The 72089-nt window shown below is 47.8% G+C and overlaps 1 protein-coding gene across 6 annotated transcripts; it reads left to right on the top strand.

Annotated features, from left to right (window-relative positions):
* The first annotated feature begins 16271 nt into the window (after window positions 1-16271).
* RASGRP2 (RAS guanyl releasing protein 2) lies at window positions 16272-46543 on the top strand. 6 transcript variants are annotated; one of them, XM_075569763.1, is made up of 17 exons: window positions 16272-16390; window positions 19384-19537; window positions 21396-21498; window positions 22081-22131; window positions 22459-22590; window positions 23407-23557; window positions 25800-25973; window positions 26312-26428; window positions 26786-27067; window positions 27624-27701; window positions 30489-30602; window positions 32688-32803; window positions 33303-33444; window positions 33789-33825; window positions 34639-34797; window positions 36112-36178; window positions 39059-39409. In XM_075569763.1, the coding sequence occupies exons 2-16, from the start codon at window positions 19468-19470 to the stop codon at window positions 36168-36170; spliced, it is 1785 nt and encodes a 594-aa protein (XP_075425878.1). In that variant the 5' UTR covers window positions 16272-16390; window positions 19384-19467; the 3' UTR covers window positions 36171-36178; window positions 39059-39409. The 6 variants fall into 6 exon arrangements, with proteins under 6 accessions (XP_075425878.1, XP_075425883.1, XP_075425880.1 ...); XM_075569768.1 differs by lacking the exons at window positions 16272-16390; window positions 39059-39409 and adding exons at window positions 17689-17935; window positions 46282-46543; XM_075569765.1 differs by lacking the exon at window positions 16272-16390 and adding an exon at window positions 17690-17935 and having other exon boundaries at window positions 39064-39409.
* Window positions 46544-72089: the final 25546 nt, after the last annotated feature.

The raw sequence follows: 72089 nt of genomic DNA, 5'->3' as shown, positions 1-72089 counted from the left end.
CACATTCTCTCACACACATTCTCTCTCTCTCTCTCTCTCTAACACATTCTCTCACATTCTCTGACTCTTTCCCATTATCTCTCACACTCTCCCTTTCTCTCACACACATTCTCTCTCTCACACATTCTCTCTATCTCACAAACATTCTCTCTATCACACACATTCTCTCTATCTCACACATTCTCTCTATCTCACACATTCTCTCTCACACACATTTTCTCTCTCACACACATTTTCTCTCTCACACACATTTTCTCTCTCACACACATTTTCTCTCACACACATTTTCTCTCTCACACACATTCTCTCTCACACACATTCTCTCTCTCACACATTCTCTCTCTCTCTCACACATTCTCTCTCACACACATTCTCTCTCTCACACATTCTCTCTCTCACATTCTCTCTCTCACACATTCTCTCTCACACACATTCTCTCACACACATTCTCTCTCTCTCTAACACATTCTCTCACATTCTCTGACTCTTTCCCATTATCTCTCACACTCTCTCCCTTTCTCTCACACACATTCTCTCTCTCACACATTCTCTCTATCTCACAAACATTCTCTCTATCTCACACATTCTCTCTATCTCACACATTCTCTCTCACACACATTCTCTCTCACACACATTCTCTCTATCTCACACACATTCTCTCTCACATACATTCTCTCTCTCTCTCTCACACACATTCTCTCTCACACACACATTCTCTCTCACTCACACACATTCTCTCACACATTCTCTCTCTCACACATTCTCTCTCTCTCACACACTCTCTCACACACACATTCTCTCTCTCTCTCACACATTCTCTCTCTCTCGCACACATTCTCTCTCTCTCGCACACATTCTCTGTCTCTCGCACACATTCTCTCTCTCTCTCACACATTCTCTCTCTCTCACACATTCTCTCTCTCTCACACATTCTCTCCCTCTCACACATTCTCTCTCACACATTCTCTCTCTCACATACCTCTATCATACACATTCTCTCTCTCTCTCTCACTCTCATTCTCTCTCATACTCTCTCTCACACTTTCTCTCTCACACTCTCTCTCACACACGTTTTCTCTCTCTCACACACGTTCTCTCAAACACGTTCTCTCTCTCACACATGTTCTCTCTCACACACGTTCTCTCACACACGTTCTCTCTCTCACACATTCTCTCTCACACACATTCTCTCTCACACATTCTCTCGCACATTCTCTCTCTTGCACATTCTCTCGCACATTATCTCACATTCTCTCTCTCACTCTTTACCATTATCTCTCACACTCTCACACGTTCTCTCTCTCACACACACATTCTCTCTCACACATTATCTCTCTCTCACATTCTCTCTCACACATTCTCTCACACATTCTCTCACTCTCACACACATTCTCTCTCTCACACACATTCTCTCACACACATTCTCACACACATTCTCTCTCACACACATTCTCTCTTGCACACATTCTCTCTCTCGCACACATTCTCTCTCTCGCACACATTCTCTCTCTCGCACACATTCTCTCTCACATTCTCTCTCACACATTTTCTCTTTCTCTCACACACATTCTTTCTCACACACATTCTCTCTCTCTCTCACACACATTCTCTCTCTCACACACATTCTCTCTCTCTCTCACACACATTCTCTCTCACACACACATTCTCTCACACACATTCTCTCTCTCACACACATTTTCTCTCACACATTTTCTCTCTCACACACATTTTCTCTCACACATTTTCTCTCTCACACATTTTCTCTCTCACACACATTCTCTCTCTCACACACATTCTCTCTCTCACACACATTCTCTCTCTCTCTCACACACATTCTCTCTCTCTCTCACACACATTCTCTCTCACACACATTCTCTCTCACACACATTCTTTCTCACACACATTCTCTCTCTCACACATTCTCTCTCTCACATTCTCTCACTCTTTCCCATTATCTCTCTCACTCTCCCCATTCTCTCACACACATTCTCTCTCTCTCTCACACACATTCTCTCTCTCTCTCTCACACACATTCTCTCTCACACACATTATCTCTCACACACCTCTCTCACACACTCTCTCAGTCTCTCTCTCATTCTCTCTCTCTCACACTTTCTCTCTCTCACACACGTTCTCTCTCTCTCACACACGTTCCCTCTCACACACGTTCCCTCTCACACACGTTCTCTCTCTCACACACGTTCTCTCTCACACACGTTCTCTCTCACACACGTTCTCTCTCTCACACACGTTCTCTCTCTCACACACGTTCTCTCTCACACACGTTCTCTCTCACACACGTTCTCTCTCACACACGTTCTCTCTCACACACGTTCTCTCTCACACACATTCTCTCACACACGTTCTCTCTCTCACACACGTTCTCTCTCACACACGTTCTCTCTCACACACGTTCTCTCTCTCTCACACACGTTCTCTCACACACGTTCTCTCACACACGTTCTCTCTCACACACGTTCTCTCACACACGTTCTCTCTCACACACGTTCTCTCACACACGTTCTCTCACACACGTTCTCTCTCACTCACACACGTTCTCTCTCACACACGTTCTCTTTCTCTCACACACGTTCTCTTTCTCTCACACACGTTCTCTCTCACACACGTTCTCTCTCTCACACATTTTCTCTCTCACACACATTTTCTCTCTCACACACATTCTCTCACTCTCACACACATTCTCTCACACACACATTCTCTCTCACACATTCTCTCTCTCACACATTTTCTCTCTCACACACATTTTCTCTCTCACACACATTTTCTCTCTCACACACATTTTCTCTCTCACACACATTCTCTCTCTCACACACATTCTCTCTCTCACACATTCTCTCTCTCACACATTCTCTCTCACACACATTCTCACACATTCTCTCTCTCACATTCTCTCTCTCACACATTCTCTCTCACACACATTCTCTCACACACATTCTCTCTCTCTCTCTCTCTCTCTCTAACACATTCTCTCACATTCTCTGACTCTTTCCCATTATCTCTCACACTCTCCCTTTCTCTCACACACATTCTCTCTCTCACACATTCTCTCTATCTCACAAACATTCTCTCTATCTCACACATTCTCTCTATCTCACACATTCTCTCTATCTCACACATTCTCTCTCACACACATTTTCTCTCTCACACACATTTTCTCTCTCACACACATTTTCTCTCTCACACACATTTTCTCTCTCACACACATTTTCTCTCTCACACACATTCTCTCTCACACACATTCTCTCTCTCACACATTCTCTCTCTCTCACACATTCTCTCTCACACACATTCTCTCTCTCACACATTCTCTCTCTCACATTCTCTCTCTCACACATTCTCTCTCACACACATTCTCTCACACACATTCTCTCTCTCTCTCTAACACATTCTCTCACATTCTCTGACTCTTTCCCATTATCTCTCACACTCTCTCCCTTTCTCTCACACACATTCTCTCTCTCACACATTCTCTCTATCTCACAAACATTCTCTCTATCTCACACATTCTCTCTATCTCACACATTCTCTCTCACACACATTCTCTCTCACACACATTCTCTCTCACACACATTCTCTCTCACACACATTCTCTCTATCTCACACACATTCTCTCTCACATACATTCTCTCTCTCTCTCTCTCTCTCACACACATTCTCTCTCACACACACATTCTCTCTCACTCACACACATTCTCTCACACATTCTCTCTCTCACACATTCTCTCTCTCTCACACACTCTCTCACACACACATTCTCTCTCTCTCTCACACATTCTCTCTCTCTCGCACACATTCTCTCTCTCTCGCACACATTCTCTCTCTCTCGCACACATTCTCTCTCTCTCTCACACATTCTCTCTCTCTCTCACACATTCTCTCTCTCTCACACATTCTCTCTCTCACACACCTCTCTCATACACATTCTCTCTCTCTCACACACTCTCTCTCTCTCACTCTCATTCTCTCTCATACTCTCTCTCACACTTTCTCTCTCTCACACTCTCTCTCACACACGTTTTCTCTCTCTCACACACGTTCTCTCTCACACACGTTCTCTCTCTCACACATTCTCTCTCACACACATTCTCTCTCTCTCACACATTCTCTCGCACATTCTCTCTCTTGCACATTCTCTCGCACATTATCTCACATTCTCTCTCTCACTCTTTACCATTATCTCTCACACTCTCACACGTTCTCTCTCTCACACACACATTCTCTCTCACACATTCTCTCTCTCTCACATTCTCTCTCACACATTCTCTCACACATTCTCTCACTCTCACACACATTCTCTCTCTCACACACATTCTCTCACACACATTCTCACACACATTCTCTCTCGCACACATTCTCTCTCGCACACATTCTCTCTCTCGCACACATTCTCTCTCACATTCTCTCTCACACATTTTCTCTTTCTCTCACACACATTTTCTCTCACACACATTCTCTCTCTCTCTCACACACATTCTCTCTCACACACATTCTCTCTCTCACACACATTCTCTCTCTCACACACATTCTCTCGCTCTCTCACACACATTCTCTCTCACACACACATTCTCTCTCTCACACACATTCTCTCTCTCACACACATTTTCTCTCACACATTTTCTCTCTCACACACATTTTCTCTCACACATTTTCTCTCTCACACACATTCTCTCTTTCTCATACACATTCTCTCTCTCTCATACACATTCTCTCTCTCACAGACATTCTCTCTCTCTCACACACATTCTCTCTCTGTCACACACATTCTCTCTCACACTGTCACATCCGCAGCTACTCCAGTCACGGACCGCCTCGCTGACGCGTCACACGGCGTTCCTATGCGCACACGCACGGCTAGGGCAGTACACGCACGCTCAGTGAGAAGCTGCCAACACCTCCCACTGGGAGGGAACTCGGCCGTACACCCGCGTGACGTCAGCGCTCCGCGACACGCATCGCGCACGCGCGCGGGTTGCTCGGCAACCAAGACAATCACCAGGAAAGCATGACCTGCAGGCTGTTTCTAATTACTGTTGCTCGGACACCATTGGAGGACCGGACCACACCCTTGCTAGGTAATTGGATCCTCCCTGCATATATACCTGCTCCTGTCTGGCATTCCTTGCTGAGCATAAACTCCTGTTTATGCATTGTGCTCACCGCTGCTGTCTAGTTTTGTCTTGAACTTTGTCTGTCCTGTTTGACCCTGCCTGTTACTTGGATTTCTACACTCTCCAGCACTTTGATCCCGGCTTCGTTACTCGACTACTCTACCTTCTATTACCCAGGACCTTGGCTACGAAACTCTACCTACCCGGACTCTCCAACCCTGGAACACGGCAAGTACCCTGACTACCCTGACCTCTCCAACCCTACGACGCGGTACGACTTGGACTACGCATTCCGGACAGGACTGCGTGGTTGTGGGTCGGTGCCTTTCTATCCCCACCTCAGCCCCGCGGTCTTCCGTCTTGTTTGTGGTGAGCGCAGCGTGACAATATGCTCAGCCCAACAAACATGGACGCCGCTGAGGTGGCCCGACGCTTAGACACCCATGAGGAATGCTTCCGGCAACTTACCGGCTCATTTACACACAAGGAACAACTAGTTTCCCAACTTAAACAAGACGTGGATACCCTGACTGAACAAGTTAGACGTTTAACTGTATCTACCACCAACCCCGTCCCACTCGCAGCCACTCCTGCACTTATCACACCTACCTCCGAACCACGACTACCTGCGCCCAACCGATATGCAGGGGATCCCAGCGGTTGTCGGGGGTTTCTGAACCAGTGCTTCATACAGTTTGAGCTAATGCCCTCTCACTTTCCTTCTTCACGAATAAAGGTCGCATACATAATCTCCCTGCTGACTGACGCCGCCCTGGCATGGGCTTCTCCTATTTGGGAGCAACGCCCAGATTTGATCTCTGACCTCACACTCTTCATCACCGAATTCAGAAGGGTGTTTGACACCCCAGGGCGTAGGGTTACGGCTGCATCCACTCTGCTTAATATTTCTCAGGGAGACCGTACTGTGGCTCGTTATGCTCTGGACTTCCGGACGGTGGCGGCCGAGACCGCCTGGAACGATGTGGCTCTATCTGCAGTCTTCTGGCAGGGCCTGTCCGAACGGTTGAAGGATGAATTAGCAGCTCTGGATCGTCCCGCTGGACTGGAGGACCTGATAGACCTGTGCATCCGGATGGATCAGCGCCTCCAAGAGAGAAGGAAGGAAAGAAACAAACACCCCCGAGGTATACAATCATCTTCCTTTTCCACCATAGGTCCTCTACTCTCCACAACTCCCGTCCTAGATGAACCCATGCAGCTGGGAGGGACTAGCCTTTCGCCTATCGAGAGGCAACGAAGAAGACGAGCGGGACTATGCCTCTACTGTGGCAATAACGGCCACCTGGTATTCAACTGTCCGCTGAAGCCGGGAAACGCCAAAGCCCAGTGAGTATAAGGAGGATCACGCTGGGTACTGCAACTTTTCCCCCTCCTCAACCCTCTACGAGGTTTTATCTACCGATCTCCATATCCGGTGAGACCTTCACAGTACAGACACGGGCCTTTCTGGATTCGGGGTCAGGAGGAAACTTCGTGGACCAAAAGTTCGCCTTCAAGAATAAAATACCGTTGGTACCCAAAGATCGACCGGTAGGTCTTGAAGCCATTGACGGACGACCATTGCAGCCCGCGATCATTTCCTTACAAACCATACCCCTTAACATCATGACTAGCGACTTTCACTCCGAGACTATAACCTTTGATGTCATTCACACCCCCTCCTCGAACATCATTCTGGGACTTCCGTGGCTCCGGATCCACAATCCTATCATTGACTGGACAGAGGCCACGCCACTTCGTTGGAGTTCTTTTTGCTTGGAACATTGCATGTCTGCTCCAAAGGCAGTGGCAGGAATGGAGGTCACGGATCCTGACAGGGTACAGCTGCCGGGGATATACGAAGATTTCCGCGATGTCTTTGACAAACGTCAAGCAGAAGAACTTCCGCCACATCGTGCGTACGATTGCCCAATCGATCTTCTACCCGGTACCATGCCCCCGAGAGGAGGATCATACCCATTGTCCATACCTGAGACTCAGGCTATGAGACTATATATCCAGGAGAATCTTCAGAGGGGGTTCATTCGTAAATCCTCATCACCTGCGGGGGCGGGTTTTTTCTTCGTCAAGAAGAGGGACGGAACCCTCAGACCCTGCATAGACTATCGCAGTCTCAACAAACTTACCATAAAGAACCGCTACCCCCTTCCGTTAATAACAGAATTGTTTGACAAACTCCAAGGAGCTAAGATCTTCACCAAGCTGGATCTCAGAGGCGCCTATAATCTGGTCAGAATCAGACAGGGAGACGAATGGAAGACAGCATTCAATACTCGCGACGGGCATTACGAGTACCGAGTTATGCCGTTTGGGTTGTGCAATGCCCCTGCGGTCTTCCAAGACTTTGTTAATGACATCTTTAGAGACCTTCTGGACCGTCATGTGATTGTATACCTGGATGATATATTAATTTTTTCCAGATCCATGCCGGAACATACTACTCACGTCAAACAAGTCTTGCAGCGCTTAAGAGAGAACCACTTATTTGCTAAGCTTGAGAAATGCCATTTCCACCAAAGATCTACCTCATTTCTCGGCTATATTATATCGGACACTGGACTTGCTATGGACCCCAGCAAGGTCAAAGCTGTACTCGAATGGCCCTGTCCTCTCTCCCTCAAGGCTATCCAAAGGTTCCTCGGCTTCGCCAACTATTACCGGAGATTCATTCAAGGATTCTCATCGGTAGTAGCACCCATCACGGCGCTCACTCAGAAAGGAGCTGACCCTACTAATTGGTCTAACGAAGCTCTCCAGGCCTTCGAGAGGATAAAGACGGCATTCGCCTCAGCACCCATCTTGGTACACCCAGATCCTTCATTACCATTTTCCTTAGAGGTAGACGCCTCCGATATAGGAGCAGGTGCTATACTCTCCCAGAGAAAGAATCCTCAAGCTCCACTTCACCCCTGTGCGTATTTTTCTAAAAAATTTTCCTCTGCTCAAAGGAATTATGACGTGGGTAACCGGGAGCTCCTCGCGATCAAACTGGCCTTGGAGGAGTGGAGACATCTACTGGAGGGTACGGAGACACCTGTCACAATATTAACAGACCATAAGAACCTACTGTACATTGAGGGAGCACGGCGACTCGGGTCTCGCCAGGCAAGATGGTCCTTATTCTTTACACGCTTCAACTTCCTCATTTCATATATCCCAGGCTCTAAGAACACTAAAGCCGACGCGTTGTCTCGACAGTTCCTGGTAGAGGATAGCAGGGTGGAACAGCAGGAGACCATTCTTCCATCCACTTGCATTGTGGCAGCCAGTACTTTCAACGCCTTGCCTGATATTACCAAGGCTCAAAACAACATCCCAGCAGGACTCAAGGTTCCAGAGGATCGTTTGTTCACTCCACTTCTTTACCAGAGGAGAGTCATGGAGTGGGGACATTCATCCAAGACAGCTGGTCATCCTGGCACCAAAAGAACTACTGAGCTCATTGAACGCACGTTCTGGTGGCCCAACATGCGGAGGGACATACGAGCTTTTGTATCTTCATGCACTATTTGTGCACGGAACAAGACGCCACACAACAGACCTGCGGGTCTTCTTCATCCATTACCGATCCCGGAACGTCCATGGACACACATATCTATGGACTTTATTGTCGAGTTGCCTAAATCGAGAGGCATGGACACCATACTCGTAGTGGTGGACAGGTTTTCAAAACAGGCACACTTCATTCCCATGAAAGGTCTACCCACCGCATCAATGTTGTCCGACGTTTTCATCAGGGAGATCTTCAGGTTACATGGTACTCCCCGGAACATAGTATCTGACAGAGGATCCCAATTCATTTCACGATTTTGGAGAGCGTTCTGTAAGAGTCTGGACGTCACACTACATTTCTCGTCAGGCTATCACCCCCAGACCAATGGGCAAACTGAACGCACCAATCAGTCTCTGGAACAATTTTTAAGGTGTTTTGTTGCTGATACTCAAGACGACTGGGCAGAACTTCTTCCATGGGCAGAATTCTCCCATAACAATCTTCGGAATGAATCATCTCAACAATCACCATTCATGATCAACTACGGGTTCCATCCTTCTGCGCTCCCTTCTCTTATCTCGAAGTCTGGAGTTCCGGCCGCAGAGGACAAGATCCTTCACTTACAAGACTTATGGCAGAAAATCCATCTAAACCTACAGCACGCTGGTAGACTACAGAAGAGACAAGCGGATCGTCACCGAAGAGAGGTCCCAGGGTACTCTGTAGGACAAAGGGTCTGGTTATCCACCAAAAACATTCGTTTAAAGGTAACTTCACCCAAACTGGCACCACGCTTCATTGGCCCCTTCCGCATCACTAAAAGGATCAACCCAGTAGCCTATCGGCTAGAACTGCCTAAATCTATGAGAATTCCCTCTGTTTTTCACTCCTCCCTTCTAAAACCATACCTTCAAGACTCTTCCTCCAAGGGGCAACCTAAACCGCCACAAACTATACTGGTAGAGGGTCAAATAGAATACGAGGTACAGACTATCCTCGACTCTAGGATGTCCAGAGGAGGATTGCAATATCTCGTACACTGGAGAGGCTATGGCCCGGAGGAGAGAGAGTGGATTCCTCATCGTCAGGTACATGCCAACCGTCTCATTTATGCCTTCCACCGTAGGTACCCGGAAAAACCATCTCTGGGTCGCCCGGAGGTCTCCCCTCAAGGGGGGGATACTGTCACATCCGCAGCTACTCCAGTCACGGACCGCCTCGCTGACGCGTCACACGGCGTTCCTATGCGCACACGCACGGCTAGGGCAGTACACGCACGCTCAGTGAGAAGCTGCCAACACCTCCCACTGGGAGGGAACTCGGCCGTACACCCGCGTGACGTCAGCGCTCCGCGACGCGCATCGCGCACGCGCGCGGGTTGCTCGGCAACCAAGACAATCACCAGGAAAGCATGACCTGCAGGCTGTTTCTAATTACTGTTGCTCGGACACCATTGGAGGACCGGACCACACCCTTGCTAGGTAATTGGATCCTCCCTGCATATATACCTGCTCCTGTCTGGCATTCCTTGCTGAGCATAAACTCCTGTTTATGCATTGTGCTCACCGCTGCTGTCTAGTTTTGTCTTGAACTTTGTCTGTCCTGTTTGACCCTGCCTGTTACTTGGATTTCTACACTCTCCAGCACTTTGACCCCGGCTTCGTTACTCGACTACTCTACCTTCTATTACCCAGGACCTTGGCTACGAAACTCTACCTACCCGGACTCTCCAACCCTGGAACACGGCAAGTACCCTGACTACCCTGACCTCTCCAACCCTACGACGCGGTACGACTTGGACTACGCATTCCGGACAGGACTGCGTGGTTGTGGGTCGGTGCCTTTCTATCCCCACCTCAGCCCCGCGGTCTTCCGTCTTGTTTGTGGTGAGCGCAGCGTGACACACACACATTCTCTCTCGCACACATTCTCTCTCACACACATTCTCTCTCACACACATTCTCTCTCACACACATTCTCTCTCACACACATTCTCTCTCTCACACATTCTCTCTCTCACATTCTTTCACTCTTTCCCATTATCTCTCTCACTCTCCCCATTCTCTCACACACATTCTCTCTCTCTCTCACACACATTCTCTCTCTCTCTCTCTCTCTCTCTCTCTCTCTCTCTCTCTCTCTCTCTCTCACACACATTCTCTCTCACACACATTATCTCTCACACACCTCTCTCACACACTCTCTCACTCTCTCTCTCATTCTCTCTCTCTCACACTTTCTCTCTCTCTCACACACGTTCTCTCTCTCTCAAACACGTTCTCTCTCACACACGTTCTCTCTCACACACGTTCTCTCTCACACACGTTCTCTCTCTCACACACGTTCTCTCTCTCACACACGTTCTCTCTCTCACACACGTTCTCTCTCTCACACACGTTCTCTCTCACACACGTTCTCTCTCACACACGTTCTCTCTCACACACGTTCTCTCTCACACACGTTCTCTCTCACACACGTTCTCTCTCACACACATTCTCTCACACACGTTCTCTCTCTCACACACGTTCTCTCTCACACACGTTCTCTCTCTCTCACACACGTTCTCTCACACACGTTCTCTCTCACACACGTTCTCTCACACACGTTCTCTCTCTCACACACGTTCTCTCTCACACACGTTCTCTCACACACGTTCTCTCTCACTCACACACGTTCTCTCTCACACACGTTCTCTTTCTCTCACACACGTTCTCTTTCTCTCACACACGTTCTCTCTCACACACGTTCTCTCTCTCACACATTTTCTCTCTCACACACATTTTCTCTCTCACACACATTCTCTCACTCTCACACACATTCTCTCACACACATTCTCTCTCTCACACATTCTCTCTCTCACACATTTTCTCTCTCACACACATTTTCTCTCTCACACACATTTTCTCTCTCACACACATTCTCTCTCACACACATTCTCTCTCTCACACATTCTCTCTCTCTCACACATTCTCTCTCACACACATTCTCTCTCTCACACATTCTCTCTCTCTCACATTCTCTCTCACACATTCTCTCTCACACACATTCTCTCACACACATTCTCTCTCTCTCTCTAACACATTCTCTCACATTCTCTGACTCTTTCCCATTATCTCTCACACTCTCTCCCTTTCTCTCACACACATTCTCTCTCTCACACATTCTCTCTATCTCACAAACATTCTCTCTATCTCACACATTCTCTCTCACACACATTTTCTCTCTCACACACATTTTCTCTCTCACACACATTTTCTCTCTCACACACACATTTTCTCTCTCACACACATTTTCTCTCTCACACACATTTTCTCTCTCACACACATTCTCTCTCACACACATTCTCTCTCTCACACATTCTCTCTCTCTCACACATTCTCTCTCACGCACATTCTCTCTCTCACACATTCTCTCTCTCACATTCTCTCTCTCACACATTCTCTCTCACACACATTCTCTCACACACATTCTCTCTCTCTCTAACACATTCTCTCACATTCTCTGACTCTTTCCCATTATCGCTCACACTCTCTCCCTTTCTCTCACACACATTCTCTCTCTCACACATTCTCTCTATCTCACAAACATTCTCTCTATCTCACACATTCTCTCCATCTCACACATTCTCTCTCACACACATTCTCTCTCACACACATTCTCTCTCACACACATTCTCTCTCACACACATTCTCTCTCACACACATTCTCTCTATCTCACACACATTCTCTCTCACATACATTCTCTCTCTCTCACACACATTCTCTCTCACACACACATTCTCTCTCTCTCACACACATTCTCTCACACATTCTCTCTCTCACACATTCTCTCTCTCACACACTCTCTCACACACACATTCTCTCTCTCTCTCTCACACATTCTCTCTCACACATTCTCTCTCTCACACATTCTCTCTCTCTCTCACATTCTCTCTCTCACACACTCTCTCACACACACATTCTCTCTCTCTCTCACACATTCTCTCTCACACATTCTCTCTCACACATTCTCTCTCTCACACATTCTCTCTCTCACACATTCTCTCTCTCTCACATTCTCTCTCTCACACACTCTCTCACACACACATTCTCTCTCACACACACATTCTCTCTCTCACACACATTCTCTCTCTCACACATTCTCTCACACATTCTCTATCTCACACACATTCTCTCTATCTCACACACGTTCTCTCTATCTCACACACATTCTCTCTATCTCACACGTTCTCTCTCTCTCACACATTCTCTCTCTCTCTCTCACACGTTCTCTCTCTCTCTCACACGTTCTCTCTCTCACACCTCTCTCTCTCACCTCTCTCTCTCTCTCTCTCTCTCTCTCACACGTTCTCTCTCTCTCACACATTCTCTCTCTCTCACACACACATTTTCTCTCTCACACACATTTTCTCTCTCACACACATTTTCTCTCTCACACACATTCTCTCTCACACACATTCTCTCTCTCACACATTCTCTCTCTCTCACACATTCTCTCTCACACACATTCTCTCTCTCACACATTCTCTCTCTCACATTCTCTCTCTTACACATTCTCTCTCACACACATTCTCTCACACACATTCTCTCTCTCTCTAACACATTCTCTCACATTCTCTGACCCTTTCCCATTATCTCTCACACTCTCTCCCTTTCTCTCACACACATTCTCTCTCTCACACATTCTCTCTATCTCACAAACATTCTCTCTATCTCACACATTCTCTCCATCTCACACATTCTCTCTCACACACATTCTCTCTCACACACATTCTCTCTATCTCACACACATTCTCTCTCACATACATTCTCTCTCTCTCACACACATTCTCTCTCACACACACATTCTCTCTCTCTCACACACATTCTCTCACACATTCTCTCTCACACATTCTCTCTCACACATTCTCTCTCTCACACATTCTCTCTCTCTCACATTCTCTCTCTCACACACTCTCTCACACACACATTCTCTCTCTCACACACATTCTCTCTCTCACACATTCTCTCACACATTCTCTATCTCACACACATTCTCTCTATCTCACACACGTTCTCTCTATCTCACACACATTCTCTCTATCTCACACGTTCTCTCTCTCTCACACATTCTCTCTCTCTCTCACACGTTCTCTCTCTCTCTCACACGTTCTCTCTCTCACACCTCTCTCTCTCACCTCTCTCTCTCTCTCTCTCTCTCTCTCTCACACGTTCTCTCTCTCTCACACATTCTCTCTCTCTCACACGTTCTCTCTCTCTCACACGTTCTCTCTCTCTCACATGTTCTCTCTCTCTCACACGTTCTCTCTCTCTCTCACACGTTCTCTCTCTCACACTTTCTCTCTCTCTCACATTCTCGCTCTCACACACGTTCTCTTTCTCTCACACACGTTCTCTCTCTCTCACACACGTTCTTTCTCTCTCTCACACACGTTCTTTCTCTCTCACACACGTTCTTTCTCTTTCTCACACACGTTCTTTCTCTCCCTCACACACGTTCTTTCTCTCTCTCACACACGTTCTCTCTCTCACACACGTTCTCTCTCTCTCTTACACACATGTTCTCTCTTTCTCTCTCTCTCACACACGTTCTCTCTCTCTCTCTCACACGTTCTCTCTCTCTCGCTCACACGTTCTCTCTCTCTCGCTCACACGTTCTCTCTCTCTCGCTCACACGTTCTCTCTCTCTCGCTCACACGTTCTCTCTCTCTCTCACACATTCTCTCTCTCTCGCTCACACATTCTCTCTCTCTCACACATTCTCTCTCTCTCTCACACATTCTCTCTCTCTCACACATTCTCTCTCTCTCTCTCTCACACATTCTCTCTCTCTCTCTCTCTCTCACACACATTCTCTCTGTCTCTCTCTCACACATTCTCTCTCTCTCTCACACACATTCTCTCTCTCTCTCTCTCTCTCTCTCTCTCTCTCTCACACACATTCTCTCTCTCTCACACATTCTCTCTCTCTCTCTCACACACATTCTCTCTCTCACACACATTCTCTCTCTTTCTCTCTCTCTCTCTCTCTCTCTCTCTCACACATTCTCTCTCTCTCACACATTCTCTCTCTCACACATTCTCTCTTTCTCTCTCTCTCACACACATTCTCTCACACACATTCTCTCTCTCTCACACATTCCCTCTCTCTCACACATTCTCTCTCTCATACATTCTCTCTCTCTCTCACACATTCTCTCTCTCACACATTCTCTCTCTCTCACAAATTCTAACAAATAAAATAAGCTTTATTGGCATGATGAAAGAACATTTCAGTATTGCCAAAGTGTGAATAATAGGGGGTGGGGTACAATGATTACACAGTACATCAATTATAGGGGGTAGGGTGTAATGATTGCACGGTACATGGGTAATAGTTACACACAGGGATGTGGGGGTTAGTGGGCGTCCCTCTCACTTTCTCTCACACATTCTCTCACATTCTCACTCTCACTCTCTCTCGCTCTCTTTCACTCTCTCTCGCTCTCTTTCACTCTCTCTCGCTCTCTTTCTCTCGCTCACATTTTCCATCTCACATTTTCTCTCTCGCTATCTTTCTCTCTCTTTCTCTCCCTCTCATCTCTCCCCCATACCCCAGGTCCCCTTTCTCTCTCTCTCTTCCCTTCTCTCTCTGTCTCTCTTCCCTTCTCTCCTTATCTCTTTCCCTCAGACTTCCCCTCCCCTTTTCCTCTTTGGACAAAACTGAATATCCGATTCCAGTGGTCAATGTTATTTCTGTCAATCTTTAGAGCGTCACTTAACCCCTCTCCTGCCTGAGCCCTGCAGAGCATCACTTAATCCCTCTCCCACCAGAGCCCCACAGAGCATCGCTTAAACCCTCTCTCATGAGCCCTGCAGAGCTTCACTTAACCCCTCTCCTGCCAGAGTTCTGCAGAGCATTGCTTAATCCCTCTCCCACCAAAGCCCTACAGAGCATCACTTAACCCCTCTCTTGCCAGTGCCCAGCAGAGAAATGCTTAACCCCTGTCTTGCCAGAGCCCGCAGAGCGTTGCTTAACCCCTCTCCTGCCAGAGCCCAGCAGAGAAATGCTTCACGTCTCTCCTGCCAGAGCACTGCAGAGCATCGCTTCACGCCTCTCCTGCCAGAGCACTGCAGAGCATCGCTTCACGCTCTCTTGCCAGAGCACTGCAGAGCGTCGCTTAAACCCTCTCCTGTCAGAGCCCAGCAGGGCATCGCTTCACCCCTCTCCTGCAAGAGCCCTGCAGAGCATCGCTTAACCCCTCTCCTGCCAGAGCCCTGCAGAGCATCGCTTAACCCCTCTCCTGCCAGAGCCCTGCAGAGCATCGCTTAACCCCTCTCCTGCCAGAGCCCTGCAGAGCATCTGATGGAGAAGAGTAAGGAAGTTAAGGAACAGAGAAGCAGATTCCTGCTCTGACCTCTCCCATGAGCTATTAATACAGATGTTTCCTGCACAGGGAGAGGGGGGGGGGCAGTGTTAATCCACCATCCCCCCTTCTATATACCCCCTCCCGATGGAATATCTGCCCCCCTGGGGGGTAAATGTCGCCTGAGGCAGAAGTGTCAGTCAGAGAGCAAAGTGACAAATTAATTTAGGAGAGAGTGTATGGGGGGGGGGGGGGGAGGGATAGAGAGATATGAGGGGGGTTAGGGAGAAAGAAATTGAGGATGAGAGAGGGGGGAAGAGATAGAGAGCGGGAGAAAGTGAGGGAGAAAGAGGGTAAGGGAGAGAAGATGTGGTGAGGGAAATAAACTAACCAAGTGCAAGGTAAGAGGAGGAGAGGGTGATTGGAGGATAGAGAGAGACAGTGGAGAGTCACAGAGGTGTGTGTGTGTGTTGGTCAGGTGTATGTGTTGTTTTCATAAGGTGGAAGTCTCACTAGCTCACTGTATTATTGTGTTGTTTGTTCCATTGTGTTTGTGTGTGATACATGGTATATATCTGTGTGACATTGTGTAGCAATGTCATATTGTGAGTTATAATGTGTGTATCAGTGTTAAATAGTGTTTGTGTATTATAGTGTGTATGTGTTATCTTGTGTACAGTATGTGTGTGTTCGATTGTGGTCATGTGTGTTCTTTCCTCTATATGAGCTATATTGTGTATGTGGCGTATGTTGTGGATGTGTGTTATATTGTGAATGTCTTATTTTGGGTATCTGTGTTACATTGTGAATCGCTGTATATATTGTGTATGTGTTTCATTGTATATATGTATTATACAGTGTGTGTTATCTTATGTATGTGTGTGGTCTACTGTGTGCGTGCGTGTTCTTTATTGTATGTGTGTGTGTTCTTACTTCTATGTGAGCTATATTGTGTACGTTTGTTATATTGTGCATCTCTATTATATTGTTTGTGTGTTATAATGTTGTGTATCTCTGTGTAATATTGTGACAGTGTAGTGTGCGTACAACAATAGCTGAAGGTGCAGCAGATTTGGCTAGAGGGGCAGTTACATCTCTGTCTGCCCTGGCGGGGCAGGATGGAGGTGCAGTGACAGCGCAGGAATAGCAGAGAGTGCAGCTGTGTGTGTTAGTACAGGAATAGCAGAGAGTGCAGCTGTGTGTGTTAGTACAGGAATAGCAGAATGGGAGTGAAGTAATAGTGCTGTGTGTATGTTAACGGCGGAATAGGATGGAGGTGTTACAGCGCTGTGTGTGTGTGTGTGTGTGTGTGTGTGTGGTCAGTACAGGAATAGTAGATGAGGTTGCGGGGCAGGGTGAAGGTGCAGTGACAGCGCTGTGTGTGTGTGTGTGTGTGTGTGTGTGTGTGTGGTCAGTACAGGAATAGTAGATGAGGTTGCGGGGCAGGATGGAGGTGCAGTGACAGCGCTGTGTGTGTGTGTGTGTGTGAGGTCAGTACAGGAATAGTAGATGAGGTTGCAGGGCAGGGTGAAGGTGCAGTGACAGCGCTGTGTGTGTGTGTGTGTGTGAGGTCAGTACAGGAATAGTAGATGAGGTTGCAGGGCAGGGTGAAGGTGCAGTGACAGCGCTGTGTGTGTGTGTGTGTGTGTGTGAGGTCAGTACAGGAATAGTAGATGAGGTTGCAGGGCAGGGTGAAGGTGCAGTGACAGAGCTGTGTATGTGTCAGCAGCAGAATAACAGAGGATGCTACAGTTGCGCGTTGGGTTGAGCACAGAATGTGGGTTATCAGTTGCTCTGTTTCCTGCCCAGATGCACAGGGAGGAAATACAACACAACTTGAAGCTGAGGGGGTGTAACAGAGGAGGGTGTAGCAGAGGAGGGTTGTAGTAGGGGGTGGAAAAGTGACAGGGAGGGGCAGTGTCTTGTCACAACACTGCAGGAGTGAGGTAGGGAGTGCGTCGCTCTGTTATTCCGGGGTGGGCTCCTGGTGTCATTGTGTAGTGTGTTGTGCACCTTTGTGTTGTAATGTGTGTGTTGTGCCTGTGTTATGTTGTTTGGCTTTAGATGTGTAATGTGGAGTAACTTTATGTTATATTGTGAAACATTGTGCAATGTTTATCTGTGTGTTGTGGTGTAGCAGTATACAATGTTGGGTATCTGTGTTTAACATTGTATATCTGTGTGTAATGTGTGTGTCAGCATGCTATGTTGTGTATCTGTGTAATGTGTATCTGTGTGTAATGTAGTATCCCTGTGGGTAATGTGTATCTGTGTAATGTTGAATACCTGTGTATTATGTTGTGTATTTCTGCAACGGTGTGTATCTGTGTGTAATGTTGCATACCCGTGTGTAATGTGTATGCTTGTGTATTGTGTAATATTACTACTAATACTACTACTAATGTAATAATAGAATTAATACAATTATTTGCATTATTGTTAGCAATGTTACGGTAATTATCATCTTTATTGTCATGTATGTTTTATAATTATCATGGTCATTAATAATAATAGTAATGTAAACATGATAATAATAATCATATTAATAATAATATCTGCAATATCACTGTTAGTATTATAAGAATTATCATCATCATCATCATCATATTTATAATTATTTTTATTAAAGTAGCAGCAACAACAATGATGATAATGTAAAAACATATGAATAATTGTACCAGTATATTCATTATCATTATTATTATCATTATTATTATTATTATTATTACTGTATCATCATCATTAATAACATAGTTATTATTATTGCTTTTATTAGCATTATTACTACTACTGTATAACAACTATTAGTATTAATACTACTACTAACAATAATGTTACTTTCATTATTATCATTATTACTATAATTATTATTAGCATCATCATCAATATCAAAGCTATTATTATTGCTTTCATTATCATTACTATTATCATGATAATCATTATGCTTCTTATTAATAATGATTTATTTATTCATCAAACGTATTCATAATAACACATTTATTATCTACATGTGTCTTCTCCCCGTTGAAAATGTGAATACAAAATATACCCGTTATTAGACCCCCCCAGGGATCAAACCGTGGTTCCAGGGCAGAAAGGAAGTGAGACGTGAAAACAGGAAGCTAGGAGTATGAGAACTCAGAGAGCAGGCAGAGGAAGAGGTTACCCAGGTCTCAGGGAGGGGTGAGAGATAGCTTAGTATATGTGCCCATCCACCCCTCAGCTCTTTTGTAATAGAGGTGAGAAATAGCTGCTTGTCTGCACTTACTCACATCTTCTGTTCTGAGAGAAGGCTCAGTATTGATGTTCAACACTCTCTCCCTTTCTTCTTGGGGTGAGAGATAGCTCTTTAGCCATTCCTCTGGAACTAGTCCCCTACTGTCTTTCTTTCCAGCTGCAGTGAGAAATAGCTGTGCTTCAGAATCTCTCACAACCCTCAACCCATTTGACCTTTGGACCAGCCAACGAGAAGACCGTAATGGATCCTCCTGATCTTGAAAAGGGCCTCACCATTGATGAGATGATCACCAGATGCATCCAGAGCTTTGGTGAGAACTTAATGTCCAGGGTTTCGTTCTAGAGCCAGAGTTGTGGTTATGCTTGTTGGGTCAGATTCAAGTGAGGAGATAACCAGGCTCTAGTTGTGTATAGTCTTAGTTTATTTGAGTCTATTTTGAGTATAACTTGGTCTAAGCTAGGTTTTGGGTTGGGTGTGAGTTGATGTTAATGGAGATGAAGTGGGGTTAGTTGTAAGTTTGGTGAGGTCTAAACTAGACCAAATCTGGCGTAATATTGGTGTTTGTTCTGAGTTACAAATTAGGTTTTTTCTTAGTCACGGTGAAAAATCTGAGTTAGGTTTTGTTTCTAAGTTTAGTTAACCTCTGAATTAGGTCAGGTGTGAGTTAGAGGTTTTATGAGTTATGATTGGGTTGGCTAAGTTAAGGTGAGGTCTGACTTAGGACAGATCTGAGTTAGATTCGGGTTCTTTCAGAATTAAGTTTGGGCTTGGTTCTGATTTCAGGTAGGCTGTAAACTAGCTCGGGTGTGAGCTAGGCGGGGGGTATGTTCTGAGTTCGGCTTGGGGTTTCATTTTGGTGTTAGTTCTGAGTTAGGGTAAACTGTAAATTAGATCTGATGTGAGCTAGGCTTGTTTTGTTTCTCGTTTAAGGTAAGGTCTAAGTTTAGTCTTTTCTGAGTTGGCTTTAGGGTTTTTGTGAATTGGGGTTGGTTCTAAAGTAGTTCTGTAGCGAAAGATAGAGAGTCAGTGGGATTAGTTGTTAGTGAGGTGAGGTCTAAAATAGGCCAAGTCTGAATTAATCTTGGGTTTGTTCTTAGTTGGTATTGAGATTGCTTCTTAGCTATGGTGAAGTCTGAATTAGGGTTTGGGTGAGTTCTGAATTAAGGTAAGCTCTAAGGTGTGACTTAAATAAGGGGCTTATTCTGAATAAGGCATGAGGATGGTTAAGGTTTTGTAAGGTCTGAGTTAGCTCAGATCTGAGTTGGGTCATTTTGGTTTAGGATGTTTCAGAGATAGGTTTGGGGTTAGTTGTTAAGTAGTTCTGGAGTTAGAGATCATATAGAGTGTGGTTAGTTGTACATTATGTGAGGTCTAACTAGCCAAAGTCGGACTTAATCTTGGGGTTTGTACTGAGTTGTGATTTAAGTGGCTTCTTAGATAAAGTGAGATTTGGGTTGGGTCTGAGTTAGGCTCTGGGGTTCATTCTGAATTAAGTTTGGGGATTGGTTCTGAGTTAAATTCAGATCCAAGTTGGATTTGGGGTTGATTCCAGGTCATTTTGGTCATGTTAAAACTGATTGGACTTGAATTATGTTAGGTCTGAATTATTCAGCTACAATTTGGTTTACATTGTTCTTGTCTGGTTCTGGATTTAAAAGAAGGTATCTAGCTTTTAGGCCTGTCTAGTTTTGAGGAGGTCTCAGGTCTCTCTCATTTTTCAGCTGCTAGTGGTATTTCAGAGCTGTCTCTTTTTCAATCGGTTCTGGATTTTGAACAGATCTCAGGCCTGTCCTGTGTTTGGGTTGGTTCTGATTTTTAAGCAGGGCTCAGGTCTGCATTGTTTTTGGGTAGGTCCTGGGTTTTGAGCAGGACTCAGGTCTGTCTGGTGCTTGGGTTGGTTCTAGATTTTGAGGTTGTCTCAGGTCTGTCGCATATTTTGGTGCTATGGATTTTGAGGCTACCTCAGCTCTGTCTCATTTTTCGGTTGGTTCTGTACTCTGATGTGGACCCAGGCCTGTCTCATGTATAGGTTTGTTCTGGATTTTGAGGTCTTTTACATTGCTGGGTTGCTTCTGCTTCTTGCGTAGGTCTTGTGTTTAATCATGACAGGACCACTCTTTGATGGGACCTGTCCACACCACTTTCCTCCTCTGTTTCATTAACCACAGACTCAGACGGGAAGCTGAGAGATGCAGAGCTGGTCCAGATGTTTCTAATGATGCACCCATGGTACATACCATCCGGGGACTTGGCCAAGAAACTCTTCACTCTATATCCTTTACCAATAATTACGCCTGTCACCTTGTCTGTATCCCTCACTCTCTATGTAGTCCATCTCTCTGTCTGTCTCTATGTCACCTGTCTCTGTCTCTCTTTTTCTCCAACTCCTTCTCTCTCTCTGATTCTGTCTTAGTTCTGCATGGGGTTATTTGTGTCTATCTTTCAATATTAGTATGTCTGTATATCTGTGCCAATGTCTGAGTTTCTGCCTGTCTCTCTGTCTCTGTCACTGTCTATGCTTGTCTCTCTTAGCCTGTGCATCTCTGTCTCTCTAGACACTCCCTCTGCCTGATCTCATTGGGGGTTTTCATTAAACTGCAATAGTGCTGATCGGGGCAATCATGCAAACATCCTTGTCATGAATGGGAGTTTTTGTGCGATACTGCCCCGAGAGGCCTTGTTGCTTTGTAATACACAAACCCCCGTATTAGTCTCTGGTGTTAATCTCCCCAGAAGTGTGTCTTTCATTTGGTATTTCACTGTCATTTGGTGTCTGTCTCTGTCACTCTGTCTCCTCAAGTCTCGTTAGTGCCGTGGGGCACTGTGGTTACCCTTCCCTTTACCCTCTCCCACTTCAGAGGCTGGTGATAACTTGGAGCGTGAAAGGATCTGTCATCTAGTGAGGTAACATCCCCCTCACCCCTATTAATCTATAGGGTTAATACAATGTAAATACCGCTCCGTCCTATTTTATCCTTCCTAACTGTCCTGTTCTCCTCCTATATATCACACTCTGCAATTGCCCCATATTCTTTAATTACCATCTTTAACTGCCCTTCTTTCACATTAATTACCCACATGTAACTGCCCCTTCACCTGTTAACTACCCCCTATGACTGCCCTTATTTCCCATTAGTTAGCCTCTGTAACTGTCCCTCTTTCCCAATAATTACCCCCCTGGAACTACACCCTCTCCTATTTACTGCTCTATGTAACTGTCCCTCTCTACAGGTTCTGGATATCCGAGTACCCGGCTGAGTTTGATCTGAATCCAGTGCTTGGGGAGCAGATCCGACACCTTAAGAAAGCCCTGGAGAACACAGGGAATCGAAGAGAGAGCAGTCTGATAGACATCGAGAGTGTGTATGTTGGAGTGAGAGCGCAGACTGGAGCACTGAATGTGTAGGAGAGAGCTGTGCCTGTCTGAGAGTATTCAGTTAGAGACATTTAGAGGAGGAGAGAGAAGAAAAGAGACAGAGACCAAGATGGAGATTCAGAGAGAGAAAGATAGCAAGTCTGTTAGTTTGAGAGATACACTGTAGAAGCTACTGTATGAGAGAGAGGCCTAGAGATAGACAGAGCGATAGAGCAGCAAGAGGGTGAGTGAGAGAGTAGATAACTATTGAATGGGAGAGTGGGAGGTGTGTATGAGAGAGTGGGGGACTTAATGTGAGTGTATGGGTGAGAGACAACAAATGTTTGTGAGGGAGGAGACTGCAGGTATGAAACCAGAGAATGAGAGATAGTGAAACCAAAGACAGAGAGTGCAAGAGTGTTTGCATGTGTGTGCTTCTGTGTGCGAGAGAGAGAGTAAGAGAGATAAAGGGGGAAGAGATGGGAAAGACCACACAAACACGGAGCAGTATGTGTGAAAGAGCCAAGAGTGTTTGATGCTAGCAGACAATATGTGCCAGACAGCTGTCTCTTCCGAGAGCACTCTCTTTTTGTAAGAGTTAATTTAAGGCATGTTAGAGTATTGATCAAGAGAGAGCAGCACATGTGAGAGATTGTGTGCAGGGTCCAGTGTGTGAGGCACACCTGAGCTTGCAAGAGAGTGCTGGCCATGTGAGGGAACTCTGACATTATGGGTACACTTTGTGTTTAACTGTATCATATCCCTCATCCTCATTGGGCAGGTGTGCATTTATCATGTTATCACTTTATGTCATTGTGTTACAGCCCATCCTATGGCTGGAAGCGGCAGGTGACACAACGGGGGCCGGTCGGGGGCAGAATTCGCAAGACCTCTCTTCTCTTTGACCACCTGGACCCATCTGAGCTTGCGGAACATCTCACACACCTGGAGTTCCACTCCTTCTCCAAGATCCTGGTGAGAGAAACAGAACACCAACGTAGGAGGTCTTCATTGCTGCTGTCATGAGATGTTTTTGGTTGACCTTAAAATGATATTTTGTAAGATGACACAATGACAATGGGTCACACAATGAGCAAACAGTAAACCCGCAGTACTCATTACCACTCTATGTTGTACTGCCAAGTGGATTAAAGAGGATTAGACATATTTATTGAGGATCATTAAATATGCTTTGTATCAATGTACATCTCAAAATGATGCTTCTCAGATACCACTGATTGAGACCAGAAACTAGGGTTGAGGAACTATTGAGTCTGATTTGTTGAGTTGATGGAATGAAGATGATATGATGTCTGGTAGAAGAGATGATGATTATGATGATGATGACAATTTTAAATAGCCTCTTAGAAAATATTAGTTAATAGGTGGTAATCGTTTGTTGGAAGATGTGACTTTCATAAATTAACATTGTTGAATTGACCTTCATGGGTTGATCTCGTTTCAACATGAGATGCTTGCAGCTCAATGACTGATGTTTAAATGTTAATGTCCTACTGTATTTATGTTGACCTGTAGATTCATTTCCTGAGTAAAAAAGGAGGTGACATTGGGTGGGAGTGTTGGGTATGTGCTAAGATGATGTTAGCTTGATGTGTTGACCTTGTTGGCTTGATCTTTAATTGGTTTCTCTTCATATGAGAGAACATCCATATGAGGTAAATAAATTGATGTTAAAGTGTTCATCGGCTGATGTCTATTTGGATTATTAAGTTGATGTCATAAAGCCATGATTATTTATTGGGATGACATTTGTCACTAGTTGATCTTCATTTGAAGGTCAACTTGCCACCATCACCTTTTGCTTTGGTAATTCCATGTTAGCTCAATAAACTGATGTCAATATTTTGAGTGGATCATCGTCTGCTGATGCACTGTCAAATGATGTTGATTTGTTGAGCTGATGAAGATGGGGAGATGTTGGGTAGATAGATGAGTGATGAATATGTTGATTAGATGCAGAGATGAATTTAGTTTGATGGATTGACAATTGTCATTAGTTTAATCATGTGGTGGTGTTACTGTTATATGTTAATAATTGATTTATAACATGTTTTACCAGGAAGTAATACATTGAGAGTTACCTCTCGTTTTCAAGTACGTCCTGGATACAGAGTTACAGTAGGATGACAGATACATTGTTACATTAAGTGAGCAAGGATATATATTATATACAACACATTCCATGCACAGTAAGAGATAATATATGTTAATAATATGTTAATAATGATTGTTAACTTGACATTAACATGGCAGTTTTATAGTTCACCTGTAGGTATTGGTTCATTCATCACGTGAAACACCAAAGTAGGTTGATGAATTTATGTTATAGTGAAAGAGACATTTGGGTTAATCTTCTGTCGAAGAAGGTAGGTGAGCAATGTAACAAAGCAATGAGGAAAGCCAGCAGGATGCAAGTGTATAAATAAAGGTATTAGCAACAGGAAGAGAGAGGCAGCGATGCCAGTTTATAGATCATTAGAAAGACCTCCCCTAGAGTATTGGGGTCAGTTCCCGGGGACCATATCTCCAGAAGGACAAAAATAAATAAGAGATTGTGCAAAGAATGGCTACAGAAATGCTGCATGGTCATACAACGTATCTGTGAAAACAAAAAGACCTCCACATGTACAGCTTAGAGGTAAAAATGGAGAGGGGAGAAGAGAGGGAAAGGGAATATGATAGATACTTTAAAATATATAAAGGGTTTCAACAAAGTGCAGGATAGAAGCATGTTTCAGAGAAAGGGAATTGCCAGAACACAAGGCTCTGCTCTGACGCTGTATGATTGGAATCACAGAGAAAATGTAAGGAAGACCTTCATCACAGAAAGGATGGTGGATTCATGGAGATATGATAGAGGCTAATGCAGTAAAGTAACTGAAACTTCTTTAGATATACACAAGGTCATCCTAAATATTAAAGAGCCCAAAGGAACTAATCGGGTATGAGGTTTCACAGCAAGGAGGGTGGTTTCTTAACTGAAGTCAATTCCTATGTTTCTATGAAATTGGTGGATAGAAGAATTGAAGGGCACATTGAGAGGTTGAGCTAGATAGTGACATGAGTTGCCTGGAGATGTCTGGTGAATATTACTCACCAAGCCCTGTTAAGGGTGTCCTACGTCTGATAGGATGTGACTGTGGGTTTGATCTTGGACTGCATTCTTGGACCTGACTTCAAGTTTTCTTATCCACAGTTTCAGGACTATCACAGCTTCGTCCTTCATGGTTGTACGGTGGGAAACCCTGTTTTGGAAAGATTCATAGCCCTGTTTAATGGTGTATCCCAGTGGATCCAGCTTATGGTGCTCAGCAAACACACACCGCAACAACGGGCAGCTGTTATCAAACAATTTGTCAAGGTGGCAGAGGTACACTGTTGTGTTATGCTTTCTATTCTATCTTTTGTGTATGTCTCAAACACCTTTGCTGTATAAATGAGAGGCCCGAGGTGAGCTCTATACAAAGGGGTAAACCCTAAAGCTTGAGGGAGACCAAATGAGGACCTTCTGTACTAAAATAAAAGTGAGTGCATGGGGGATAGCCTCAGCAGAGAGGGGGGGTCAAATACTAACATGGAACTGAAAAGCAGGTGATGGAGACAAGGGGAGCTGTAAACATGCGAGGAGTGTAGAGATTTGTCCAAATGAAGTCAAAGGTCTGTCGCTTCTCCCCTCTCTATCCTTTCTAATGTCTGTCTCTCCCACAGAGACTGCTCCAGCTGCAGAACTTTAATACTCTAATGTCTGTGGTCGGTGGTCTAAGCCACAGCTCCATCTCTCGTCTTAAGGAGACTCAATCACACGTCAGTGCAGAGACCACGAAGGTAAGGACCTGCCTTTTTATGGAATCTTAGAAAGACACCTTGTATTTTGAGACTGCCTCTCAAAAAGGATATCCCTGGTGAGACATCTCTTTTTAGAGAGGCCATCTTCAATGTACAAATGATCTACTATATGATAGCCAAATCCAAAATACCACTTAAATTCTTTATAGAATCCATCCTCTCACTGGCATTCTCATTAATTTCTGCAGTCCCTCCATCTCTGTTTTATCCTCGGCCCTCTCTCCCACTTTTAAGGGTATACAAAACTTATTTACCATTTGATCAGAAATGCTTACATTTGGATTACCTGAGATCACGTGACTAGCCTCTATTTCAATACTACTTTCTTTACTCTAGGTCTTTGATTCGCATCTGGAGCTTCTCACCTCTTCAGATAACTACTCGAGGTACAGACGCAGGTTTGCATGTTGCCAAGGTTTCCGTTTCCCAGCCCTGGGTGTACACTTGAAAGACCTCATGGCTCTGCATGTGGCACTGCCCGATTGGATGGACAAAGCCAGAGGTGCCATTAACATCTCCAAGATGCGTCAGGTCTACAAAGTCCTTCACGAGCTCACAGACACCCAGAGATTAGAACCTCCAGTGAGGGCCAACCCTGATCTTCTTAACTTGTTAACGGTGAGAAACTCCACCATGGTGAAAAGATGATGGAGATGAAGAGGAGAGAGTGTGATGGAGGAAGAGGGAATGAGATGCCAAAGGAATGAAAGAAATACTGTATAAAGACGGGGAGAGAAGGATGATGAAGAAGAGACAGAGAGACAGTGAGATAGAGGGGGAGATGGAAGAAAATGAATAATAATAATAATAAGAGAGAGGGAAAGATAGAGGAAGAGAGGAGAGATTGGAAGGGATAAGATAGGGCAAGGGTGGGACAGATGGAGACAAAGTCAAAGATGGAGCAAAACACTGTAAACAGTAAAACAGGCCCCTCTGGTGAAGAGATGGTAAGGATCGGAACGAGATGGAGAAGTGGGAAATTCATGCTGAAAGAGATGAGATAATAAAAAAGAAGAAATAATTGAGCTATTCTTGGAAGAGGAATGCTACAAAAGCAGAGAGAGAACGATATAACAGAGGGAGATCATTGGGAGTCACACTTTGCAGAACTAATTAATTGCTTTTCTCTTTATCTTCTGTTGATCGTTTTCTCTTCCTTTCTCCTGTGTCTCAGGTGTCTCTGGACCAGTACCGCTCAGAAGAAGAGATTTACCAGCTATCTCTAGAGAGAGAACCACGGGCTCGATCATCGGTAAGACAGCAGTGGCAGGAAAGGGAAAGACATGTGTGAAGAGGATAGAGACAGAATATGAAGGGGGAAAGATGTGTGAAGAGGATAGAGACAGAATATGAAGAGGGAGAGATGTGTAAAGAGGATAGAGACAGAATATGAAGGGGGAGAGACGTGTGAAGAGGGTAGATGCAGAATATGAAGGGGGAGAGACGTGTAAAGAGAGTAGAGACGGAAAATTAAACACAGAAGCGCACCAAGAGTCAAGATTTATATAATAACAATAAAATAAATAACATGTAGAAACTTACATATAGGAATATATAGGTCCACTAGATCAGTGCACAGGTAATCAGTTCGCGTGGGTTCCTAGGCGCAGGGGGTAGGTGCTGAGGCTCACAGATCAGTCCCGCGCGCTGGGGCTGGCTTGCTCGGCACTACTCTGTTGTTACTTCCGGGTTGCGGCTTCTCGCAGGACCCGTGTATAGTAGTCCACCACAATCGCCGGTATTCCAAAACACATCCCACTCGAGCGAGCAGAAGGAAATGTCTCTAACTTCTTGTGGGAGGGCTGGAACTGATACAGCCGGACGTCTGGATACCAGTGTGCACTGTGTGAACTCCGCAACGCGTTTCATACAATTCAGTGCTTCATCAGGCTTTGTTTAGGACACCTACAGGGGGGCCTTTTATACAGTCACTCCAAGATGCAAATTAAATAAATAAATAACTAATGTGTATAACGGGCACTCTGAGTGCAATGTAGCAGCAAGATTTGAGAGAGTGTATAAACACTCATCTAGGGATATTGGTATATCATACAGATATGTGTATAGTTCCACAAGTACATAATAAGGTATATACATACAATAAATTAATCAATGAATAAACTTTTTTAGGGAGTGTTAAGTTAATGCACTGCTAAAGGCCACCCATGTAAGTGATAAAAACATGGTTGGTCAGGCAATAATACAATAATATCACAAGACCACAATTGATCGCAATAATAAATACAATACTATACATAGAAGATCTAAAGTGAAAAAAAGGGGGGGGCGTATAATAAAAAGGAAAAAAGGGGAGGATTATAGCCCCCCCCCTTTTTTTCTTTTTTCACTTTAGATCTTCTATGTATAGTATTGTATTTATTATTGCGATCAATTGTGGTCTTGTGATATTATTGTATTATTGCCTGACCAACCATGTTTTTATCACTTAAATGGGTGGCCTTCAGAAGTGCATTAACTTAACACTCCCTTAAAAAGTTTATTCATTGATTAATTTATTGTATGTATATACCTTATTATGTACTTGTGGAACTATACACATATCTGTATGATATACCAATATCCCTAGATGAGGTTTATACACTCTCTCAATCCTGCTGCTACATTGCACTCATAGTGCCCGTTATACACATTATTTATTTAATTTGCATCTTGGCGTGACTGTATAAAAGGCCCCCCTGTAGGTGTCCTAAACACCGCCTGATGAAGCACTGAATTGTGTGAAACGCGTTGCGGAGTTCACACAGTGCACACTGGTATCCAGACTTTTGGTTGAACAAGTTCCAGCCCTCCCACAAGAAGTTAGAGACATTTCCTTCTGCTCGCTCGAGTGGGATGTGTTTTGGAATATCGGCGATTGTGGTGGACTACTATACACGGGTCCTGCGAGAAGCCGCAACCCGGAAGTAACAACAGAGTAGTGCCGAGCAAGCCAGCCCCAGTGCGTGGGACTGATCTGTGAGTCTCAGCACTTACCCCCTGCGCCTAGGAACCCACTCAAACTGATTACCGGTGCACTGATCTACTGGACCTATATATTCCTATATGTAAGTTTTTACATGTTATTTATTTCATTGTTATTATATAAATCTTGACCCTTGGTGCACTTCTGTGTTTATTTTTCATTAACACCTGGCGTTTGGAGCCTTCCCACGACGGTTACTGGTGGAGGAGGGGTACCTTCACATCACAGCAGCAGCAAGAGGGAAGAGCTGATCTACTTCAAGATCCTTTTAGGAAGCAAGAGCGCGGTTTGATTTTATCATCTAGGGTAGAGACGTGTGAAGAGGATAGAGACAGAATATGAAGGGGGAGAGACGTGTGAAGAGGGTAGAGACACAATTTGAAGGGGGGAGAGGTCAAAGGTAATGTGGGGATAGAAGAGAGAGATCAAAAGTGTAAGGCCGCGCTTATAGTGCTGGCGATGGCGACGCAACCGACGATGTCACCCGTCGCCATCGCCACCAGCGAAAGTTATAATTTGATTTGAATCGACGTTGCTGGTGACAAGGCCAGTGATGTCACTAAAAGGGGCGGGCCACACAATTTGATAGGTTTAGAGACATGTGGCGACTGTCTCTAAAAAATCAAATTTACCCGGCTTCAAACATTTTGGTCGCTCCGTCGCGCTTACGACAGAGTCAATGTATTTGTTTCAGAGCGACGTCGCGTCGCCGTCGCCAGGCACTATAAGCGCAGCCTAAGAGGTGAGGGAAAGAGACAAAAAGATGAACTGACCAAATAGGAATATGTAGAGGGAGAGAGATGAGAGGAAGAGAGAGAAAGTGATAGTGAATGGTGGGAGAGGGTTATGGAGAGAGAGAAAGTGAGGGAGAGAATGTGTGCGAGTGTGAAAGAGAGGGGTGAGAAAAATGGAAATGCGACAGGAGGAGAGAGAAATGGGGAAATGGAGAGAGAAAGAGAACATGAGAAATGGGTGAAGGAGAGGGGCAGATTAAAAGGAAAGATTGAGGAGCAAAATTATCTCCATTTTATCTCTGTCTTTCACTGTCATCCTCAGCAATCAAATAACAGGTCCTCTCCATCCCCATCATCTCCGTTGGAGGAGTGGGCATCCCTCAAAACCAAACCAGACCAGGCCCTGCTGTGCCAACACATTGAGAAAATGGTTGAGGTAGGTGGACCTTCTTTTTATTAAAAGAGAGGATATTCCACCAAATTGGAAGATGCAACTTAAGAGTACCAATGTTACTTGGAAGTAAGATCCTTTATTGATTTATAATGTTCTCTCAAACATCACAAAGATAATACCCAACCATGGTTTAATTTCTAAAGAGGGCCTCGTGAGAATGAAGTAACAACCAATGGATGATAGTCAATGGCAGATGGTCTTCTGGTCTTCTTTTTGAGTTATTTCTCACCAATGCTGTTCATGATTCATGCCTTCCCACCTTCAAGGCTCATAAGAAGATCCGCTTTGTAAATACCACAAGCATTGGCATCAAACCAAGGTCCAGAAAGTGGATGTCATGAATTGGAAGGGTCAACCAATGCAGTATAGTCATCTGCAACTGTTTAAACTTTAGTTCAAAGACACTATGAAACACAGGGAGCATAAGCTAAAAAAAATATAAAAAAATCAACAAATAATGTATTAAAAAAAAACCTTTGGGGAAGGGAGGGCCTTGAACACTACTGGGGAAGGGAGGGCCATGAACACTCCTCGGAAAGGAAGGGCCATGAACACTCCTCGAGAAGGGGGGGCCTTGAACACTCCTGGGGAAGGGAGGACCTTGAACACTCCTGGGGAAGGGAGGGCCATGAACACTCCTGGGGAAGGGAGAGCCGTGAACACTCCTGGGGAAGGGAGAGCCGTGAACACTCCTGGGGAAGGAAGGGCCTTGAACACTCCTGGGGAAGGGAGGGCCTTGAACACTCCTGGGGAAGGGAGGGCCGTGAACACTCCTGGGGAAGGGAGGGCCTTGAACACTCCTGGGGAAGGGAGGGCCTTGAACACTCCTTGGGAAGGGAGGGCCTTAAACACTCCTGGGGAAGGGAGGGCTGTAAACACTCCTGGGGAAGGGAGGGCCTTGAACACTCCTGGGGAATGGAGGGCCTTGAACACTCCTGGGGAAGGGAGGGCCTTGAACACTCCTGGGGAAGGGAGGGCCTTGAACACTCCTGGGGAAGGGAGAGCCTTGAACACTTCTGGGGAATGGAGGGCCGTGAACACTCCTGGGGAAGGGAGGGCTTTGAACACTCCTGGGGAAGGGAGGCCATGAACACTCCTGGGGAAGGGAGGGCCGTGAACACTCCTGGGGAAGGGAGGGCTGTGAACACTCCTGGGGAAGGGAGGGCCGTGAACACTCCTGGGGAAGGGAGGGCCGTGAACACTCCTGGGGAAGGGAAGCCATGAACACTCCTGGGCAAGGGAGAGCCGTGAACACTCCTGGGGAAGGGAGGGCCGTGAACACTCCTGGGGAAGGGAGAGCCGTGAACACTCCTGGGGAAGGGAGGGCTGTGAACACTCCTGGGGAAGGGAGAGCCGTGAACACTCCTGGGGAAGTGAGGTCTAGTGAAATGCGTAGATTGAAATAGAAGCTTTACTCTGTACCAAGTCCAACAGTGCAGAGTAACCCCAAGCCAAGTCAGCCTGAGTAACGTCATCCACCGTATACATTATTGGTTGATTTTTTAATATATTTTTTAACAGTTGTATTTTTCAACATTAATTGGGTAATTCACTATTGTGGTATTTTCGTGAGCTCTTCTGCCCTCTGTGTTTCATAGTGTCTCCAGATTTCGAGAGGTTTGGAAACCCCTCCTTTAGCATGATTGCACCAGACTTTACCCAGGACTTTAACTTTTATATTTCTATCACGGAACAGCTCAGTGCACCAGCACAATCGGGTCACTCCATTTGTAGGCTAAACGTTAGTTCAAATGCAGTTACTGTAGACTGAATGCAAACTTTTATTCATCAAAGTACTCTTGATGAGGTGAGTTTTCTACTGAGTCTACAAGATGGGGAGTCATGGAGCTTGGACACCATTGATAAGAAGGAGCTCCACAGCAAACCTTCAACATTAACCCCTTTTCATTGGACGGTTCTTCTTCTCCATAAGTTCTAGTTGTGCTTGGTCTTAGAGGTCTTCAAAGCCACATCAGAAGGTTGTTTGTGTGTGTGTGTCTCTAAGACAAATGGAAGTCAGTAGGCTTTTCTATAGGGGAATTATGGGGTCCCCATCTCTCTCCACAGTCTGTCTTTAGGCTGTTTGATGAAGACGGTGATGGTCACATTTCTCAGGAAGAGTTCCACAGTGTCCGTAGCAACTTCCCATATCTGTGTGCCTTCGACGATATAGACCAGAATCAGTAAGTGAGGTGTCACTTCGGGTTGTGTGTGTATGTATGTGTACTGTTCCTATATGTTCTGCTTTCTTCATGTGTCTGCTACAGGCTGCTACCTCGGTATGGTTTGTGTAGGGTTGAAAGGACCAGCAGTTAGTAAGGGACTATATATGTGTATGTATGTATGTATATATGTATATATACTTTCAATATAATATGCCACAATAAGTATGTAGGCTTCCTGTAGGTTGTTTTCTGTCATTGTATGTCATCTCAAAGTTATGTTACCTTTGTATGTATTTGTGTGTAAATGGAACAATGAGAAAGCAAATGTGTTAAATTTGTGTCTATTTTTCACAACATGTTGTGTCTTTGTGCATCTTCTCAACATTTTGTTATCTTTATGTGGTTTGTGTAGGGATGAAAGTACGAGACATCACAAGAAGGCCTCCAGGGCTTACATTTGTGTGTCTCCTTCAGGTCCATCCTTTGACCTCACCAGGTTGTGTTTTTTTTTGTGTAGGGATGGAAGGATCAGTAAACAGGAGATGACCTCGTACTTCCTGCAAGCTAGTACAGTGTTGGACTGTAAAATGGGATTTATCCACAATTTCTCCGAGCGCACGTTCCTACGGCTCGTGTCATGTCAGCATTGCGGAAACCTGGTGTGTGGCTTTATCTAGACACGGAATATCACAATGTATCACTCGACGGTGTAAACACTGTCTCACGTGTGTTGTTGAGTTTAGCTGTGTGTGTGTCTCTGTTTATCACCGTGTATCATAATGTGTGTCACATTGTGTTATGTTCTTTGTGTGTTGGTAACGGCTTATGTTGTGTGCCATGTTGTATAATGTGTGTTTCTTTGCTTGTAATTGTGAATAGTGCTGTGGGTCATTTCTCTCTTCTTGTCGTTGTGTATTGAGTGTGTTATATTGTGTAGCATGTTGTGTGTATTATATTGTGTAACAACTTTGTATTGATCAATTTGTGACAATCTCTCTTTCAGATACTTGGAATCTATAAGAAAGGCCTTAAGTGCAGAAGTGAGCATTTGGGGCAGGGGGGTGATTTTTAGGGTACACTTATAAATGGATTCCTTCATTGCACACAGTGGTGTATTTTGAGTGCAGGCATTTTGTGGGAACACCCTCTCATGGGTTATATTTGGGGGTGTACATATAATGGGACTCTTAACTTTATTTTCTGGAAATCTGTCGATACTACAGAGTTTGGGGATAGCCTATGGTACTCTATAGTGTACTTGTATTTTTGGAGGTACCCCTTTCCCAATATTATTCTCTGACAATCTAGGGGCCATTGATGATTGATTATTGGGGCAATTTTAATTCCTCATTCTACAATAGGCAGGAGGAGTGTTAAAATATTGGGGCTTCCACTGCAACATGTGGTATGTCAATGTGGAGGTATGTACTGTCACGGGAGAGCAGGACACGTCACACGAGGATCGCAGACCCCGAACAAGGCACAAGGTTAGATAAAACACGTTTATTTCCACCGAAGTCAACACACACAGCACTACACACAGTGGGGCACAAACTCACCCAACACAGGGAATACGGCAGCTTGGGGTGCCAGGCAGGGCTTCCAAGGCTTACACGGGCAGCTTACACTCTCCGTCTGTTTTGGGTACCGTACAGTCCAGGGATGCTATCTGCACTATAGCAAGTTCAAATAACCCGATCGCCTCCACTACGAGCCTCGCCCTGGTGTCTCCGGCAAAAACCTCGGATGAGACCTGCTACGCTTTCTAGGTCAAGCAGTACAGTGTTTGTATTTTGTGGGTGCAAATAATTTGGGGGGGTCCCTTTAATCCCTTTTCTCTGTCTCTCTCAAAGCCTGCGGGGTCACTTGTCACAAGCAGTGCAAAGACCGTCTCTCTGTAGAGTGCAGGAAGCGGTCTAAGAGCGTCTGCGAGAGGCGAGACACCCCACAGCACAGTCGCCACTTCTCCTTCACACTCCCGAGATCGTTTAGGCGGGCCACCATGCAGCCAGGTAACCCCAAAATACACTCTAAGTATGACACCCAAATACAATCTAAGTATGACACCCAAATACAGGCACCCAGAAACCCAAAAGAACTTTAGAAATCTGTTAGGTACCCTGTAATCCTGACAGCACTGATACACATCCCGTAATGCCAACAAGTTCCTTCTACTGCTGACAGATAACCTTTGGGTACCCCATAATACTAATATATAATATAACAAATACCCCATAATGCTGACATGTACCCCTCTAACATTCCCCTTTAAAACTGACAGAGCCTATAATACTAACCAAATGTCCAACAATACTTAGAGACACCTCAAAATACTGACACATACATACTTTCTGAGATACCCATTTAAAACTGACTGATACCCCATAATGCTGGAAGATACTCAATAATGTTGCAAGATAGCTCATAAAAACTGACATATAACTACAATACTAATAAATACTTTATAATACTGACAGATACCCTAAACATTTGCTATTGGTTACATGGAAATGCTGGCGAATACCTGAATATACTACAGGATTGTCACTAAATATTCCCTAACACCCAAATTGCTAAGTACGTACTTCCAGGTAGCCCAAAATAGTACTGACAGAGCCTGTTGAATACTAGCTAATACTCAAAATACTTACTCAAACAAGAAGACAAGTGCCAGGTAACCCCAATATCTGAAAATACGTCTAGACAGTTGGCCAGGTTTGTACTCCCTCATACTTCCTAATATACGAAGTACTTACACATACAGAAACACAACGTGAGATACCTCTAGTAACTAATGGTACTTATTTGCAAAACAATTACTGCTGGCTGTCACCTCAGTATTCTGACAGATACTCCAAAAATACTCCCTACTACCTAAAATACTTATTCAAAGAACAATACAACGGTCACATACTCTTAAAATCTGAAAATACATCTAGCGTTCTCAATAATACTAAAAGATACCCAAGGAGGTTGACAGGCGTACTGTAGGTCTTAGCGTGTCAAAATGCAATCAGTCACCCTGATTATCCACCAAAAGTACTTCCTAATACTCAAAGTACTGACCGCATGTAGAAAAAACAATGAGCAGTGACATTAGTATCTGAAAGTACTTCCAGGCAACCGAAACGTTATTGACTGGCACTGTATTTATATATCCAAAAAATACTCCCTTACACCCAAAGTACAGTCTCAAGGAGCAAGACAAACTATTTCAAGTATTTCAGAGAACTTCTCCTCTGGCTGGTACCTCAATATTATGAGAGATATAAGAAGTTACTCTATAGTACCCCAAATTCTAATTGTTCATATACTTCTGCTTGCAGATCTGAGAGAGGAGGGATTGCAGGAAGAGGATGATGGGGTATTTGATGAGCACCTATAACCAGCGCTGTGAGTAATATTTGGGCACAAGGCATGTAAGGGATGGGACAAGGGGTGTGAAGAGGATTTCAGGGAAGAAATGGACAAAGTCAGAGTGACAGGGACACACGAAGAGAGACAGCCACAGAGTGACAGGGACACACGAAGGGAGACACCCACAGAGTGACAGGGACACACGAAGAGAGACACCCACAGAGTGACAGGGACACACGAAGAGAGACACCCACAGTGACAGGGACACACGAAGAGAGACACCCAGAGTGACAGGGACACATGAAGAGAGACACCCACAGAGTGACAGGGACACACGAAGAGAGACACCCACAGAGTGACAGGGACACACGAAGAGAGAGACACCCACAGTGACGGGGACACACGAAGAGAGACACCCACAGTGACGGGGACACACGAAGAGAGACACCCACAGAGTGACAGGGACACACGAAGAGAGACACCCACAGAGTGACAGGGACACATGAAGAGAGAGACACCCACAGTGACAGGGACACACGAAGAGAGAGACACCCACAGTGACGGGGACACACGAAGAGAGACACCCACAGAGTGACAGGGACACACGAAGAGAGACACCCACAGAGTGACAGGTACACACGAAGAGAGCGACACCCACAATGACAGGGACACACGAAGAGAGAGACACCCACAGTGACAGGGACACACGAAGAAAGAGACACCCACAGTGACAGGGACACACGAAGAGAGACACCCACAGAGTGACAGGGACACACGAAGAGAGACACCCACAGAGTGACAGGGACACACGAAGAGAGACACCCACAGTGACAGGGACACACGAAGAGAGACACCCACAGTGACAGGGACACATGAAGAGAGAGACACAGAGAGTGACAGGGACACATGAAGAGAGAGACACACAGAGTGACCGGGACACATGAAGAGAGAGAGACACACACACAGAGTGACAGGGACACATGAAGAGAGAGAGACACACACAGAGTGACAGGGACACATAAAGAGAGAGAGAGAGTGACAGGGACACATGAAGAGAGAGAGAGTGACAGGGACACATGGAGAGACACCCACAGTGACAGGGACAAATGGAGAGAAACCCACAGTGACAGGGACACATGGAGAGACACCCACAGTGACAGGGACACATGGAGAGACACCTACAGTGATAGGGACACATGGAGAGACACCCACAGTGACAGGGACACATGGAGAGACACCCACAGTGACAGGGACACATGAAGAGACACCCACAGTGACAGGGACACACGAAGAGAGAGAGAGACACACATGGAGTGACAGGGACACATGAAGAGAGAGAGACACACACATGGAGTGACAGGGACACATGAAGAGACACACAGAGTGACAGGGACACATAAAGAGAGAGTGACAGGGACATATAAAGAGAGAGAGAGTGACAGGGACACATGAAGAGAGAGAGACACACAGGGACACATGAAGAGAGACACACAGAGTGACAGGGACACATGGAGAGACACCCACAGTGACAGGGACACATGGAGAGACAGGGACACATAAAGAGAGAGAGAGAGAGTGACAGGGACACATGAAGAGAGAGAGAGACACACAGGGACACATGAAGAGAGACACACACGGAGTGACAGGGACACATAAAGAGAGAGAGTGAAGGGGACACATGGAGAGACACCCACAGTGACAGGTACACATGGAGAGACACCCACAGTGACAGGGACACATGGAGAGACACCCACAGTGACAGGGACACATGAAGAGAGAGAGACACACACAGAGTGACAGGGACACATGAAGAGAGACACAGAGAGTGACAGGGACACATGAAGAGACACCCACAGTGACAGGGACACATGGATAGAGACACACAGGGACACATGAAGAGAGACACACACGGAGTGACAGGGGCACAGAGAGAGAGAGAGAGAGAGAGAGAGTGAGTGACAGGGACACATGAAGAGAGAGAGTGAAGGGGACACATGAAGAGAGACACACAGGGACACGTGGAGAGACACCCACAGTGACAGGGACACATGGAGAGACACCCACAGTGACAGGGACACATGAAGAGAGAGAGACACACAGAGTGACAGGGACACATGAAGAGAGACACAGAGAATGACAGGGACACATGAAGAGAGAGACACACATTGACAGGGACACATGAAGAGAGAGAGAGAGAGAGAGAGAGTGACCGGAACACATGAAGAGAGAGACACACAGAGTGACAGGAACACATGAATAGAGAGAGAGAGAGAGAGAGAGAGAGAGAGAGAGAGAGAGTGACCGGGACACATGAAGAGAGAGACACAGAGAGTGACAGGGACACATGAAGAGAGAGACAGTGACAGGGACACATGAAGAGAGAGACACAGTGACAGGGACACATGGAGAGAGACACAGAGAGTGACAGGGACACATGAAGAGAGAGACAGTGACAGGAACACATGAAGAGAGAGACACAAAGTGACTGGGACACATGAAGAGACACACAGAGTGACAGAGACACATAAAGAGAGAGACACACAGTGACAGGGACACATGAAGAGAGAGACACACAGTGACAGGGACACATGAAGAGAGAGAGACGCACACGGAGTGACAGGGACAAATGAAGAGAGCGACACACGGAGTGACAGGGGTGCAGATTGATAAGGGCAAAGGGCCTGGTAAGAATGAAACATGACAGGGACACAGTGACAAGGCAGAGGAAACAAAGTGACAAGAGAGAGAATGAAAAAACACACACTGAAAGGAGCACGAGGAGAGAAGGAATAAGGAGAGAGGCCAGGGTGACCATGAGAGACAGAGTGAGAGAAAGGGGGAAAGAGGGAGGAAGAGAGATACTCCTAGTGAGAGACGTCATAGGGAGACACTGAGAAGAAGTATATCTATTCCCAGTTCAGACGGACATCTCTTCTCTACTTTACACTGGCAATGTCACACTTCAAATGGGGACCTTCCAGTGTCACATTCTGGGAGCCATTCATGGAGAACTGTCTCATCTCAGATGCTCTTCTCCTGATGCCCCTCTATAAGAGACACCCTCCGCAATCTCAACACACACTCCAGTGCTCCTCAACCTGCTTCAAGCTAAAGAGACACTCTGATGAACTTCAAGATGCAGGAGTGTCTCTCCACATGGATTTCCATTTTCTGGTTTGTCACAAGATGTGTGGATCTCGCTCACCAAGACGCTCTTTCTCACCGAATTCATAAAAACAAATGGAATAAACAGGGAATGTATCTTTATTCAATTGGTCTGACTCATAAAGAGACATCGGGTACTCTGTCCTAATACAGAGATATCAGGTACACATCTCTCTCCTAATACAGAGACATCAGGGACACATCTCTATGTAGAAACAGAAGCTTCAGAGACAACCCACCTCCTAATACGGAGACATCAGGGCACATCCTTCCTCCTACTACAGAGACATAAGGGACACAGACCTCTGACTCAATCCGAGTAGTTAGACATGAGGACACTAACCTCAAACCCCCCTAATACACAGACATCAGTGAAACCTACCTCTCCATTCCACCTAATACACAGGTGTAGTGACACCTATCTCGCAGCTTTAACACTGAGTCAGAGTTTGATATATCCTCCTATTCCTCAGCAAAATGTGCAACTGCAGAGGGATAGACTAGGGGTAGCTCTAACGCCTCTAGCTCAAGACCTCAAGGAGGTGGAGGGAGCAGGGATATCCGGGGGAGTTATTGAAGGAGAGATGGAGAAGGTTGGTGATGTTTGTTGAGTTGATGGTGTGGCGAGTGTGTGTGTGTTGCACAAAGTGCACATGCAGCGGTGGCAAGCGACTCTGATGATGATGATGATGATAATGATGATGATGATGATGATGTGATCCCAGGTAGAGATGGGTGAATCCGGCCAAATCCGCATCCCGGATTTTTTTTTTTTTGCATTTTCAACCCAAAATACGTTTCACGGTGTCAAATCCGCAAATGGATTCGGTCGGATTTAATCAGTGCGAATTCATCAAAAACCCAGCAATGGATACAACCCGTGGATGGATTTGTAGAATCCAACCCGCGAACGGATTGCGGAATCCGCGGAGTGGAAAGGGGGATTTGTGCGCGCTGTCCCTCCAAATGCTCTCCCTCCGCTTCCGAATCTCCCCTGCAGCTCCCAGTGTCCCGTGATCAGCGGGGCACACTCGAGACAAAATACACAAAAATAGGAGCGCGTAGAAAGAAAGCCAGAAAAAACGAAATTAGTACATAAATCTTTATCAAATAAAACAAAATGCAGTAGGAGAGAGAAATGGCAAAGCACAACCGGAATCATCCAAAAAAGAGAATTAGGAGGAAAGTGCGTTATCCATAAAAGGGTTTAATAGTCATGGAAGGAAAAAAGGCAAGGCATTACCCTACCAACATGTTCCGTGCTACACAGATACACAAGGCAATGATAAATCAGGCCTTGATAAAGTGCTCTGTGTAGCACGAAACATGTTGGTAGGGTAATGCCTTGCCTTTTTTCCTTCCATGACTATTAAATCCATTTATGGATAACGCACTTTCCTCCTAATACTCTTTTTTTGGATGATTCCGGTTGTGCTCTGCCATTTCTCTCTCCTACTGCGTTCTATCTCCACGGACGGAGGCGCACCTTGAAGGTCTGACGGGATAAACATGGACGCTGCAGCAGATTCGTGAGTTTTTCCTGCTTGCTACATGGTTATATTATTCTGTTAAGGGATTTGGGTATTATCTATTGGGGTGATTATTAGCCTTTGGGTTCCTGGACAACTTGAGTGCCATCTATGCTGGTTTACCAACTAGGATACCACACCCAGTACCCTCCCAACAATCAAGATCACATCCCAGACCTCACACAGGATTTACCATCATTATTTCATTATTACTATGACTGTATACGATTCTTAGCACCACGCATTATACTCCTGTTCAAATAAAACAAAGAATGGCACATAAAGGTGTGGCCATCTGACATAGACTGTGTTTTTCATTGGTTGATGCATTAACCTGTACAGGTACTTAAGCATCACCATGAGACCACATGACCATGCCCTGAAGAAGTGTCATTTGACGCGAAACGCGTAGGTGGTGACGTCATACGCGGCGACGTTACGTCCGTGACGACGGTCTTTCACGCTGCAGCCTTGAGACACCGCGAGGAAGCCGTTAGGAGGTTCTATTGAGCAACAAGGTCTGTTTTATACCAACTCGGCAGCCTTGTACTCTCTCTTTTCTTTCCATCTACTAGAGTACCTTCTTATTGAGCATTTGGGTGTTAGCACCCTATCCTGGGCGGGTGTCACGGGCGTTCTTTGATTCACGTGATATCTATGTGGTGTCATTAGACCCTCATTGTGATACATTTTATGTGGTATTTTTTATGTGTCATTCTTTGTTTTATTTGATAAAGATTTATGTACTAATTTCGGTTTTTCTGGTTTTCTTTCTATGCGCTCCTATTTTTGTGTATTATGGAATCCGCGGAGTGCATTGGGGATGATAAAAAAAAAAGTCCGCAAACCGCAAATCACGACGGGCCCTTTTTGACATTGATCCGCAGAAATCCGTGGACCCAAGGAACCGGCCGATCCAAATCCACAAAAACATTCGCCCGTCTCTAATCACGGGTGCAACATCGACTGTTAGTGGTGCTGGTGGGAGCATCGGAGAATAGGTTCTGATGATCTTAATGATAGTAGTCAATAGGTCTGAGAGCAGCCGGCAGCTATGGCATCACCACCAGGACCAGGAACACTAGTGTCCCTAGTACAAATGTAACCACAGGTGGCTCTGACTTGTCTGTGTTTTCTGTAGCTCAGAGTAAAAAAACAAAAAAACACACACGCACCACCCCCCATCACCAATACCCTCATTGTTGTAAGCTTCAGAAACAGCCCGCACTGTGAGGCATCAGCAGCCAATGCAACGTCATTCATCATCATCATACTCCATGCTCCATCATCGCATGGCCTTGGTACTGGGAGGGGCACAGGGGGGATAGAAAAAAATAAATCTTATGTCTCAGAAACAGCATCACACAATATTACACAACAGATAACCGTTGAGGTGGATGGGGAGGAGGATGATGAAAAAGGATATGTTGTTAGTAGTGGCAGCAGAGGTAACTCAAGCATTTGGAGCAGCAGGACAGCTTCTTCTAGCAGCATGTACATTTGGGTCTTTGTCAGGGCAGCTGGTCTCACCGTATTACTTCAATTCCCCATAAACAAGAGTTTGGAGATTTTGTAACGTTGAGGGTGAGGATGAGGGGGCAGTCTCTTATTGTTTGTGCCTTCGTGGAGTGGGGGGAAAGCATGGATTATATTGCTACCCTTGAGCTCAAAAGGCACATGACCCGTCATAAGGCTACATGGAGAAGAAGTGAGAAGGGCACAGATAATAGCACAGTGGTGAGGAGGTATGGCTCAGTTCCTGGTGATTGTGCGGTGATGAAAGTCATTATCAAGAAGATGTACTTGGTGGAAACAGTGGTGATGAGGAGACGGAGAAGCAGGCTGTGGAGGTTGCTCCAGCACAAGTTGTAACTAGCAGTGGGCAGCATAGGTGAAGGCAAAAGGGTCCGCTGGATTATTAAACAAACACGTGGTAGACCATTTTTGACTGATCCAATACAGCAACCCACTGTTAGCAAAGCGTTCAATAGGATGCACATTTATCATCGCTCAAACAATAAGGCCCTTTTACGGAAGAGCAGATTGACCAAAACGCTAGCAGTTGATATGCTGCCCTTTAGCTTTATAGAGAGCAAGGGCTTTAGGGAGCCGTTCCAAACCTGTAGCAAGAGGTTGCTGATGAGATGGGATCCTGATATTTCACACAGTAGAAGGGTGCACCTCCCAACAAACATGTGGACTAGTAGACATGGCAAACGGGACTGCATGACTGTCACTGCCCATTGGGTGGTAACATGCCAAAGTGGAAGGTGTGTTAGAAGTGGTGGTGGCAGTAGTATGCTGAGAGTCAGGGAGTCAGCAACAACAGCAGCTCTTGTAAGAGGCCTACAGACACAACATCTAGGTGGGCACAGTGTTTGGCTTGTTGAGTGATGTCCTAACATTCCATCTATTAGGACAGCCCAAGGACATACTCCTTTTATTTTAACGTTTGCCCTGTGATGAGAAACTTTATTACAGAACAATTTTTTTTTGTGTGACCACAGCCAGTGGGAGGCTGCAAACAGGAGGAGGTGGGAGGGTGGCTAGCATGGTGGAGACATACATGCATGACACAACTAATCTCAAGCTAGTTAGCGCTCAAGGCAACCTTACAGTAGCAGATAATATGAAGCAGGTCTGTATATCAGGGACAGTATCCCAACTCTGCACAGGTTTAAAAAAAGCAAGAAATGAATGTGCACTAAGCCACACTACTCCTGTATAGATGGAAAAGGTCCTACTCTCGGGGATGGTGGACTGGAAACCTGGGTGGTGTTGTGAATCTGAGGGGGAGAGGTGGATGGATGGCAAATGGTGACAGATGCATAGATAGGCTGGTTGTGGATGGAATGAAATGGAGTTTAGGAATTGTGTATGCAGCACGAGTGTACGCCCCTAACCACAGTGTGAATGAAGAAAGTTATGACATGTACCACAAATGTCTGCAACTCAACAGGGGAGAGTCGCAAAATCAACTGAATAAATAAAGTCCAAAATAATGTGCAACGTGAGTCTCCTTGGCGGATGAGGGGAAATGATCAGCTGTTACCTCAAGGGTGAGAAAACAGATGGACTGGTAAAAAATGTATATAGAATGCTAACATATAGCAATGTTCGTGATGGTATATAGTCCAGCTAAGGTTGCTTGCGGTGTCTGCTGCCCCAATATCAGGATGCCGCTGCCCCTTCAGCAATGAAACCTCAAAAAGAGAAAGGGGCACAATTGTAGCAAGCATAAAGATTCTTTATACTGTAGATAAAAAGCATTAAAACAAAACAGATAATAAAAACAGGGTAATTGCCGGAATATACAGTTAGGTCCGGAAATAATTGGACACTGACACAATTTTCATAATTTTGGCTCTGTACGCTACCACAATTGATTTGAAATGAAACAACTGAGATGCAATAGAAATGCAGACTTTCAGCTTTAATTCAAGGGGTTGAACAAAAATATCGTATGAAACGTTTAGGAATTGCAACCATTTTTATACACAGTCCCCTTATTTCAGGGGCTCAAATGTAATTGGACAAATTAACACAATCATAAATAAAATGTTCCTTTTTAATACTTTGTCGAGAATCCTTTGCAGGCAATGACTGCTTGAAGTCTGGAACGCATGGACATCACCAAACGCTGGGTTTCCTCCTTTGTGGTGGTTTGCCAGGCCTTTACTGCAGCTGTCTTCAGTTGTTGTTTGTTCGTGGGTCTTTCTGCCTTAAGTTTTGTCTTCAGCACGTGAAATGCATGCTTGATCGGGTTGAGATCAGGTGATTGACTCGGCCATTGCAGAATTTTCCACTTCTTTGCCTTAAAAAACTCCTGGGTTGCTTTCGCAGTATGTTTTGGGTCATTGTCCATCTGTAAAGTGAAGCGCCGTCCAATGAACTTTCCTGAATTTGGCTGAATATGAGCAGACAATATATCCCTATACACTTCAGAATTCATCCGGTTGCTTCTGTATTCTGTCACATCATCAATAAACACTAGTGACCCAGTGCCATTGTAAGCCATGCATGCCCATGCCATCACACTGCCTCCACCGTGTTTTACAGATGATGTGGTATGCTTCGGATCATGAGACGTTCCAAGCCTTCTCCATACTTTTTTCTTCCCATCATTCTGGTACAGGATGATCTTGGTTTTATCTGTCCAAAGAATGCTGTTCCAGAACTGGACTGGCTTTTATAGATATTGTTTGGCAAAGTCTAATCTGGCCTTTCTATTCTTGAGGCTTATGAATGGTTTGCACCTTGTGGTGAACCAACTGTATTTGCTCTCGTGAAGTCTTCTCTTTATGCCTCAGCACTCCACACAAGCACAAGGAGCAGACCACAGGGTTTGATTACTGTCTTCATACAGGGTTTGATTACTGTCTTCATTGCTATTGCCATTAATCTTACTTTGACTGTTGTGACTCCTGGTGCTTCTTTGCAAGCTGCTTTCTTGCAGGCTGTGTTCAGCCTTTACTGTACCATTGCACACAGTTTCTGGTAGTACTTGAACTACTGGCATTGACTGTAGTGGATTCTTGCTTCCCTGCTATTAGCTGTTTAGCTGTATTTAGCCTACACTGTATGTTTGCTATCTATTTTCAGGGGTGTCTGATTTGATCAGTTATAGGGGAAGGGAGGCTTAGGGAAGTACCTCTGGGACCTTTTGGACCAGGGGGAATGGGCCAGATGAAGAGGTAGTCCCTCGAAACGTTGCCCCCCTAGCATACTTGCCGTTCTCCATTTTTTGTGTATATTCCTTGTGTTTCATGTTTTTTTCCCCTTTTCCTCCCCCCCCCCCTCAATTTGTGACATGCCCATTTGTGATACTGGTTTCTGCAAACACATTTGATTTATTTCTGGTTTGTTTTATTATTAAATGTTTATTTTGCATTACAACTGTTTTCATCATTTAGCTATTAGACAGTGAGTGCTGGTACTTACGTAGACTTGTTAGTATTATACAGGGGAATAAGGGTCCCCTTTGGTTCCGTGCACCCTGCAATTGCATTAATTTAACATAATCAGAGTGCTGTCTATCGTCCCCATTTTACCCTCAGAACTGGACTGGCTTTTATAGATATTGTTTGGCAAAGTCTAATCTGGCCTTTCTATTCTTGAGGCTTATGAATGGTTTGCACCTTGTGGTGAACCCACTGTATTTGCTCTCGTGAAGTCTTCTCTTTATGGTAGACTTGGATAATGATATGCCTACCTCCTGGAGAGTGTTCTTCACTTGGCTGGATGTTGTGAAGGGGTTTTTCTTTACCATGGAAAGGATCCTACGATCATCCACCACTGTTGTCTTCCGTAGACGTCCAGGCCTTTTTGTGTTGCAGAGCTCACCAGTGCGTTCTTTTTTCTGTTATCTCAGAATGTACCAAACTGTTGATTTGGCCACTCCTAATATTCCTGCTATCTCTCTGATGGATTTTCTTTTTTTTGCAGCCTAAAGATGCCCTGTTTCACTTGAGAGCTCCTTTGACCGCATGTTGTGGGTTCACAGCAACAGCTTCCAAATGCGAATGCCACACCTGAAATCAACTCCAGATGTTTAACCTGCTTAATTGATGATGAAATAACGAAGGCATAGCCCACACCTGTCCATGAAACAGCTTTTGAGTCAATTGTCCAACTACTTTTGGTCCCTTGAAAAAGAGGTATATAGAACGCCAGTGCATCTGAAGAACAAGTCCTTGTAATGTAATAAACTGCAGTTGAAATTAACTCCTTTCAATGTACTGGGTGTACAATAATGTTGCCCTAATAGGGTTAGGGGACTAGTACTTAATGCCAACGGCACCATTATTAATTAGTACAGACCAAAGTCCCATATAAGGATAAAAACAGGGTACAGCGACCCATAAAGCAGACTCACTTTTTTTCTCCTGGAGTATCCAACAGTAGATGATTGATAGGCGTGCAATCTCCCAGGTAGACAGCAGGAACAGGTAGGAAAAATGGCAGTGCACTGCCATTTTCCTACCTGTCCTTGAAAAAGAGGGGCTACATATTAAAGAGATGTAATTCCTAAACTCTTCCTCCAATATGGATGTGAACACCCTCAAATTAAAGCTGATAGACTGCACTTTAAGCCCATACTCATTATTTAACTGTAACTTGAATTTATTTTGGTACACAGCCAAAATAACCAAACTTGTATCAGTGTCCAATTATTTCCGGACCTAACTGTATGACCGCTGCAGTTGAGCCCGATTTTGGGGGTCCCGTGCACCTTCCTCCGATGTCCTCCGTTGGGTCCTGGAAGTTAGAGGGGGGAGAGCCGATGTTCCTACCACAGTATTGTAACCTCCTCTGAAGTGTTCGTCCTTTGGGCGGTGTGCGTAGGGGATTCACACTCGTTGCTGGAGCTACTGCGGTTGGCGTTCTCTGTTGAACCCGGAAGTGATGTCAGGTGTGACGTTGTCCTGTCATGTGGGCGGGGAATCCCCATGTCAGTCAGCTGCACATCTTAGCATTAAAAACAGACACCGTTAGCTTATGGGATGTCTATTTAGTGCTGGAACTGGCAAACAAGCAATCGAAGGCTAAGGCTAAGTCCCCGCTAGCGCTGAGCGGGCGGCGCTTGCGGCGGGGACGTACATACATCTATATATATAGTTTTGAAAACCTTGGATGTGAGTGTCTGGAGACCATTTGATTGGTCCGTCGGTCCACCCGCCCTCCCACGGCTCTCATTGGCCGGTGTGTCTGCCCCCTCACGGCTCTCAATGGCCCCCCAGAGCACGCTCTCTCCTGCTCTCTCCTCCCACAGGCTGCTCCTTTCCCCGGCTCTCACCCTTCCCCGGCTCTCACCTCCCACAGGTCACTCCCTTCCCCCTGCTCTCACCCTTCCCCGGCTCTCATCTACCCCCCGGCTCTCACCTCCCACAGGCCGCTCTCTTCCCCGGCTCTCACCCTTCCCCGGCTCTCACCCTTCCCCAGGTCTCACCCTTCCCCCGGCTCTCACCCTTCCCCTGGCTCTCACCCTTCCCCCGGCTCTCACCTCCCACAGGCTTCTCCCTTCCCCAGCTCTCCCTCCCACACACCGCTCCCACTCCACCGCTCCCACTCCAAATCCCCCCCCCACTCCAAATACCCCCCCACACACCAAATCCCCTCCCCCACTCCAAATCCCCTCCCCCCACTCCAAATCCCCCCCCACTCCAAATCCCCCCCCCCTCACACACACAGAGCACGCTCTCTGCGGCTCTCACTTCCCCCAGCTCCCCATCCCCGAGAGCGCTCCTCCGCCTCTTCCGTGAAGGGCATGTTCAATGGTGGGGCACAGCACATCCTCACCGTAGCGTCTCAGCCTCTCCGGGGGTCACGGACACTGCTGAGGAGCCCGAGGTGGAGGAGGAGGGCGGCCGGTACCCGGAGGAAGAGGAGTAGCATGGCCGGGTGCAAGGTGAGGAAACGCAGGGGAATGGGTTCTTTCATGTTTCCCTGACTCCCCCCACTCCCTGCCTTTGCACCCCCCTCCCTGCCCTTTGCGCCCCACTCCCTGCCCTTTGCGCCCCCCTCCCTGCCCTTTGCGCCCCCCTCCCTGCCCTTTGCGCCCCCTCCCTGCCCTTTGCGCCCCCTCCCTGCCCTTTGCGCTCCCCCTCCCAGCATTTTGCGACCCCACTCCCAGCCCTTTGCGACCCCCCTCCCAGCCCTTTGCGACTCCCCTCCCAGCCCTTCGTGCCCCCCCTCCCTGCCCTTTGCCCCCCCCTCCCTGCCCTTCGCCCCCCCGCTCCCTGCCCTTCACCCCCCCCCTCTGCCCTTCGCCCCCCCCTCCCTGCCCTTCGCCCCCCCCTCCCTGCCCTTCGCCCCCGCTCCCTGCCTTCGACCCCCCTCTCTGCCCTTTGCCCCCCCTCCCTGCCCTTCGCCCCCCCCTCCCTGCCCTTTGCCCCCGCTCCCTGCCTTCGACCCCCCTCTCTGCCCTTTGCCCCCCCTCCCTGCCCTTCGCCCCCCCTCCCTGCCCTTCGCCCCCCCCTCCATGCCCTTCGCCCCCCCCTCCCTGCCCTTTGCCCCACCCCTCCCTGCCCTTCGCCCCCCCTCTCTGCCCTATGCCCCCCTCCCTGCCCTTTGCTCCCCCCTGCCCTTCGCCCCCCTCTCCCTGCCCTTCACCCCCCCTCCCTGCCCATCGCCCCCCCCTGCCCTTTGCCCCTCCCCTGCCCTTCGCCCCCCCCTCCCTGCCCTTCGCCCCCCCCCTCCCTGCCCTTGGCCCCCATCCCTGCCCTTTGCCCCCCCTCCCTGCCCTTTGCCCTCCCTTCCCTGCCTTTCGCCCCCCCCTCCCTGCCCTTCGCCCCCCCTCCCTGCCCTTCGCCCCCCTCCCTGACCATCGCCCCCCCTCCCTTCCCTTCATGCCCCCCCTCCCTGCCCTTCACCCCCCACCTGCCTTTCGCCCCCCCCCCCTCCCTGCCCTTCGCCCTCCCCTCCCTGCCCTTCACCCCCCCTCCCTGCCCTTCGCCCCCCCCCTCCCTGCCCATCGCTCCCCCCTCCCTACCCTTTGCCCCCCCTCCCTTCCCTTCGCCCCCCCTCCCTGCTCTTCGCCCCCCCTTGCCCTTCGCCCCCCCTCCCTGCCCTTCGCCCCCCCCTCCCTGCCCTTCGCCCCCACCCCCTCCCTGCCCTTCGCCCCCCCTGCCCTTCGCCCCCCCATCCCTGCCCTTCGCCCCCCCCTGCCCATCACCCCCCCTCCCTGCCCTTCGCCCCCCCCTCCCTGCCCTTCGCCCCCCCTCCCTGCCCCTTGCCCCCCCCTCCCTGCCCTTCGCCCCCCTCCCCCCTTTGCCCGCCCTCCCCTTTGCCCCACTCCTCCCCTTTGCCCCCCCTCCCTTTTCCCCCCCCTCCCCTTTGCCCCCCCTCCTTGCCCCCCCCCCCCTCCTTGCCCCCCCCCCTCCTTGCCCCCCCTCCCCTTTGCCCCTCCCGCTCCCTGCCCTTTGCCCCCCCCTCCCAGCCCTTTGCCCCCCTTCCCTTCCCTTTGCCCCCCTTCCCTGCCCTTTGCCCCCCCTCCCTGCCCTTCGCCCCCCCTCCCTGCCCTTCACCCCCTCCCTGCCCTTCAACCCCCCTCCCTGCCCTTCGCCCCCCCCTCCCTTCCCTTCACCCCCCCTCCCTGCCCTTCACACCCCTCCCTGCCCTTCGCCCCCCCCTCCCTGCCCTTCATCCCCCCCTCTGGCCCTTCATCCCCCCCTCCCTGCCCTTAGCCCCCCACTCCCTGCCTTTCGCCCCCCTGCCTTTCGCCCCCCCCTCCCTGCCCTTTGCCCTCCCTCCCTGCACTTCGCCCCCCCCTCCCTGCCTTCGCCCCCCCCTCCCTGCCCTTCGCCCCCCCCTCCTTGCCCTTCGCCCCACCCTCCTTGCCCTTCGCCCCCCCCTCCCTGCCATTCGCCCCCCCCCTCCCTGCCCTTAGCCCCCCCTCCCTGCCCTTCACCCCTGCCCCCCTCCCTGCCCTTCGCACCCCCCCTGCCCTTCGCCCCCCCCCTCCCCTGCCCTTCACCCCCACTCCCTGCCCTTCGCCCCCCCTCCCTGCCCTTCGCCCCCCCCTCCCTGCCCTTCGCCCCCCCCTCCCAGCCCTTCGCCCCCCCTCCCTGCCCTTCGCCCCCCTCCCCTTGGCCCCCCCTCCCCGCCCTTGGCCCCCCTCCCCTTGGCCCCCCCTCCCCTTTGCCCCCCCCTCCCCTTTGCCCCCCTCCTCCCCTTTCCCCCCCCCTCCCTTTTGCCCCCCTTTCCCTGCCCTTTGCCCACCCCTCCCTGCCCTTCGCCCCCCCCTCTCTGCCATATGCCCTCCCTCTCTTCCCTTCGCCCCCCTCCCTGCCCTTTGCCCCCTCTCCCTGCCCTTCGCCCCCCTCTCCCTGCCCTTCGCCCCCCCTCCTGCCCTTTGCCCCCCCCTGCCCTTCGCCCCCCCCCTGCCCTTCGTCCCCCTTCCCTGCCCTTCGCCCCCCCTCCCTGCCCTTTGCCCCTCCCTCCCTGCCCTTCGCCCCCCCCTCCTGCCCTTTGCCCTCCCTTCCCTGCCCTTCGCCCTCCCTTCCCTGCCCTTCGCCCCCCTCCCTGCCCTTCGCCCCCCCCTGCCCTTCACACCCCCTCCTCCCTGCCCTTCGCACCCCCCTCCCTGCCCTTCGACCCCTCTCCCTGCCCTTTGCCCCCCCTCCCTGCCCTTCGCCCCCCACCCTGCCCTTAGCCCCCCCCTGCCTTTCGCCCCCCTGCCTTTGCCCCCCCCCCTCCCTGCCTTCGCCCTCCCCTCCCTGCCCTTCGCCCCCCCATCCCTGCCCTTCGCCCCCCCCTCGCTGCCCTTCGCCCCCCCCTCCCTGCCCTTCGCCCTCCCCCTCCCCTTGGCCCCCCCTCCCCCTTTGCCCCCCCTCCCCTTTGCCCCCCTCCTCCCTTTTGCCCCCCCCTCCCCTTTGCCCCCCCTCCCCTTTGCCCCCCCTTCCCCTTTGCCCCCCCTCTTTGCCCCCCCTCCTTGCCCCCCCTCCTTGCCCCCCTGCACCCTGCCCTTTGCCCCCCCTGCCCTTTGTCCCTCCTTCCCCTTTGCCCCCCTCCCCTTTGCCCCCCTCCCATTTGCCCCCCTCCTCTCCTTTGCCCCCCCCTCCCCTTTGCCCCCACCTCCCCTTTGCCCCCCCTCTCCCCTTTGCCCCCAACCTCCCCTTTGCCCCCCCTCTCCCCTTTGCCCCCCCTCCCCTTTGCCCCTCCTCCTTGCACCCCTCCCCTTTGCCCCCCCTGCTCCCTGCCCTTTGCCCCCCCTCCCTGCCCTTTGCCCCCCCTGCCCTTTGTCCCCCCATCCCTGCCCTTTTCCCCCCTCCCTGCCCTTCGCCCCCCCTCCCTGCCCTTCGTCCCCCCCCTCCCTGCCCTTTGCCCCCCCTCCCTGCCCTTTGCCCCCCCTCCCTGCCCTTCGTCCCCCCCCTCCCTGCCTTTTGCCCCCCCCTCCCTGCCCTTTGCCCCCCCTCCCTGCCCTTTGCCCGCCCCTCCCTGCCCTTCGCCCCCCCGCACCTCCCTGCCCATCGCCCCCCCCGCAGCTCCCTGCCCATCGCCCCCCCCGCACCTCCCTGCCCATCGCCCCCCTGCACCTCCCTGCCCATCGCACTGCCCTTCGCCATGCCTGCGCCCCCTGCCCCCCTCCTCCCCTTTGCCCCCCCTCCCCTTTGCCCCCCTTCCCCTTTGCCCCCCCCTCTTTGCCCCCCCTCCTTGCCCCCCCTCCCCTTTGCCCCCCCTGCTCCCTGCCCTTTGCCCCCACCCTCCCTGCCCTTTGCTCCCCCTCCCCTTTGCCCCCCCTCCTTGCCCCCCCTCCCCTTTGCCCCCCGCTCCTTGCCCTTTGCCCCCCCTTCTTGCCCTTTGCCCCCCTCCCTGCCCTTTGCCCCCCTGCCCTTTGTCCCCCCCTCCCTGCCCTTTCCCCCCCCCTCCCCTTTGCCCCCCCTCCCCTTTGCCCCCCTCCCTTTTGCCCCCCCCTCCTTTCCCCCCCTCCCTTTTGCCCCCCCTCCTTGCCCCCCCTCCTTGCTTCCCCTTCCCCTTTGCCCCCCGCTCCCTGCCCTTTGCCCCCCCTCCCTGCCCTTTGCCCCCGCTGCCCTTTGTCCCCCCTCCCTGCCCTTCACCCCCCCTCCCTGCCCTTCACCCCCCCTGCCCTTCGCCCCCCCTCCCTGCTCTTTGCCCCCCCTCCCTGCCCTTCGCCCCCCCCTCCCTGCCCTTTGCCCCCCCCTCCTTGCCCTTCGCCCCCCCTCCCTGCCCTTCGCACCCCCCTCCCTGCCCTTCGCACCCCCTCCCTGCCCTTCTCCCCCCCCTCCCTGCCCTTCGCCCCCCCTCTCTGCCCTTCGCACCCCCCTCCCTGCCGTTCGCACCCCCTCCCTGCCCTTCTCCCCCCCCTCCCTGCCCTTCGCCCCCCCTCTCTGCCCTTCGCCCCCCCTCCCTGCCCTTCGCCCCCCCTCCCTGCCTTTCGCCCCCCCTCCCTGCCCTTCGCCCCCCCCCCTCCCTGCCCTTCGCCCCCCCCCCTCCCTGCCCTTCGCCCCCCCCCCCTCCCTGCCCTTCGCCCCCCCCCCCTCCCTGCCCTTTGCCCCCCCCTCCCTGCCCTTCGCCCCCCCCTCCCTGCCCTTCGCCCTCCCCCTCCCCTTGGCCCCCCCTCCCCCTTTGCCCCCCCTCCCCTTTGCCCCCCTCCTCTCCTTTGCCCCCCCTCCCCTTTGCCCCCCCTCCCCTTTGCCCCCCCTCTTTGCCCCCCCTCCTTGCCCCCCCCTCCCCTTTGCCCCCCCTGCACCATGCCCTTTGCCCCCCCTTCCCCTTTGCCCCCCCTCCCCTTTGCCCCCCTCCCCTTTGCCCCCCTACTCTCCTTTGCCCCCCCTCCCCTTTGCCCCCCACCTCCCCTTTGCCCCCCCTCTCCCCTTTGCCCCCCACCTCCCCTTTGCCCCCCCTCTCCCCTTTGCCCCTCCTCCTTGCCCCCCTCACCTTTGCCCCCCCCGCTCCCTGCCCTTTGCCCCCCCTCCCTGCCCTTTGCCCCCCCTGCCCTTTGTCCCCCCTCCCTGCCCTTTTCCCCCCTCCCTGCCCTTCGCCCCCCCTCCCTGCCCTTCGTCCCCCCCCTCCCTGCCCTTTGCCCCCCCTCCCTGCCCTTCGCCCCCCCTCCCTGCCCTTCGTCCCCCCCTCCCTGCCTTTTGCCCCCCCCTCCCTGCCCTTTGCCCCCCCTCCCTGCCCTTTGCCCGCCCCACCCTGCCCTTCGCCCCCCCGCACCTCCCTGCCCATCGCCCCCCCGCACCTCCCTGCCCATCGCCCCCCGCAGCTCCCTGCCCATCGCCCCCCCCGCACCTCCCTGCCCATCGCCCCCCTGCACCTCCCTGCCCATCGCACTGCCCTTCGCCCTGCCTGCCCCCCCTGCCCCCCTCCTCCCCTTGGCCCCCCCTCCCCTTTGCCCCCCCTCCCCTTTGCCCCCCCCTCTTTGCCCCCCCTCCTTGCCCCCCTTCCCTTTTGCCCCCCCTGCTCCCTGCCCTTTGCCCCCACCCTCCCTGCCCTTTGCCCCCCCTCCCCTTTGCCCCCCCTCCCCTTTGCCCCCCTCCTCCCCTTTGCCCCCCTCCTCCCCTTTGCCCCCCCTCCCCTTTGCCCCCCACCTCCCCTTTGCCCCCCTCTCCCCTTTGCCCCCCACCTCCCCTTTGCCCCCCCTCTCCCATTTGCCCCCCACCTCCCCTTTGCCCCCCCTCTCCCATTTGCCCCCCCTCCCCTTTGCCCCCCTCCCCTTTGCCCCCCCTCCTTGCCCCCCCTCCCCTTTGCCCCCCCGCTCCCTGCCCTTTGCCCCCCTCCCTGCCCTTTGCCCCCCCTGCCCTTTGTCCCCCCCTCCCTGCCCTTTTCCCCCCTCCCTGCCCTTTGCCCCCCTCCCTGCCCTTCGTCCCCCCCCTCCCTGCCCTTTGCCCCCCCTCCCTGCCCTTTGCCCCCCCTCCCTGCCCTTCGTCCCCCCCTCCCTGCCCTTTGCCCCCCCCTCCCTGCCCTTTGCCCCCCCTCCCTGCCCTTTGCCCGCCCCTCCCTGCCCTTCGCCCCCCCGCACCTCCCTGCCCATCGCCCCCCCCGCAGCTCCCTGCCCATCGCCCCCCCCGCACCTCCCTGCCCATCGCCCCCCGCACCTCCCTGCCCATCGCACTGCCCTTCGCCCTGCCTGCCCCCCCTGCCCCCCTCCTCCCCTTTGCCCCCCCTCCCCTTTGCCCCCCCTCCCCTTTGCCCCCCCCTCCTTGCCCCCCCTCCCCTTTGCCCCCCCTGCTCCCTGCCCTTTGCCCCCACCCTCCCTGCCCTTTGCCCCCCCTCCCCTTTGCCCCCCCTCCCCTTTGCCCCCCCTCCCCTTTGCCCCCCTCCTCCCCTTTGCCCCCCTCCTCCCCTTTGCCCCCCCCTCCCCTTTGCCCCCCACCTCCCCTTTGCCCCCTCTCCCCTTTGCCCCCTCTCCCCTTTGCCCCCCACCTCCCCTTTGCCCCCCCCTCTCCCATTTGCCCCCCACCTCCCCTTTGCCCCCCTCTCCCATTTGCCCCCCCTCCCCTTTGCCCCCCCTCCCCTTTGCCCCCCCCTCCTTGCCCCCCTCCCCTTTGCCCCCCCGCTCCCTGCCCTTTGCCCCCCCTCCCTGCCCTTTGCCCCCCCTCCCTGCCCTTTGCCCCCCTCCCTGCCCTTTGCCCCCCCTTCCCTTTGCCCCCCCTCCCTGCCCTTCGCCCCCCCTCCCTGCCCTTCGCCCCCCCCCTCCCTGCCCTTTGCCCCCCCCTCCCTGCCCTTTGCCCCCCCCTCACTGCCCTTCGCCCCCCGCACCTCCCTGCCCATCGCCCCCCCTGCCCTTCGCCCCCCCCTCCCTGCCCTTCGCCCCCCTTCCCTGCCCTTCGCCCCCTCCCTGCCCTTCGCCCCCACCCCCCTCCCTGCCCTTCACCCCCCCTGCCCTTGGCCCCCGATCCCTGCCCTTCGCCTCCCCCTCCCTGCCCTTCGCCCCCCCCTCCCTGCCCTTCGCCCCCCCTCCCTGCTCTTCGCCCTCCCCCTCCCCTTGGCCCCCCCTCCCCTTTGCCCCCCCTCCCCTTTGCCCCCCTCCTCCCCTTTGCCCCCCTCCCCTTTGCCCCCCTCCCCTTTGCCCCCCCCCTCCTTTCCCCCCTCCCTTTTGCCCCCCCTCCTTGCCCCCCCTCCTTGCCTCCCCTTCCCCATTGCCCCCCGCTCCCTGCCCTTTGCCCCCCCTCCCTGCCCTTTTCCCCCGCTGCCCTTTGTCCCCCCTCCCTGCCCTTCACCCCCCCTCCCTGCCCTTCACCCCCCCCTGCCCTTCGCCCCCCCTCCCTGCCCTTCGCCCCCACTCCCTGCCCTTCGCCCCCCCCTCCCTGCCCTTCGCCCCCCCCCTCCCTGCCCTTTGCCCCCCCTCCCTGCCCTTCGCCCCCCTCCCTGCCCTTCGCACCCCCCTCCCTGCCCTTCGCACCCCCTCCCTGCCTTTCGCCCCCCCCCTCCCTGCCTTTCGCCCCCCCCCCTCCCTGCCCTTCGCCCCCCCCTCCCTGCCCTTCGCCCCCCCCCCTCCCTGCCCTTCGCCCTCCCCCTCCCCTTGGCCCCCCCTCCCCTTTGCCCCCCCTCCCCTTTGCCCCCCTCCTCCCTTTTGCCCCCCCCCCCTTTGCCCCCCTCCCCTTTGCCCCCCTCCCTTTTGCCCCCCCCCTCCTTTCCCCCCCCTTCTTTCCCCCCTCCCTTCTCCCCCCCTCCCTGCCCTTCGCCCCCCCTCTCTGCCCTTCGCCCCCCCCTCCCTGCCCTTCGCCCCCCATCCCTGCCCTTCGCCTCCCCCTCCCTGCCCTTCGCCCCCCCCTCCCTGCCCTTCGCCCCCCCTCCCTGCTCTTCGCCCTCCCCTCCCCTTGGCCCCCCCTCCCCTTTGCCCCCCCTCCCCTTTGCCCCCCTCCTCCCCTTTGCCCCCCCCCCCTTTGCCCCCCTCCCCTTTGCCCCCCTCCCTTTTGCCCCCCCCTCCTTTCCCCCCCCCCTCCTTTCCCCCCTCCCTTTTGCCCCCCCTCCTTGCCCCCCCTCCTTGCCTCCCCTTCCCCATTGCCCCCCGCTCCCTGCCCTTTGCCCCCCCTCCCTGCCCTTTTCCCCCGCTGCCCTTTGTCCCCCCTCCCTGCCCTTCACCCCCCCTCCCTGCCCTTCACCCCCCCCTGCCCTTCGCCCCCCCTCCCTGCCCTTTGCCCCCACTCCCTGCCCTTCGCCCCCCCTCCCTGCCCTTCGCCCCCCCCCTCCCTGCCCTTCGCCCCCCCTCCCTGCCCTTCGCACCCCCCTCCCTGCCCTTCGCACCCCCTCCCTGCCCTTCTCCCCCCCCTCCCTGCCCTTCGCCCCCCCTCTCTGCCCTTCGCCCCCCCTCTCTGCCCTTCGCCCCCCCCTCCCTGCCCTTCGCCCCCCCCTCCCTGCCCTTCGCCCCCCCTCCCTGCCCTTCGCCCCCCCTCCCTGCCTTTCGCCCCCCCCTCCCTGCCCTTCGCCCCCCCCCTCCCTGCCCTTCGCCCCCCCCCCTCCCTGCCCTTCGCCCCCCCCCCTCCCTGCCCTTCGCCCCCCCCTCCCTGCCCTTCGCCCCCCCCCCCTCCCTGCCCTTCGCCCCCCCCCCTCCCTGCCCTTCGCCCCCCCCTCCCTACCCTTCGCCCTCCCCCTCCCCTTGGCCCCCCCTCCCCCTTTGCCCCCCCTCCCCTTTGTCCCCCTCCTCCCCTTTGCCCCCCTCCTCCCCTTTGCCCCCCCTCCCCTTTGCCCCCCCCTCCCCTTTGCCCCCCCTCCCATTTGCCCACCCTCCCCTTTGCCCCCCATCCTTGCCCCCCTCCCCTTTGCCCCCCCTGCTCCCTGCCCTTTGCCCCCACCCTCCCTGCCCTTTGCCCCCCCTGCCCATTGCCCCCCCTGCCCTTTGCCCCCCCTCCCCGTTGCCTCCCCTCCCCTTTGCCCCCCTCCTTCCCTTTGCCCCCCCTCCCCTTTGCCCCCCACCTCCCCTTTGCCCCCCACCTCCCCTTTGCCCCCCCTCTCCCCTTTGCCCCCCCCTCTCCCCTTTGAACCCCACCTCCCCTTTGCCCCCCCCTCTCCCCTTTGCCCCCCACCTCCCCTTTGCCCCCCCCCTCCCCTTTGCCCCCCCTCCCCTTTGCCCCCCCCTCTCCCCTTTGCCCCCCCTCCCTTTTGCCCCCCCCTCCTTGCCCCCGACTCCCCTTTGCCCCCCCCGCTCACTGCCCTTTGCCCCCCTCCCTGCCCTTTGCCCCCCTCTCTGCCCTTTGCCCCCTGCCCTTTGTCCCCCCTCCCTGCCCTTTGCCCCCCCTCCCTGCCATTCGCGCCCCTCCCTGCCCTTTGTCCCCCCCTCCCTGCCCATGTTGATGCTGGAGTATAAATGCATTGCACAGTGTAACCATGTTGATGCTGGATTATAAATGCATTGCATAGTGTAACCATGTTGATGCTGGAGTATAAATGCATTGCACAGTGTAACCATGTTGATGCTGGATTATAAATGTATTGCATAGTGTATCCATGTTGATGCTGGAGTATAAATAAATTGCATAGTGTAACCATGTTGATGCTGGAGTATAAATGCATTGCACAGTGTAACCATGTTGATGCTGGATTATAAATGCATTGCACAGTGTAACCATGTTGATGCTGGATTATAAATGCATTGTATAGTGTAACCATGTTGATGCTGGAGTATAAATGCATTGCGCAGTGTAACCACGTTGATGCTGGAGTATAAATGCATTGCATAGTGTAACCACGTTGATGCTGGATTATAAATGCATTGCGCAGTGTAACCATGTTGATGCTGGATTATAAATGCATTGCACAGTGTAACCATGTTGATGCTGGAGTATAAATACATTGCACAGTGTAACCATGTTGATGCTGGAGTATAAATGCATTGCATGGTGTAACCATGTTGATGCTGGAGTATAAATGCATTGCATGGTGTAACCATGTTGATACTGGAGTATAAATGCATTGCACAGTGTAACCATCGTGATGCTGGATTATAAATGCATTGCACAGTGTAACCATGTTGATGCTGGAGTATAAATAAATTGCATAGTGTAACCATGTTGATGCTGGAGTATAAATGCATTGCATAGTGTAACCATGTTGATGCTGGAGTATAAATGCATTGCACAGTGTTACCATGTTGATGCTGGAGTATAAATGCATTGCACAGTGTAACCATGTTGATGCTGGAGTATAAATAAATTGCATAGTGTAACCATGTTGATGCTGGAGTATAAATGCATTGCACAGTGTAACCATGTTGATGCTGGAGTATAAATGCATTGCACAGTGTAACCACGTTGATGCTGGATTATAAATGCATTGCATGGTGTATCCATGTTGATGCTGGATTATAAATGCATTGCATGGTATAACCACGTTGACGCTGGATTATAAATGCATTGCATAGTATAACCATGTTGATGCTGGAGTATAAATGCATTGCACAGTGTAACCATGTTGACGCTGGATTATAAATGCATTGCACAGTGTAACCATGTTGATGCTGGAGTATAAATGCATTGCACAGTGTAACCATGTTGATGCTGGATTATAAATGCATTGCACAGTGTAACCATGTTGATGCTGGATTATAAATGCATTGCACAGTGTAACCATGTTGATGCTGGAGTATAAATGCATTGCACAGTGTAACCATGTTGATGCTGGATTATAAATGCATTGCACAGTGTAACCATGTTGATGCTGGAGTATAAATGCATTGCACAGTGTAACCATGTTGATGCTGGATTATAAATGCATTGCACGGTGTAACCATGTTGATGCTGGAGTATAAATGCATTGCACAGTGTAACCATGTTGATGCTGGAGTATAAATGCATTGCACAGTGTAACCATGTTGATGCTGGAGTATAAATGCATTGCATAGTGTAACCATGTTGATGCTGGAGTATAAATGCATTGCACGGTGTAACCATGTTGATGCTGGATTATAAATGCATTGCACGGTGTAACCATGTTGATGCTGGAGAATAAATGCATTGCACAGTGTAACCATGTTGATGCTGGATTATAAATGCATTGCACAGTGTAACCATGTTGATGCTGGAGTATAAATGCATTGCATAGTGTAACCATGTTGATGCTGGATTATAAATGCATTGCACGGTGTAACCATGTTGATGCTGGAGTATAAATGCATTGCGCGGTGTAACCATGTTGATGCTGAAGTATAAATGCATTGCATAGTGTAACCATGTTGATGCTGGATTATAAATGCATTGCGCAGTGTAACCATGTTGATGCTGGAGTATAAATGCATTGCATAGTGTAACCATGTTGATGCTGGAGTATAAATGCATTGCATGGTGTAACCATGTTGATGCTGGAGTATAAATGCATTGCATGGTGTAACCATGTTGATGCTGGAGTATAAATGCATTGTATAGTGTAACCATGTTGATGCTGGATTATAAATGCACTGCACAGTGTAACCATGTTGATGCTGGATTATAAATGCATTGCACAGTGTAACCATGTTGATGCTGGAGTATAAATGCACTGCACAGTGTAACCATGTTGATGCTGGAGTATAAATAAATTGCATAGTGTAACCATGTTGATGCTGGATTATAAATGCATTGCATGGTGTATCCATGTTGATGCTGGTGTATAAATGCATTGCACGGTGTAACCATGTTGATGCTGGATTATAAATGCATTGCACAGTGTAACCATGTTGATGCTGGATTATAAATGCATTGCATGGTGTAACCATGTTGATGCTGGAGTATAAATGCATTGTATAGTGTAACCATGTTGATGCTGGATTATAAATGCACTGCACAGTGTAACCATGTTGATGCTGGATTATAAATGCATTGCACAGTGTAACCATGTTGATGCTGGAGTATAAATGCACTGCACAGTGTAACCATGTTGATGCTGGAGTATAAATAAATTGCATAGTGTAACCATGTTGATGCTGGATTATAAATGCATTGCATGGTGTATCCATGTTGATGCTGGTGTATAAATGCATTGCACGGTGTAACCATGTTGATGCTGGATTATAAATGCATTGCACAGTGTAACCATGTTGATGCTGGATTATAAATGCATTGCATGGTGTAACCATGTTGACGCTGGAGTATAAATGCATTGCATGGTGTAACCATGTTGATGCTGGATTATAAATGCATTGCACAGTGTAACCATGTTGATGCTGGATTATAAATGCACTGCACAGTGTAACCATGTTGATGCTGGATTATAAATGCATTGCACAGTGTAACCATGTTGATGCTGGAGTATAAATGCACTGCACAGTGTAACCATGTTGATGCTGGAGTATAAATAAATTGCATAGTGTAACCATGTTGATGCTGGATTATAAATGCATTGCATGGTGTATCCATGTTGATGCTGGTGTATAAATGCATTGCACAGTGTAACCATGTTGATGCTGGATTATAAATGCATTGCACAGTGTAACCATGTTGATGCTGGATTATAAATGCATTGCATGGTGTAACCATGTTGATGCTGGAGTATAAATGCATTGCATAGTGTAACCATGTTGATGCTGGATTATAAATGCATTGCACGGTGTAACCATGTTGATGCTGGAGTATAAATGCATTGCATGGTGTAACCATGTTGATGCTGGAGTATAAATGCATTGTATAGTGTAACCATGTTGATGCTGGATTATAAATGCACTGCACAGTGTAACCATGTTGATGCTGGATTATAAATGCATTGCACAGTGTAACCATGTTGATGCTGGAGTATAAATGCACTGCACAGTGTAACCATGTTGATGCTGGAGTATAAATAAATTGCATAGTGTAACCATGTTGATGCTGGATTATAAATGCATTGCATGGTGTATCCATGTTGATGCTGGTGTATAAATGCATTGCACAGTGTAACCATGTTGATGCTGGATTATAAATGCATTGCACAGTGTAACCATGTTGATGCTGGATTATAAATGCATTGCATGGTGTAACCATGTTGACGCTGGAGTATAAATGCATTGCATAGTGTAACCATGTTGATGCTGTATTATAAATGCATTGCACGGTGTAACCATGTTGATGCTGGATTATAAATGCATTGCACAGTGTAACCATGTTGATGCTGGATTATAAATGCATTGCATGGTGTAACCATGTTGACGCTGGAGTATAAATGCATTGCATAGTGTAACCATGTTGATGCTGGATTATAAATGCATTGCACGGTGTAACCATGTTGATGCTGGATTATAAATGCATTGCATAGTGTAACCATGTTGATGCTGGATTATAAATGCATTGCATAGTGAAACCATGTTGATGCTGGATTATAAATGCATTGCACAGTGTAACCATGTTGATGCTGGAGTATAAATGCATTGCACAGTGTAACCATGTTGATTCTGGAGTATAAATGCATTGCATAGTGAAACCATGTTGATGCTGGATTATAAATGCATTGCACAGTGTAACCATGTTGATGCTGGAGTATAAATGCATTGTATAGTGTAACCATGTTGATGCTGGATTATAAATGCACTGCACAGTGTAACCATGTTGATGCTGGATTATAAATGCATTGCACAGTGTAACCATGTTGATGCTGGAGTATAAATGCACTGCACAGGGTAACCATGTTGATGCTGGAGTATAAATAAATTGCATAGTGTAACCATGTTGATGCTGGATTATAAATGCATTGCATGGTGTATCCATGTTGATGCTGGTGTATAAATGCATTGCACGGTGTAACCATGTTGATGCTGGATTATAAATGCATTGCACAGTGTAACCATGTTGATGCTGGATTATAAATGCATTGCATGGTGTAACCATGTTGACGCTGGAGTATAAATGCATTGCATGGTGTAACCATGTTGATGCTGGATTATAAATGCATTGCATAGTGTAACCATGTTGATGCTGGATTATAAATGCACAGCACAGTGTAACCATGTTGATGCTGGATTATAAATGCATTGCACAGTGTAACCATGTTGATGCTGGAGTATAAATGCACTGCACAGTGTAACCATGTTGATGCTGGAGTATAAATAAATTGCATAGTGTAACCATGTTGATGCTGGATTATAAATGCATTGCATGGTGTATCCATGTTGATGCTGGTGTATAAATGCATTGCACAGTGTAACCATGTTGATGCTGGATTATAAATGCACTGCACAGTGTAACCATGTTGATGCTGGATTATAAATGCATTGCATGGTGTAACCATGTTGACGCTGGAGTATAAATGCATTGCATAGTGTAACCATGTTGATGCTGGATTATAAATGCATTGCACGGTGTAACCATGTTGATGCTGGAGTATAAATGCATTGCATGGTGTAACCATGTTGATGCTGGAGTATAAATGCATTGTATAGTGTAACCATGTTGATGCTGGATTATAAATGCACTGCACAGTGTAACCATGTTGATGCTGGATTATAAATGCATTGCACAGTGTAACCATGTTGATGCTGGAGTATAAATGCACTGCACAGTGTAACCATGTTGATGCTGGAGTATAAATAAATTGCATAGTGTAACCATGTTGATGCTGGATTATAAATGCATTGCATGGTGTATCCATGTTGATGCTGGTGTATAAATGCATTGCACAGTGTAACCATGTTGATGCTGGATTATAAATGCATTGCACAGTGTAACCATGTTGATGCTGGATTATAAATGCATTGCATGGTGTAACCATGTTGACGCTGGAGTATAAATGCATTGCATAGTGCAACCATGTTGATGCTGGATTATAAATGCATTGCACGGTGTAACCATGTTGATGCTGGATTATAAATGCATTGCACAGTGTAACCATGTTGATGCTGGATTATAAATGCATTGCATGGTGTAACCATGTTGACGCTGGAGTATAAATGCATTGCATAGTGTAACCATGTTGATGCTGGATTATAAATGCATTGCACGGTGTAACCATGTTGATGCTGGATTATAAATGCATTGCATAGTGTAACCATGTTGATGCTGGATTATAAATGCATTGCATAGTGAAACCATGTTGATGCTGGATTATAAATGCATTGCACAGTGTAACCATGTTGATGCTGGAGTATAAATGCATTGCACAGTGTAACCATGTTGATTCTGGAGTATAAATGCATTGCATAGTGAAACCATGTTGATGCTGGATTATAAATGCATTGCACAGTGTAACCATGTTGATGCTGGATTATAAATGCATTGCACAGTGTAACCATGTTGATGCTGGATTATAAATGAATTGCATAGTGTAACCATGTTGATGCTGGATTATAAATGAATTGCATAGTGTAACCATGTTGATGCTGGATTATAAATGCATTGCACAGTGAAACCATGTTGATGCTGGATTATAAATTAATTGCATAGTGTAACCATGTTGATGCTGGAGTATAAATGCATTGCACAGTGTAACCATGTTGATGCTGGATTATAAATGCATTGCACAGTGTAACCATGTTGATGCTGGAGTATAAATGCATTGCATGGTGTAACCATGTTGATGCTGGATTATAAATGCATTGCACGGTGTAACCATGTTGATGCTGGTGTGTAAATGCATTGCACAGTGTAACCATGTTGATGCTGGATTATAAATGCATTGCATAGTGTAACCATGTTGATGCTGGATTATAAATGCATTGCATAGTGAAACCATGTTGATGCTGGATTATAAATGCATTGCACAGTGTAACCATGTTGATGCTGGAGTATAAATGCATTGCACAGTGTAACCATGTTGATTCTGGAGTATAAATGCATTGCATAGTGAAACCATGTTGATGCTGGATTATAAATGCATTGCACAGTGTAACCATGTTGATGCTGGATTATAAATGCATTGCACAGTGTAACCATGTTGATGCTGGATTATAAATGAATTGCATAGTGTAACCATGTTGATGCTGGATTATAAATGAATTGCATAGTGTAACCATGTTGATGCTGGATTATAAATGCATTGCACAGTGAAACCATGTTGATGCTGGATTATAAATGAATTGCATAGTGTAACCATGTTGATGCTGGAGTATAAATGCATTGCACAGTGTAACCATGTTGATGCTGGATTATAAATGCATTGCACAGTGTAACCATGTTGATGCTGGAGTATAAATGCATTGCATGGTGTAACCATGTTGATGCTGGATTATAAATGCATTGCACGGTGTAACCATGTTGATGCTGGTGTGTAAATGCATTGCACAGTGTAACCATGTTGATGCTGGAGTATAAATGCATTGCATAGTGTAACCATGTTGATGCTGGAGTATAAATGCATTGCACGGTGTAACCATGTTGATGCTGGAGTATAAATGCATTGCATGGTGTAACCATGTTGACGCTGGAGTATAAATGCATTGCATGGTGTAACCATGTTGATGCTGGATTATAAATGCATTGCATAGTGTAACCATGTTGATGCTGGATTATAAATGCACTGCACAGTGTAACCATGTTGATGCTGGAGTATAAATAAATTGCATAGTGTAACCATGTTGATGCTGGATTATAAATGCATTGCATGGTGTATCCATGTTGATGCTGGTGTATAAATGCATTGCACAGTGTAACCATGTTGATGCTGGATTATAAATGCATTGCACAGTGTAACCATGTTGATGCTGGATTATAAATGCATTGCATGGTGTAACCATGTTGATGCTGGAGTATAAATGCATTGCATAGTGTAACCATGTTGATGCTGGATTATAAATGCATTGCACGGTGTAACCATGTTGATGCTGGAGTATAAATGCATTGCATGGTGTAACCATGTTGATGCTGGAGTATAAATGAATTGTATAGTGTAACCATGTTGATGCTGGATTATAAATGCACTGCACAGTGTAACCATGTTGATGCTGGATTATAAATGCATTGCACAGTGTAACCATGTTGATGCTGGAGTATAAATGCACTGCACAGTGTAACCATGTTGATGCTGGAGTATAAATAAATTGCATCGTGTAACCATGTTGATGCTGGATTATAAATGCATTGCATGGTGTATCCATGTTGATGCTGGTGTATAAATGCATTGCACGGTGTAACCATGTTGATGCTGGATTATAAATGCATTGCACAGTGTAACCATGTTGATGCTGGATTATAAATGAATTGCATAGTGTAACCATGTTGATGCTGGATTATAAATGCATTGCACAGTGAAACCATGTTGATGCTGGATTATAAATGCATTGCACAGTGTAACCATGTTGATGCTGGATTATAAATGCATTGCACAGTGTAACCATGTTGATGCTGGATTATAAATGAATTGCATAGTGTAACCATGTTGATGCTGGATTATAAATGAATTGCATAGTGTAACCATGTTGATGCTGGATTATAAATGCATTGCACAGTGAAACCATGTTGATGCTGGATTATAAATGAATTGCATAGTGTAACCATGTTGATGCTGGAGTATAAATGCATTGCACAGTGTAACTTGTTGATGCTGGATTATAAATGCATTGCACAGTGTAACCATGTTGATGCTGGAGTATAAATGCATTGCATGGTGTAACCATGTTGATGCTGGATCATAAATGCATTGCACGTTGTAACCATGTTGATGCTGGTGTGTAAATGCATTGCACAGTGTAACCATGTTGATGCTGGAGTATAAATGCATTGCATAGTGTAACCATGTTGATGCTGGAGTATAAATGCATTGCACGGTGTAACCATGTTGATGCTGGAGTATAAATGCATTGCATGGTGTAACCATGTTGACGCTGGTGTATAAATGCATTGCATGGTGTAACCATGTTGATGCTGGATTATAAATGCATTGCATAGTGTAACCATGTTGATGCTGGATTATAAATGCACTGCACAGTGTAACCATGTTGATGCTGGAGTATAAATAAATTGCATAGTGTAACCATGTTGATGCTGGATTATAAATGCATTGCATGGTGTATCCATGTTGTTGCTGGTGTATAAATGCATTGCACAGTGTAACCATGTTGATGCTGGATTATAAATGCATTGCACAGTGTAACCATGTTGATGCTGGATTATAAATGCATTGCATGGTGTAACCATGTTGATGCTGGAGTATAAATGCATTGCATAGTGTAACCATGTTGATGCTGGATTATAAATGCATTGCACGGTGTAACCATGTTGATGCTGGAGTATAAATGCATTGCATGGTGTAACCATGTTGATGCTGGAGTATAAATGAATTGTATAGTGTAACCATGTTGATGCTGGATTATAAATGCACTGCACAGTGTAACCATGTTGATGCTGGATTATAAATGCATTGCACAGTGTAACCATGTTGATGCTGGAGTATAAATGCACTGCACAGTGTAACCATGTTGATGCTGGAGTATAAATAAATTGCATAGTGTAACCATGTTGATGCTGGATTATAAATGCATTGCATGGTGTATCCATGTTGATGCTGGTGTATAAATGCATTGCACGGTGTAACCATGTTGATGCTGGATTATAAATGCATTGCACAGTGTAACCATGTTGATGCTGGATTATAAATGCATTGCATGGTGTAACCATGTTGACGCTGGAGTATAAATGCATTGCATAGTGTAACCATGTTGATGCTGGATTATAAATGCATTGCACGGTGTAACCATGTTGATGCTGGATTATAAATGCATTGCACAGTGTAACCATGTTGATGCTGGATTATAAATGCATTGCATGGTGTAACCATGTTGACGCTGGAGTATAAATGCATTGCATAGTGTAACCATGTTGATGCTGGATTATAAATGCATTGCACGGTGTAACCATGTTGATGCTGGATTATAAATGCATTGCATAGTGTAACCATGTTGATGCTGGATTATAAATGCATTGCATAGTGAAACCATGTTGATGCTGGATTATAAATGCATTGCACAGTGTAACCATTTTGATGCTGGAGTATAAATGCATTGTATAGTGTAACCATGTTGATGCTGGATTATAAATGCACTGCACAGTGTAACCATGTTGATGCTGGATTATAAATGCATTGCACAGTGTAACCATGTTGATGCTGGAGTATAAATGCACTGCACAGTGTAACCATGTTGATGCTGGAGTATAAATAAATTGCATAGTGTAACCATGTTGATGCTGGATTATAAATGCATTGCATGGTGTATCCATGTTGATGCTGGTGTATAAATGCATTGCACGGTGTAACCATGTTGATGCTGGATTATAAATGCATTGCACAGTGTAACCATGTTGATGCTGGATTATAAATGCATTGCATGGTGTAACCATGTTGACGCTGGAGTATAAATGCATTGCATGGTGTAACCATGTTGATCCTGGATTATAAATGCATTGCATAGTGTAACCATGTTGATGCTGGATTATAAATGCACTGCACAGTGTAACCATGTTGATGCTGGATTATAAATGCATTGCACAGTGTAACCATGTTGATGCTGGAGTATAAATGCACTGCACAGTGTAACCATGTTGATGCTGGAGTATAAATAAATTGCATAGTGTAACCATGTTGATGCTGGATTATAAATGCATTGCATGGTGTATCCATGTTGATGCTGGTGTATAAATGCATTGCACGGTGTAACCATGTTGATGCTGGATTATAAATGCATTGCACAGTGTAACCATGTTGATGCTGGATTATAAATGCATTGCATGGTGTAACCATGTTGACGCTGGAGTATAAATGCATTGCATGGTGTAACCATGTTGATCCTGGATTATAAATGCATTGCATAGTGTAACCATGTTGATGCTGGATTATAAATGCACTGCACAGTGTAACCATGTTGATGCTGGATTATAAATGCATTGCACAGTGTAACCATGTTGATGCTGGAGTATAAATGCACTGCACAGTGTAACCATGTTGATGCTGGAGTATAAATAAATTGCATAGTGTAACCATGTTGATGCTGGATTATAAATGCATTGCATGGTGTATCCATGTTGATGCTGGTGTATAAATGCATTGCACAGTGTAACCAAGTTGATGCTGGATTATAAATGCATTGCACAGTGTAACCATGTTGATGCTGGATTATAAATGCATTGCATGGTGTAACCATGTTGACGCTGGAGTATAAATGCATTGCATAGTGTAACCATGTTGATGCTGGATTATAAATGCATTGCACGGTGTAACCATGTTGATGCTGGAGTATAAATGCATTGCATGGTGTAACCATGTTCATGCTGGAGTATAAATGCATTGTATAGTGTAACCATGTTGATGCTGGATTATAAATGCACTGCACAGTGTAACCATGTTGATGCTGGATTATAAATGCATTGCACAGTGTAACCATGTTGATGCTGGAGTATAAATGCACTGCACCGTGTAACCATGTTGATGCTGGAGTATAAATAAATTGCATAGTGTAACCATGTTGATGCTGGATTATAAATGCATTGCATGGTGTATCCATGTTGATGCTGGTGTATAAATGCATTGCACAGTGTAACCATGTTGATGCTGGATTATAAATGCATTGCACAGTGTAACCATGTTGATGCTGGATTATAAATGCATTGCATGGTGTAACCATGTTGACGCTGGAGTATAAATGCATTGCATAGTGTAACCATGTTGATGCTGGATTATAAATGCATTGCACGGTGTAACCATGTTGATGCTGGATTATAAATGCATTGCACAGTGTAACCATGTTGATGCTGGATTATAAATGCATTGCATGGTGTAACCATGTTGACGCTGGAGTATAAATGCATTGCATAGTGTAACCATGTTGATGCTGGATTATAAATGCATTGCACGGTGTAACCATGTTGATGCTGGATTATAAATGCATTGCATAGTGTAACCATGTTGATGCTGGATTATAAATGCATTGCATAGTGAAACCATGTTTTATGCTGGATTATAAATGCATTGCACAGTGTAACCATGTTGATGCTGGAGAATAAATGCATTGCACAGTGTAACCATGTTGATTCTGGAGTATAAATGCATTGCATAGTGAAACCATGTTGATGCTGGATTATAAATGCATTGCACAGTGTAACCATGTTGATGCTGGATTATAAATGCATTGCACAGTGTAACCATGTTGATGCTGGATTATAAATGAATTGCATAGTGTAACCATGTTGATGCTGGATTATAAATGAATTGCATAGTGTAACCATGTTGATGCTGTATTATAAATGCATTGCACAGTGAAACCATGTTGATGCTGGATTATAAATGAATTGCATAGTGTAACCATGTTGATGCTGGAGTATAAATGCATTGCACGGTGTAACCATGTTGATGCTGGATTATAAATGCATTGCACGGTGTAACCATGTTGATGCTGGAGTATAAATGCATTGCACAGTGTAACCATGTTGATGCTGGAGTATAAATGCACTGCACCGTGTAACCATGTTGATGCTGGAGTATAAATAAATTGCATAGTGTAACCATGTTGATGCTGGATTATAAATGCATTGCATGGTGTATCCATGTTGATGCTGGTGTATAAATGCATTGCACAGTGTAACCATGTTGATGCTGGATTATAAATGCATTGCACAGTGTAACCATGTTGATGCTGGATTATAAATGCATTGCATGGTGTAACCATGTTGACGCTGGAGTATAAATGCATTGCATAGTGTAACCATGTTGATGCTGGATTATAAATGCATTGCACGGTGTAACCATGTTGATGCTGGATTATAAATGCATTGCACAGTGTAACCATGTTGATGCTGGATTATAAATGCATTGCATGGTGTAACCATGTTGACGCTGGAGTATAAATGCATTGCATAGTGTAACCATGTTGATGCTGGATTATAAATGCATTGCACGGTGTAACCATGTTGATGCTGGATTATAAATGCATTGCATAGTGTAACCATGTTGATGCTGGATTATAAATGCATTGCATAGTGAAACCATGTTGATGCTGGATTATAAATGCATTGCACAGTGTAACCATGTTGATGCTGGATTATAAATGCATTGCACAGTGTAACCATGTTGATGCTGGATTATAAATGCATTGCACGGTGTAACCATGTTGATGCTGGATTATAAATGCATTGCACAGTGTAACCATGTTGATGCTGGATTATAAATGCATTGCACGGTGTAACCATGTTGATGCTGGATTATAAATGCATTGCATAGTGTAACCATGTTGATGCTGGATTATAAATGCATTGCATAGTGAAACCATGTTGATGCTGGATTATAAATGCATTGCACAGTGTAACCATGTTTATTCTGGAGTATAAATGCATTGTATAGTGTAACCATGTTGATGCTGGATTATAAATGCACTGCACAGTGTAACCATGTTGATGCTGGATTATAAATGCATTGCACAGTGTAACCATGTTGATGCTGGAGTATAAATGCACTGCACAGTGTAACCATGTTGATGCTGGAGTATAAATAAATTGCATAGTGTAACCATGTTGATGCTGGATTATAAATGCATTGCATGGTGTATCCATGTTGATGCTGGTGTATAAATGCATTGCACGGTGTAACCATGTTGATGCTGGATTATAAATGCATTGCACAGTGTAACCATGTTGATGCTGGATTATAAATGCATTGCATGGTGTAACCATGTTGACGCAGGAGTATAAATGCATTGCATGGTGTAACCATGTTGATGCTGGATTATAAATGCATTGCATAGTGTAACCATGTTGATGCTGGATTATAAATGCACTGCACAGTGTAACCATGTTGATGCTGGATTATAAATGCATTGCACAGTGTAACCATGTTGATGCTGGAGTATAAATGCACTGCACAGTGTAACCATGTTGATGCTGGAGTATAAATAAATTGCATAGTGTAACCATGTTGATGCTGGATTATAAATGCATTGCATGGTGTATCCATGTTGATGCTGGTGTATAAATGCATTGCACAGTGTAACCATGTTGATGCTGGATTATAAATGCATTGCACAGTGTAACCATGTTGATGCTGGATTATAAATGCATTGCATGGTGTAACCATGTTGACGCTGGAGTATAAATGCATTGCATAGTGTAACCATGTTGATGCTGGATTATAAATGCATTGCACGGTGTAACCATGTTGATGCTGGAGTATAAATGCATTGCATGGTGTAACCATGTTGATGCTGGAGTATAAATGCATTGTATAGTGTAACCATGTTGATGCTGGATTATAAATGCATTGCACGGTGTAACCATGTTGATGCTGGATTATAAATGCATTGCATAGTGTAACCATGTTGATGCTGGATTATAAATGCATTGCATAGTGAAACCATGTTGATGCTGGATTATAAATGCATTGCACAGTGTAACCATGTTGATGCTGGAGTATAAATGCATTGCACAGTGTAACCATGTTGATTCTGGAGTATAAATGCATTGCATAGTGAAACCATGTTGATGCTGGATTATAAATGCATTGCACAGTGTAACCATGTTGATGCTGGATTATAAATGCATTGCACAGTGTAACCATGTTGATGCTGGATTATAAATGAATTGCATAGTGTAACCATGTTGATGCTGGATTATAAATGAATTGCATAGTGTAACCATGTTGATGCTGGATTATAAATGCATTGCACAGTGAAACCATGTTGATGCTGGATTATAAATGAATTGCATAGTGTAACCATGTTGATGCTGGAGTATAAATGCATTGCACGGTGTAACCATGTTGATGCTGGATTATAAATGCATTGCACGGTGTAACCATGTTGATGCTGTATTATAAATGCATTGCACAGTGTAACCATGTTGATGCTGGAGTATAAATGCATTGCATGGTGTAACCATGTTGATGCTGGATTATAAATGCATTGCACGGTGTAACCATGTTGATGCTGGTGTGTAAAT

Source organism: Ascaphus truei, chromosome 14 (genome assembly GCF_040206685.1).
Source record: "Ascaphus truei isolate aAscTru1 chromosome 14, aAscTru1.hap1, whole genome shotgun sequence".
Lineage (NCBI taxonomy): Eukaryota > Metazoa > Chordata > Amphibia > Anura > Ascaphidae > Ascaphus > Ascaphus truei.
The sequence above is the reverse complement of the archived record's forward strand: the minus strand, read 5'-3'. Positions and strand labels throughout refer to the sequence as shown.

Coding starts and splice junctions, on each gene's coding strand:
- RASGRP2 (XM_075569768.1), top strand. CDS start 19,468: ATGGATCCTCCTGATCTTGAAAAGGGCCTCACCATTGATGAGATGATC. Junction 27,068..27,623: donor ATCTTCTTAACTTGTTAACG/GTGAGAAACTCC, acceptor CCTGTGTCTCAG/GTGTCTCTGGACCAGTACCG. Junction 32,804..33,302: donor GACGATATAGACCAGAATCA/GTAAGTGAGGTG, acceptor TTTTTTGTGTAG/GGATGGAAGGATCAGTAAAC.